Raw genomic sequence first — 72,089 nt, 5'->3', positions numbered from 1 at the left:
CAGGAAAAAGTTACAGTCACCCCAGGGAATGGAAGAAGGACTAAATGTTTTCTGAAGGAACTTGTCATATATGTGTGGGACAGGAAAAGCCTTCAGAACAGACCTTATGCTCAAGAAACAGTGTGGCAAAAGTTCAAAGGTTTGTTTGGACCAATGCATCTTATGAGAAAGAGCTGAGACTGTAAGGATGAATGTAGCAACTGGCAAGACAAATAATGTCAGTACAAATTTTCAGTGGCACAGGGTTAGGTCAAGAATTAATAATTTCTGCAGTGTAGGCTTGAGCGTATGTGATTGTTCATATAGAAGTAAATAACCATCATAAATATGCCAGCCATCTTGACTAAACCAAAAGGTAAGCAAGTAAGTGTTTAAAATACATTTGGTACAATAATTATACTTATGATAGGGTTGTCCAGATTTCTGTCCAGTTTGACTTTGATTTCTGAGTTTTTCTCCTGATTTTCCAGTAATTGAGTGCTCCAAAATATAGAGCATTTTGATTCTTATTGTTTCAGGCTTTTGTGGATTGCTGTTGCAGAAAGAACAAAAAAATTTTGATCACTAGTGATGGGGAGGAAGACAAGTGTTAATACACAGTCCTGGTCAGTCTGACCACAAAGTAAGCAGAAATGTACCTTTTTTCTAGAGGATGCAATTCAGATTCTGTCAGTGGACAGAAATAAGAGAAAGCTTAGGAAAAAAAAGGAGGAGGAGTAAATGGATACAAGAACCAAATCTTCTAACTCCTTTTTCAAGGCTGACGCAGCTCATAGAATCATAGAATCATTAAGGTTGGAAAAGACCTCTAAGATCATTGAGTCCAACCATCAACTCAACACCACCATGGCCACTAAACTATGTCCCTAAGTGCCTCATCGACACGTCTTTTAAATACTTCCAGGGATGGTGACTCCACCACTTCCCTGGGCAGCCTGTTCCAAGGCTTGACCACTCTTTCAGTAAAGAAATTTTTCCTAATGTCCAATCTAAACCTTCCTTGGCGCAACTTCAGGCCATTTCCTCTCGTCCTATTGCTAGTTACTGGGCAACACCCACCTCGCTACAACCTCCTTTCAGGTAGTTGTAGAGCACGATGAGGTCTCCCCTCAGCTTCCTCTTCTCCAGGCTAAACAACCCCAGGTCCCTCAGCCGCTCCTCATAAGACTTGTGCTCCAGGCCCTTCACCAGCTTTGTTGCCCTCCTCTGGACACAGTCCAGCACCTCAATGTCCTTCTTGTAATGAGGGGCCCAAAACTGAACACAGGATTCAAGGTGCAGCCTCACCAGTGCCGAGTACAGGGGCACGATCACCTCCCTGCTCCTGCTGGCCACACTAGTTCTGATACAGGCCAGGATGCCATTGGCCTTCTTGGCCACCTGGGCACACTGTCGGCTCATGTTCAGCCGGCTGTCAACCAGCACCCCCAGGTCCTTTTCCTCTGGGCAGCTTTCCAGCCACTCTTCCCCAAGCCTGTAGCGTTGCCTGGGGTTGTTGTGGCTGAAGTGCAGGACCTGGCACTTGGCCTTGTTGAATCTCATACTGTTGGCCTCGGCCCATCGATCCAGCCTGTCCAGGTCCCTCTGCAGAGCCTTCCTACCCTCGAGCAGATCAACACTCCCGCCCAACTTGGTGTTATCTGCAAACTTACTGAGGGAGCACTCAATCCCCTCATCCAGATCATTGATAAAGATATTGAACAAGACCGGCCCCAAAACTGAGCCCTGGGGAACACCGCTCGTGACCAGCCAGCAACTGGTTTTAACTCCATTCACCACAACTGTCTGGGCTCGGCCATCCAGCCAGTTTTTTACGTCAATACATTTGCCTGACTAAAGACCAAGTTCAAAACTAATGTGTTAGTATTTAGCTCTGAACTTTTTGGAATTGTGTAACTGTGAACATTGTACAAGATAGGACCTACATTCTTCAAGTTAAATAAACATAATGAACAGATGCAAGTTATATCCTAAAAGCCTAAGCTTTCTTCATGCTTTTTAAATGTTAGGAGGATAAAGTGAATTTGGGAGCTTTTAATCACCTTTGTTGCAAGCTTGTCTCTTCAAGGGACTTCCTGCGCAAAGCAAGCCACAGCCTGATTGATCATTTTTAAAGGGATTCCATTGGACACACATGCACTCAAAGCAAAGTCTTTTATATTTCCTGTGACAAAAGTAATCCTGGTTAGGTTCACAAGGTGAATATAGAAAAAAACAAGAGAATAAGAACTAAAAGAAACTTGTAATTCCCATTTTCAGGCTTACCATACACAGTGTTTCCCACCTTCAGCCATATGGGAATTCCTCTCCCACAAAAATAAATAAGTAAAACAAACCCTTTTGCTCTTCTTTTCTCAAGAGACATGAAACAAGGAGAGGAAGAGTCAGAAATACTGGATAATCCTAAATAAGAGAACTCTGAGGAAAACAAAAACAAACCCAAAAATCTTTATGTACAGTCTGCATCATCTTCATGTAAAAATTGTATTTCTCGTTTACTGCTATACACTGTCTTTAAAACAGTTAGGGAAGAAATTTATAGTCCTTTAAACACTGTGGACAGGCTTTGCTAAGCTGCAGTGCCTAGGCTACTGATAAAACAAATTAGCATCAGAGTAAGAATAGGAGAAGATAGTGCTATGACAGAAATAATATAAGGAATAATAAGAACCCAGGTGTACATAATTAAGATTGTAATTCAAGCAAAGGGTTCTGGTGACATCATTTATCAATGTCACTACAAACTCTCAATGGAATTACAGCTTTGTACGTAGAATTCAGATATACGCGATTTGTTAGACTACATGAGGAATGTTTCTATTAAAAGTAGACAGACAGTATGTTAACCTCAAGTAGTAGTGGTGACAGGATGAGATACAAAGAGAAGAGCTTTGGAAGCTCTTGGAAGCTTTGGAAGAAAGATCAAACATTCAAAGTATTTCTAAGGTATTTGGAAATTAATTTTATTTAAAATACTGCTTAGGGATTTTTTTTCCCCCAAAACAGCAGAAAAAGTTTCAGTCCTAGTGTGATTCAACACTGCAATAAAAAAAACAGTATTTATTGCAAAAGTGAACAAAGGAACACCCAAAACTACTGATTTGTCCATCTATTATATAGCACAAAACACATTAAAAGAAGCTCAAGAAAAATATTTCCATTAAAAGGATGGTATCAAATATTTACAATTAAAAACACAGTAAGGTTAGTATTAAATTATTAATTGCAAATTAACTCATTTTTAGGAGGAAAAAAACGTGAGCATTGATACTTTTAAATACATGTGCTGAAAGGAGACGATAATCATTACTCTCTGTGAATGTCTGGTTTTGGTTTTGTTTATTCTTGTAAGCAGAATACTTTTATGAAGATAAATATGAAACCGAGGTCCCACAGTCTGTGTGAATTTTAAGGGCCTTAATTGAACTTAAAAGACTAGTTAATGTAAACCCACATTCTTAAATCAGACTTCTAAATATAATTTCAATGCCAAACTACTCGTTATTCAGTCACTTCGTGGACTTTTCAGCCTCAAGCAGATGCCCACAGTCCTTCTTACCCAATAAATGTGAATAGCATCTCCTTGAGAAAGCAACCTTCAATAAATAGTGATACCAACCAGAAATACAATGCAGAATGATGTGAGGCTTGATTGATCAGGAGTGAGAAATGCAGTGAGAAAAAGGCTTCCTTTGACTTGATAAACTTAGCTGTAAATCTCACCTAAATAAAGTGCCTACAATAGTAGCTTTAAAAATTCACAAAACCATTAAATGAGCTGGGTGGATTTCTCTTTTTTGGTCACTTTCTGAAGTATTCTAATTGAAGCCCATAAATAGCATACCTTATGAAGTGCCCAGAAAAACTTGTGATGCTTTTGAAAACAATCTGTGAAATGTTATATTTATGGATTCTATATGGACACTGATAATATTAGCAATTTTTCAAATTTGGCATTTGTAGACTGCAGTACTATCTTAAAAGATAATGTATTCTCTGAAACTTTCAGGAAATGCTGACTGATATTATAAAGTTGTGGGTTTTTTTAGTTCTCAGTTGTTGAAGTAACTTTTGAATTGAAACTATTATTTCAATGACTTTTGTGAAAATTGAAATGTACAAAGATTTGGGAGCTTGTGGAATTACAGCACTTCTAGTCCAAGTTCACAAGTCTTGCAAGTTTAGCTTTGTATATGATGCTTGGAGAGAATGGCTTGCACAGTAGCAGTTTTGACCTTGAGTAACTTAATTTGGAAAGGAAATTTGGTCAAACTAGCTCAAGTAGGAGTTCTCATCAAGGATTAATGCATAGGATCAATATGAACTTTTTATAGTGGACTATTTTTGAAAGAGGACAACAAAAGGTTAGAATACTTTAAAACTTGAAAAAGCATATTAGTATGACTTAAAGTGGGTAGTATGGGAATGAAAATGTAAAAAGCAGGGATCTTGATTTCATGCCAGCTTTTAGTAATACAACTAAAATATAGATAAAACTGACTTTAAAATGACATTTCTATATCTCATTGCAACCGTAGCTGAGCTTATAAACATTTGACTATCCTGTCTCTTCATCTCTTCACGGTGGTACTGAATGAAAAACACTCGTGCCTGCAATTGACTGATGCTATTGTCACAAATTCTGTAATTTCTACAAGGTCAAAATTGCATATTAACATACTTCTTTATTTGAAAGTTTAAAGCCTTCATCACCTCCTAAACAAGAGAGTTATGGAAAACACGTAAACATAGCTCTTCTTTAAGTTGCTGTACATACAAATCCCACTCTTGAAGCATAATTACTCCTGGAACAGGGAATCAGGCCCTTTAATAGCCCTGTCACTAGCAACAGATATTTATGCATGTCCTTATATTACCTTACCTAAGGAGCTGAAGGACAGATTGATTCCACTTACCTCAGATTCTTTTTAAAGCTTGCTGTGCCCATCACTGTCTCCTTTCCTCTCTCTCCCTTAACTACAAACCAACCTCAGATACGGCTTCTTAGCATAACTCAAACCTGACATTTTTCTCTGTTGCCATATGGCAGACTCCCAAGAGCTTGCTACCTACCCATGCACCATTTGCGTCCAGCAAAGTTTGTGACCTGGAGGAAGCTCCATGAGCACTGATGGTGTTTATGAGGTTGAGCAGGTACCTCCAGCTATCTCTAGCCATTACAGCACTCCCACCTATGACAGATTCCAGTACATTTCAATCCATTTCAGAATACTATTAAAATGCTGGCCAAGACTTTGCAGATGACACTAAATGTGTCATACGAAAAATTATACAAGTTTTATGTAAAAGTAAAAACCTTTCTAATATGGTGATTTAATTCAGGCTCTCAAAATTTTCTACTGCTGATACTTGTTAAGGCAAATCTACAACTAATCTCCTCTTCTTAGGCCTCTCCAGCCTTCACCTGTGGTCTTCGGAAGCAGAGCAGGCTAAGTTAGTTCCTGAAAAACGGCAAGCAGTTCTCTCAGATAAGCTATCTTCTTGAGATCTTCCTTTCAAGAGGAGAGGCTTTTTGGCTTTTTTCCTGAGGATGAGGCAATGGCATCAACTTCTTAATTCTCTTTATTTGGTGCAGGAAAAAAAAAAGGGTATTTGTAAGGCATTGGTCTCTCAGCCCTGAAATTTCAGTTGTTCTTTGTTCTCATTTTCTTCACTCATTTTTGTCTTTTGTAATTCCTGCCTCTTCCATTTACAAGATGCCTGTTCCTGTACCCAAATATTTGGTATTTCTGCTCTCTGGACTATTTCTTTTCTTCCCTCCCCTGGAAGCTGACTGTATCTTCAAAGACAGATGAAGATGCCTCAGGTAACAGAGAAAGACCATGATCCTCTTTCTCCAAACATCTCCATTCTGGTTTGGAAATTGACTGGGGTTTAGTGATATTTTCAATAATGGCTGGTTGATATTCTGTTTCCAAATGTGAGCTCTGCTTTCAATAGGAGAACGATAAAGATGTAGTGCTTAATAATGAAGAACAGCATTTTTTATTTTACAAAACAAGCCTCTCAGCTTCAGTGGTGTTATTCATGAAGAACACCTTGTGCACATGCATTATGAGACAGTGCTTAATTGAATGATTGCATAATATGTTGTTCCACAGAATAGAATATGAAATATTCATTAGGCCAGAGAGAGAGTTAGAATGCCTGGTGGTTAAATCACTCACCAGGGAAATCCAGCTCCTTCTCCTTGCTCCAAGTGAATATGTAAGTAGTTTATACAAAAAGGCATTAAAAGCAACTAGGAATTTTGCGCCAAAATATACTATACCCTCATGGCTAGTGTACTATCCCAACAGGCAGGAGTATGCTCTGAGTGGGGCATGGAGAGACACAGTTAAATGTAGATAACCTTTCATGTAGTTAAAGTAGTCAGATGCTTTAACCTCTAGGCAGCTGGGTTTAATGGAACCAAAACTCCCTACAGATTTTATTTTTCAGGAAATGATTGACTTGGTATAGGTGCCTCATTCAGGAAAGGGTTTCCAGATGTGACTCCAGAATAGAAGGAAGCACTTTATTGCAGTCTATATTCACACTCAGTTAAGTCCCTGTGAGGGAGATGGTGTAGGCAACATGCATATGTGCTTAGCTTAAAGTGGAGGCCTCTCCACTCACTTTTAGCTGCTTTGAGTCAACTGCTAAGAACCCAACTCACCTCATGCCTCGCATTGGGAAACTGGGGATGGTAGTAGGATAACAAAAATGTTGCAATAGTCTGTATTTCAACCTAAATTTCAATCAATTCAACCTGTATTTCAATCTAAATCCTGTTGCAGATTTAGCCTTTGCCAATCTGTGAGATGGAAAGATCTTCAGGAAACATGTTTAGGTAAAGTAATACTTAAAATAATACCCTCAAATAAATTAAATTGATCTCATAATAGTTGCATCTGTTGGAACATGAGAAAACTTATTGAAACAATAGTGGAACAGAAGCTTGAAATAGATAAAGTTAGGAGGAAAAGGATACTTTTAACATAAAATTAATTAAAAACTAATTTCCATCTCAGAGAACAGTTGGCTCTGTCAAAAGATATGTATGTATTTTATCAGTTTCTCGTAAATAATAATAAAGAAATGCCTTTTGATTTTGTTCAGGGTATCAGAGAGGCATTCTCCTGGCATATTTATTTTTGTGTTTGTTCAGGAAAAAAAAGAAAGTGAGATTGGGGAAATAACACACTCAGGGGAGACAGAATCAGTCAGAATAAATAAATATGCCCAAAACAATAACAGAAGCAAATGTGGCACCAAATATCACTGATAGACAAAGAATACATTAATTCAGTATTGCAAATTACTTTTGCTTAAGGCAGATGTACTCGGTATACCCTCTTAATTATTGCTCTTCTCATCAGTTTGCAACTCAAAGCACATTCTCTCAGTAGCAATTAGGGAATGATATGATTGTATGAAGCTCTAGGAACAAGAGAAATCTTCTGAACCAAAACGCTAGAGACTTTTTTTTTTTAAAACTTTGCATTGTAACAACTGCCTTGTGCATTGTCCATCTGGAGAACCCATTCCACATCTTCAGTGGCTAGGGAAACAGTCTGGGCCAACAGAGACTTTGACTTTTATATACCATATCTTTTCAACCCACCTTCTTTTTGGCCACTCAGCCTCTTCTCAAGTGTGGAAAAGACAGGAGGAGGGTGCTGTAGTTGACTGGTGAAGCAGAGGGTTCAGCTTCTTGGCTCCAGTTCATCCAGTGAGTGGTTCCGCTTGAGGAGATTCTACATATATATACATATGTACCTATATTTCTATAGAAGATATCTCTCTCGTCACCTGACTGGTGCTAGAAGAAAAAACTGCTGTAAGAAGGCAGGGAACAGAAACACTTGTCATGTGTTTACCTGCTTTTGTGTGTCCAAAGGATTAGAGGTGTGCTAACATCTGTCAGTCATACCAGTAGCACATTGTTTGAAAGCCTGTGAAGTGATGTCTCCCCTCATTTCCCAGGGGCCAAGAGTCTAACCCACTCCTTTTTTTCAGCACTGTGCTTCATATACTGATGAGCTAGAACCTTATTAAGTAGATTTCTGTCTAATAATTCCACCTTTTAGTGAAAAGTCCAGGTTGTTTTGGCAGATCAACCCAAAAGATACTTAGGTTGTAAAAGTGCAGAATAGTATGAATATGGATCAATATTCATTGACCAGCTAAAGTTTAAGGGCATATGAAAGTAGCCACCATAGTGAACTTCTCTTCAGTGCAAGAGTTCATGAGAAGACAAAAGTTTGCTGCCTTCATATTCTTTTGGCCAATAAGTTTGGGATACTGCCAACAAATGAAAAGTAGTGAATTGTCCTCTCTATTCAGTGCTACAGTTAGTTAGTTCAGCTAGAGACTAGATTAAATGATCACTAAAGCTGTTAGTATTGTGAAAATCATTAAGACGACTGCAATATTAAAAAAGGTTAACTACAGATATGGTACCTTTAATATTCTGGGAAGTCACTTTGAAATTAATACTTTCCCATCAGTTGTGTTTTAAGTAATGACCAGGCTCAATTTCTTCTTAAAGGCAAAACAAGAAATGGGGTACTTAGTTTTGGAGAGGTCCTGATTTTTTTTTTTTTTTAAACTTTGAATGTAAGAGTAGGACTACAGTCAGCCATAACAGCCATTTAAGATGCATTGATATATTATGGGGCAAGTAAAGTCTCCCATTTACATAAATGGTACTAATTTGATTTTTAGGGAATAGTGAAAAATAAGATAAATATTTTTCAAATCAGTCAAAGAGGGGAAAATACAGAGATTGGGAGAATTTGCTGGGGGCCAGCAAGGAGCCTATTCAGGTACTGTTGGCCTCTTGAATCTTGATTTCTGGCAGAAATTTTGCCAACATGCAAAATATCTAGAAATGTGTAAGCGTGAGTAATTTTATTCACCTTCCCTAAGTGGAAAAAGATAATCTGTTCTAAAATATTACAAATTTCCATTTTCCATCTTTATTTGTTAGCGGTACAAGGCAATCTGTTATTGTTTTCTTTTGCATTAGTACTGATCAGCCTTATTTTAGGAGTATATCAGCTTAAGAGAAACTTTATATTTTATTTAAGTAAGTCTGAGGGTGGGATAGTTGCAGCGTTTCTCAAGAATTGGCAAAATACAATTCTGGTAGCGCCTTGGCTTAAGTATCTGCAAATCAGGCATTTGAAAAATGAAGAAAAGCTATCTTTGTGTCTTACAATTCCTCTGCTTCTGAAAATATTGTTTTTAAAAGTAAGGGTGATGAGGTAATTTTTTGTATTACAAAAATGTAATATTTTTCTCAGTCAAACTGTTCAGATGTGACAAGGATAGAGGTCAACTGACACCATGCCATTGTTGCTTCCCATGGAAGACAGTTAATTAATAAAGAATATTTAACTTCATGTTAATGTCAAAGAATATGTACTACAGACGTAATCATCATAAACTGGGTTCTTCTTCATTCCAGATGAAAATGATAGTATCTAAAGCAGACACGGCAATAGTGTTGTGGTTTAGCCCCAGCCAGCAGCTAAACACCACACAGCCGCTCGCTCACCCTCATCCCCAGTGGGATGGGGGAGAGAATCGGAAAAAAAAAGTAAAATTCATGGATTGAAATAAAGACAGTTTAATAGAACAGAAAAGGAAGGGAAAATAATAATAATAATAATAATAATAATAATGATGATGATGGTGATGGTGATGATGATGATGATGATGATGATGATGTTAGAATATACAAAAGAAATGATGCACAATGCAATTGCTCACCACCTGCTGACCGATGCCCAGCCAGTTCCCGAGCAGTGGTCATGGCTCCCTGGCCAACTCCACCCAGCTTATATACTGAGTATGACATCATACGGTATGGAATACCCCGTTGGCCAGTGGGGTCAGCTGTCCTGGCTATGCTCCCTCCCAGCTTCTTGTGCACCTGGCAGAGCACGGGAAGCTGAAAAGTCCTTGACTATGTAAGCACTACTTAGCAACAACTAAAACATCAGTGTGTTATCAACATTATTCTCATACTAAATCCAACACACAGCACTATACCAGCTACTAGGAAGAAAATTAACTCTATCCCAGCCAAAACCAGGACAAATAAAACCCAAAAGACTGTGATTGTGACTGATAACATCTGAGGCGACACATGAGTATGGAGGGGACCGTTTCAGTAGTATCAATGTTCAGCCTATTTTTCAGAATAACGTGTCAGACTGTAAATACTGTCTGGCTACTAGTGTGCATTTAACTTGCATCGGGAAGCTACTTTTTCTGGAAGTTGATCTGTTAGCTTTCAGGTAGGCATTAGCCCAAGTGAAGAGGCATAGCAGGGGGTCAGAAGATAGCTCTGATTCATTCAGGATGAGGGAGAGGCTGTATTTATCTTGAACGGATCAAGATAAATCATGATAAAACCAATGGAGGGAAAAATAATGGCAGAATTGAGATTAGGACAAGAGGTCATAAGTACAGCCAGATCATATTACAGCAAAATGACTATGGTTTCAGGACACCACACCAGAAGGTTTAGGTGATCACAGGAGCAATTTGGTTGATTTATAAATTAGCTGAAAAGAAAAATCAGATAATCATTTGGAGTGTGCATTCAGTTGAATTCTATGTTCTGTTCAAATTTCCGACTTGAAAGGGAGTATGAGGCTGGCTGCTCTAATGGAAGTAATTATTGATAATGTGAGAATCTGACTGGGGTAGAAAAGTTGTTGCCTCACTGTAGCAAATGTCCAGTGAAGGTAATTATTGACTAAGGAGTCCACTTTATGATAAACTGTAATCACAAGTGAGAAGGGAACAGAAGACTGCAAAGAGCGTTGGGGCTACGTTCGAACAGAGATACAGCCTCCTTTTTCTATTTTCAGTCCTCTTCAGGGGGAAGGGGGCCCACGAATCCCAGGAGTGATGCTAAGGCCATGTTAGCAGGGTGGAGGTCTGATGGCAGTTTGCCACCACGTGGTATGGATTACAAAGGAAGTATGACCTGCGCTGGACGAGTCATTGCCAGATGGTTCCCAGATGTGTTATTTATGAAGTCACGGCCTACTTAAACCACATTCCTGGTGTCTTGTCTTCTTTTCCTGCAATGTCCAAGACATTAATGAAGGAATGTATGAGAACTAAATAGCAGACCAGTTGTCAAAAACCAAATGGCAACAGAAATCCTTTCCTGTCTCTGGATATATGTAAATACATATTAGATTAACAAAACCAGCTTTAAACAGTTGATCCCTGAAGAGTCATAGAATTGGCTTCTGTAGTGCGTATTAAGGACAGTACTTATCTTGGCCTCATCTGTCCCTTGTGAATCTCTACCATAAAACTTACCACGTTATCCTTGATGATTCTTGTTCTTACATATTCTTCCTTCAAAAGGACCCTCTCTCCCCTAACTTCCTCAATGTAGAGAAAAAATTCTTATAAATAAAATCTAGGTTATTCCTTAAAATGTATATACCAAGTTAATCTGGATGAATGCTGTAGTGTTTGAGATGATCTGACAATGTCAAATATAGTTTGTGGGTTGATTGGTTGGTTGGTTTGTTTGCTTGAATTAGTCAGGTTTGGCAACAAGCTGACGTGCCTGAGTGTTCATGCAAGTTTCTTACCAGAAGGTGATTTATTCAGTTTGCATAATGTATCTGAGGCAATGCAGTAACGGTGCATCAGAGCAGAATTTTCTATTGCTTTTGTTGGTCTGTTTTTTTCTTCTGTTAGAAATGGATGGAATATGATTTGTTTTTTACTGTTGCTATAGCTATGAAAAACAATTCCTGAGTCAGTGCTAAGAAGGTAGAAAAGAACACCGCAAACAAGCTAGCGCTTTGTAACATCCTACAGACAGAACTGTAGCAATATGACTTGACATGCAGAATAACATCAGTTGGCACAAGTTTTATTGATTACAACTGATCAGGTGATGGGCCCTCAGGTTTTAATAAATAAGCTGGAATTCTACTGGTATAAGAAATAATGGAACTAAGTTTAAAGCAATTCAGAAATATTTATTTTGAATACAGAAAACTCATGACAGATTATTTTGTACATAACATTTTTACGCAGATATTCAAAATAGAGAGCAACCTGTTTGCTTTCTATTGCCAGGAAGTATGGGATATATATACACATTGATTTTCATCACAGTGACTAGGTTTCTTTCTCAATTTATTCCCTTGGTGAGCAACTTCTCTAGGTAGAGGCCAGTGTAAATGAAATCAGAATACGTCCATAATATGAAATAGTGTTGCAAATATATTCAGGGTCAATGGGATTTTTCTATTTATGTAGTATACTACTTCAATGTAGATACCAAGAAAAATGAAACTGCTATAACCTATTTCAGGCAAATACAATAATTCAAACAGCACAAAAGGACGTGTGTGGCACATTTTGTATAGGTGCAAACACTTCACAGATAAAGAGACTGGTCATTTTCATTCAGACAAAACATTTTGAATAATTCATCTGACTGCCAACTACGTTAAAAGGAGAGAAAAAAAGTATGGTTATCATTAAAGAAAAGCCCTGGAATATGTTAGTTTCTTATTAGAAAGATTAAGCTTTGTAAGTTCATGCTACATGAAGTAGGGAAGGGAACAGAGATACACAGATAAGATATCCATGTATAGGATGACCGTATGTGGCATTTTATGCATATATTAGAAGATGTAGAGCTTGCATATTGAGAGCTAATAGTTTGACACAGAAGTCAGGGAGTAATTTATTGAAACAAAACCAAATAAATTCCTTGGCTTTTACCATTGTTCAAAATACAATCTTCTTGCACAGGTAAATAAGCCAGATTAAAATCATTTAAGAACAATAACGACTGGCAGAAAACAGCAGGTCAGCTGTTCCCACAACTGGAAGTTAATTGAACAATACATTAATGTAGCCTAATTATTCCAGATATTTTTAGGCATCCAATTCTTATAAAATTTACATTTCAAAATAATGGACCAAAACAATTTATACCTGCATGATCTTAGGCTTCCTGATGTCCAGTTAAAACTTGATTCCAAACAAACAGTACAAATTTGTCATTGTTGTAACTGTACAGTAATTGCAAGAGATTTGATCAGTCTTGGATTCATCCCAATACATTTTTATGAGGAGAGTACAAAGTTTCATAGTTTTTTTTCATATTGAACCTATGTTCTACTACAAGTCGTTCAGAGAGGAAGTTATTTGTAACACAGCATCCATTTGAGTGGTGTAAGAATGTCAATATATCGAAGCACAGTTCTTCTCACCCCAACTTTTAGTTCTTAAGCCCCCGATATCAACAAGGATAGTGCAGTTTGGAGTATTATGTGTGAATACATGTGAGATGACAGCAGTTAATGAGCTGGCTGCTAACTCAGTCTTTCCATTATATCTTTCTCTAATATTGCAGTATGACCTAGATTGCATTTCTTACTCACTTTAGATTTTCTCCTTACACAGTTTAGAGTTCACTTTGATTTCTGAGTATTCATACCAGCCAGCATGCCTAAATAATTTCCTGTTGTTGGAAGCACAAAAGAGCTAGTAAAAAAGATGGAGAGAATAAGGGAAAGATGCTTGAAGACAATGAAAGAAGAGAAGTCAGAACATTTTCATTAACATCTTCATTAATGATCTGGATGATGCAGCAGAGTGCAACCTCAGCAAGTTTGCTGATGACACAAAACCGGAAGGGGTGGCTGATAGGCCAGAGGGTCATGCTGTCATCCAGAGGGACCTCAACAGCTTGAAGAAATGGGCTGACAGGAACTTCATGAAGTTCAAGCAGGGGAAGTGCAAAGTCCTGCAGCAGGGGAGGAACAACCCCAGGCACCAGTACATGCTGGGAGCCACCCAGTTGGAAAGCAGCTTGGCAGAAAAAGATCTGAGGGTCTTCTGTGAGCCAGTAATGTGCCTTGCGGCAAAGGCGGCTAATGGTATCCTGGGCTGCATTAGGAGGAGTGTTAGCAGGACAAGGGAAGCAGATCCTTCCCCTCTCCTCAGCCCTAGTGAGGCACATCTGGAGTATTGTGTCCAGTTCTGGGCTCCCAGTACCTGAGAGACATGAACATACTGGAGAGAGTCCAGCGAAAGGCCACAAAGATGATTAAGGCACTGGAGTATCCCTCTTCTGAGGAAAGGCTGAGAGAGCTAGGTCTGTTTGGCCTGGAGAAGAGAAAGCTTAGGGGGGTCTTATCAATGCCTATAAATACCTGAGGAGAGCATGCAAAAAGGATGGAACCAGGCTGTTTTCAATGGTGCCCAGTGACAGGACAAGAGGCAATGAGAACCCACTGAAACACAGGAGGTGCCATCTGACCATCAGGAAACCGTTTTTCACTATGAGGGTGACCAAGCACTGGCACAGGTTGCCCAGAGAGATTGTGATCCTCCCTTCTTGGAGATATTTAGAAGGCGTCTGGACATGGTCCTGGGCAACTGGCTGTAGGGGGTCATGCTTGAGCAGGAGGGTTGGACCAGATGACCTCCAGAGGTTCCTTCCAACCTCAACCATTCAGTGTTTCTGTGACTTTGAATGAAAGGAATTCTCTTCAGTGAAAGGGCATTTCTCAGGCTCCAAACTATGCTATTGTACATGGGCTCAAAGAGAATTAGACTACATAAAAAATGTCTTTTTTTTCAAGGTTCTTGAAAACCTGTTTTTATAAATAAAAATTCTAACTTCATTTGGAAAACCAAATACTTCACCTTTATGTATTTTAAGAAAACTTTTTTTTCTCTCCATAAGGTCCAAAAACATAACTATGAAAAACCTAGTATCAACCTCTCACTCTGAGTTAACTTTTTGTTAGTATTTTTTCAAACCTAACAAAAATTCTAAAATTACAAACCAGCAACATTTACCATGTCAAAAAATTTAGAAAATCCCTAAACTTAAACAGAGTTCTAATTTAGACGCTATTCTCAGCCTTGTTTTTTTAAATGTTGGGCTGCATTATTGACAAGATAATTTGCAGAGCATTACTCATGCCATTTAGCTTAAGAGTCCTTATTGTTTCTTATTTCCTTTTGGAAGTTTTTAAAACATAGATGATTACCCAAAGAACAAGTCAAATCCTTTATCACAGTGAAAATTGCCAGTAATAGATTAAATGTATAGATATTAGGAAAACATTACTTTAAAGGTATAGATACAAAAGTGTTTGTTGCTTTACATGATGGTTTTCAAGGGTTTTATGTAAGTTCTGTTAATAATGCATATTGTTACATATTGTGTCATTTGACTGAGGAGTGGAAAGAAAGGTTAAAATCTGAGATAATATTAAAATACTTTAGAAACTTTAAAGCATTATAATAGTTATTTCAATAAAACTACTTCAAATATTTCTTCAAGAAGGAAACAATTTGGAGTTCAAGTTCAGCGGCATAATAACTGAAAACGTATAACAGTACTCTTATTCCCAGCACTAAACTATAGATTAGGGTCTTTTTCAGTTGTTGCCATTATAAATCCCTGTTCCCAGGGGTGCCAAGCTATCATAAAAATTTGCTTTGGGCAATGCTTTGAGATAAGTTCTTCAAATAATGCATAGGGGATTGGTTTGCAACTCCCACTTGTGTTAATAGGAGCTATCAAGGCAAATCTCTCATGGATTCATAGGAGAAAAAGCTCCAGAGTATAAAAAGTTTCGGCCTGAGGATTATTTGTTTTTGATATATACCTTGATAAAAACATGCTCTAAAATAAAACACTTCAAGCTAGTGATCTTAGATATTTGCTGGGACTGCTAACACCCAGTAGATTGTGTTTAACAGAAATTCCACTTATGAAGCCTGCCATGTAAATTATTTCCTAAACATTTATGGAAGAGAGAATGATAGTTTGGATGAAGAAATATATATTTTCAAGTCAATAATATATAATTTTATTAATGATTATGTAGGAAATTAATTAATTAATTAATTATGTAGAAAATTTTAAAAATAAACCTTTATATTTTTCACTATCAAATTCAAAATGCTGGTTGATCTTCACTTGAATGCACCCCTGTTCTTTAGAAGGTGGGGATATAGGTTGGCATGATTGATCTGAATGTAAGCGGCTTTTAACTTCTACATGCACCTTCACATTTTCCACTTTGATGTAGGTTACACTGGTAGACCAGCCCACCTTCCCTCTTTTTCTGGGAGAAATCCCATTCCCCTGATTCCAACAGCTCACATATCATACAATCCATCCATGAATCAGGTCAAGGGTTTACTATAAATGAGTGTGCTGATAAAACAACTTGACACACTTCATCTTCTAAAAAATCTGGCTATGTCTATGTCTCTGGTCCCTGCATTCCCCAAGTAGCTAGGCAGTAAAACGTACTGGAAGCTTCCATTGAGAACCATAATTTTCTGTTCTCCTAAGTTCTCCTAGTCATTTACATTAAACATACAATTGTCTGAATACTGTAAAAGAAAAACCACTACACAGACACATCAACTTCATCAACTTCAGTCAGTTTGGAGTGGTAGCTTAATTTTATGTGTTCTGAATCGTTCCTTGGAGGAACCTTTTTTCACAGACTGTTGCAAGACTGCAGGGAAAAGAAAGATTAACCTTCCAGACCAGAGACCACCTTTGTGAGAAACACTTTTTCTGCCTACACGTTCTACATTCTTTTTCTTAGGTAGTGTATTCTAAAAGAACAAACTTATGTCAGAGGTAGACTATATCAGCTCAAACCAAGTGCTTCTCTAACACAGTTACAAGACTATAAGCTCAGCACACGGGCTAAGGAAAGTGAGCTATTCTGCATATAACAGGTGCAGCTAAACATACTCTTTGTCTTCTGTAGGCAGATATTTCAAGTCCACTTCTTTATGCTTCTTTTTATTTCTATACATCTTTCTGGTAAACAGATGGCAGAAACTTTAAATAGTACTTCAGGTGAGATCTCACCAATGTCTTCTACTAATAGTATTGTACTAATGTCTTCTTCTAATAGTATTACTGCTTTCCTGTCTCTGCTGCAAATACCTTACTTGCCACAACCTCAGATCATATTTGTCATTTTGGTAGCCTCCTCACATTGGTGGTGCAAACATTTTATGTGACTGGTTAATAGTACCAAGCGTTGTCTTCTTTCTCTATTATTTCCACTCTGTAAGCACCAAAGTCTTGCCATTAGTCCTAAACCTCACCCTTACTACTGTTGTATGTCATCCCTTCTTTTTTACTCCAATGCGCAGTTCTCCATTTTGCTCTGTCTGATAGTCTGGACCTCTTCTGTGCTAATCCCAATTTAGTATCATTGTAAACTATTTTACTTTTCATACTAACAGTTTCCCCTAACAGTATCACTTGCACTCTTTTCCTACCCATATTACAATTCTTGTGCCAGTCTATCTTCATTAACTTAATAAATAATTTCCTATGGGAATTACTTTGTAGTGAATCTGATGTCCAGATATATTTTAACTACTACATTTTCTTTGCCTAGAAAACCTATTACTTTAGCAAAGAAAGGTACAGCATTACCCTGGCATGATCTGCCTTTGCTGAACTTACCTAGAACTTTATTTCACTTCCAATTTATATAATTACTTATACTTTGATCCAGATTTGTTCTAAAATTTTCACAGGGTAAGATTACTATTCCTGTAATCATCCAGATCACATTTCTCCCGTCCTTAAATATATGCAACGCTTGCAATTGCAATATGACTCACAGTCTGATGGACTCCTTAAAAATACTTGCTATCAGAGCACTTTTCAGTGAGGAAATACTGAATTCAAATATTAAAACAAAACTTAAGCAACATTTTTTGTAGTCATATGGAAAATATATTTCAATAATCAGTGAGAAGTTATGAAATTGCATTTTGCTGACCTCTTTGATTTGCAATGGGTAGCATTTAACAAAATAAATAAATAAATAATTCATGAATATTTATAACCCATCTGCTTTGAATATAGTCTATCAAATTTAAATGACACAAAGGATTAAAGCTACAATGTAAAAGCTTAAAACCAGAAGGACTTATTTTTAACCTTAGGACAGCCCAGCATTTAAATAAGACCAATTGGAACTGGGAATGAATATGAACTCTTAATTTTATTAATCTCCTTATACTGCTGTGCATTGTTCTGAGTCACCAAAATATGCATAGCTTCTGAATAGCCTGACACTTTACTTTGCATTCCATGTTATATTTTAAGAAATACATATCATGTATCACTTGCTAATGGTTTCTGTGGGAGGAGATGAGTAATTAATGTGAAATTGGGGCAGCATACGTTTTTAAAACTGATAACATAAACTCCAAGGATGGCTGCAGTTCAGCAAAGGGCTTAGCTTGCACTGTTCTATAAATAAGCACAGGAAATGAGATTAAAATTTTAAAATTAGATTGCCAAGAATTTCAAAAGTGACCATAAGATCCATGTGTCTTGCATTGGGTCCCCCACTATGAAGGACTTTTCAGAATCCTGATGTTTGACACCTTTTGAAAAAATTTCAGTCTTAGAAAGTCTTCTATTTGTCCAACCTAAAAATCTATAATACATTTTTGAGAAGGATTTAGCTAGACTTGGAAAAAAACCAAACAGAACGAGCAGGAGTACTCTTTCAATTGCATTGTTGGTTAAACATGTTATATATAACAAATTATGGGATATAAATTTTCTTTAAAAAGGTGGATTATAGTCACTCAGGTTCTTCCGTTTTTTTTTTTTATGTAAAGCATTTATTTGTAATACCAATAGGCACAAACTGAGCCTTACGGTTCCTCCCTATCACTAAGAATAAATTGTGGTCTGAATTGGCAATCCTTGTTAGATTCCTTCCTTTCTTTCTCTCTTCTGCCCCTAATAGGTATGTATACATTTACAAATGGCAGTACCAAAGTTAAATGTCCAGACAGGAATTGGAATGGATCTGTGTACTGCATAACTCCACCCTTCTTGTGATGGTCTATGTAAAACTGTATTGATGGCACTGTACGCTGGGCAAGTCCATGCAGCTACTCCTTCTGCCAGTCCTTCCGTGTCTCACAGACATCAACTTATACATGTTAGTTTTATGCATGAAATTAATGCAGTGTTCGGAGGGTAAAATTAAATGCTGTTTAAGATAACAGTTAAACACTCTCACTAGCTTTGAAGGTAGGAGGGAAATAGCAGATAAAGCTGCATTTACTTTGATTATACTGTCTCACTGTTCAGCTGAAATGAAGGAAATGCAACTCCCATCACTGTTCAGAGAGAATCCGAACACATTTGTGGGTATTTTGATGCAAGTGGAAATAAAGCCTCAGAGCAAATTCACTGTATGGAGGAGGAACCGCACAACAGCAAATCTTTGCCCTCAGCTATTGAACCTTAAAGACAAAGTTCCTGTATGTGTATGTATACACCATAACTCATCTAACAGTATATATACTGTACATTAGGTATATATACAGAAGATTTCAATATGAAAAGTATTCTAAACTCTTCATGTAAAACCTAGTTTTTGTTATGTGATTGTCTGTGCTGCAGTTCCAATCTATGAACCAAATAGGTAAGAAAAAGGATGCCTTTAAGTTGCTAAAACAGGTATTATGCAAAATAGAAGATTTTGTTTTTCAAGAATAGTAGATGACTGTTTTCTTAGTGTATTAAGGTCTACATTCTAAAAGTGTTTTCTGGATTCTAGTCCAGAAAGTGAGTAAAATGTTGTATTATACGCTAAAATGGAAGCATTTTTGCTGTTACTAAAAAAGATAGTATGAAGTATTTTGTCTCGTGTCACTTCTCATTGAACATAAGGGCACAAGAATTTCTAATTTTTATTAGCACACAATAAAATAAAATTTTACTGTCTGTGGTGAACCTCTCAGAGCAAAAAATCATTTGGAAATGATGCAACTGAATATAGTTTAGATCCAGGAGATAAAGATGAAGAAGAAAAAAAGACAAATGCAGAACCTATTACATTCAATGATGCATTGAATGCCATCAGCTCTTGTTGAAAGACTCAGTTGCCGTCAACATCTATGGAAGTTGATCCTTAGTATCTCCCAAGTGTTGAACTCCAAGAAGAGATACAGAATTAGCAATCAACAGAGGTAAAAAGAAGAGATATTACTTGACAAAATATTTCTGGCAACATAGTACTTTATTGAACTTTTCAGTTGAAAATAAGGGATAACTTGCTCCCAGTGGAAAGCACAATGATGAACCTCATAGAGAAAACAAAAAAATAGATCATTAAAAAGACACACCTAGATGCTATAAATGCTTACATATTTGACTGCTGCCTCCCCTGCAGCCTAATCTCACTATTTCTTTCTATGTTTTATGCATGACTCACGGTTGTCAATGCATGTTTGGAGATCCTGGTGCATGACTGCTGAAACAGGCCTTTCAGGAGACATAGGTAGAAGGATAGCTGCTTTATAAATCCCAGGTTGTCTTAGGCACAAGGTGGGCATTGGCACGCTCTGCTCTCCCAAAAGAGCTGTACCTTGGAGCATGCATAGTACCAGAGTAATGTATGTCTAAGAAATTTGCTGTAGCAATGAAGCTACTGGTAGAAAGCAAGGTGCTTAAATATTTTGTGCGGTTTGTGGATCACTCACTTGGACCTACGTGCTGAAATAATTTCTTGAATATGTTCTTAGAGCCTGATCGCTTCTGTTTAAGAACTAATCACATTTATCTTATTTACTATTTAGCCTTTTTTGTGTGTATGAATTTTAAAAAAGTTCTCCCTTAAAAGTTTCTAGGAAACTACTAATTTCTACATATCTGTTTTTTCCCCCCGTATAATAGCTATGAAATTCAGCTGGTAACTGCTTTCCCATAATTCCTAAGAAGAGCAAACTCTGCTACATATTTCAGCAAAAAACTGAAATAGCAAATAATAAGGTGCAGGAAGAAAAAGAGTGCACTAATTTATACAGACCATTACCTTGTTTTTTCATTTACACAATAGAAATGAATTAATTTTGCTAATTATTGGCTGATCACTCATGTTGTATTTCTAGTGAGTTTGGATTCATTAACTAATATAAGGATTCAAGACCTGGTGTTAAATTAAATTAGAATATAAATGAAATAAGCAATCCCAGAATAATATCATCCCATAGAAAGATGACTAAATAATGATGCTATCAAAGTTCAAACAAATATATTTCGTCAGTGTTTCTCATTTCTCCCAAGAAATAATAAACAGTAATTTTTTCTTATTCACTTTTATTTTTGGTAGGTGATAAAGGCACTATTCAAGAGAGGAATCTGTAGTGCCAGTCCTTTCCAATTTGCCAGGAAAGCTTTCTTCAGATCAAAAGTAAAAAGGTTGTTGGAACTGTTAATGGAAGCACCTATAAACTTTGGAAGTACAAACCATTTCCAAATTAGTGCAATCTCAGTCTTTTTCTTACACACAAGGCACACTTGCTGTTCTCAATTACAAGTTACCAAAACATTTTTTTCCTAATTTGATTATTTTACTGGATAGTGGAAAACTATCAGTTGTACAATGTACTACTAACAAGATTTTTCAAATTTGAGCCAACTATTAAAATAACATGAATCTATTTTGCTTTTAAGTGAAACACTATTTCAGGTTATGCTTTCTCTGTGTAAGTAGCTGTCATTTCAGTTAACATCACCAACAATGTATTTTTCCTGCATTGTAATTGCTTTAGGCATGACTGTTTTCTCATTGTATGCAACTACACTTTCTTATTAGAAATAATATGTGCTGTACGTAGAAATAAACCTATGCATATAATACTTCATTAGAAATATTTAAGTTAGAATTAGCTAAATGATGGCTTGGTAAAAAGAAATATCTGGATTTATTATTTATCAAGTAAAACCATCATAGAAATATATTATGCTTTTATGATGATTCCACATTAAAAATGGAATTATCAATTTATTTCAAACTACCATTATTTCAAGAGCATTTTGTGATTCCTCTTCTGTTAGTACAGATGTTTTTTTCCCTAGAAGACTTAGCAAGATTTGTATCTACAATAAGCTTTTGTTGTTACTAGTAGGAGGAGTGATCAGCAGCCAGACACTGGACCATTATCTCATTTCCTGTCTTCTGCAGGTGTCTATTAGCTTATAGGAGGCAATTTGTTCATAGCATTAAAATTATTTTACTTAATTTGGATGGACTATCTTACCTTAGTTTCAACAACATGCCTACATGAGACTCTAACAGCTAAATGATCTCCTTTTTTGTTCTTTGTTTTTAGTCTTGCTGGACTTGCATGCTGGAAACATTTTCTCTTGCTTCTCAGTATCTAGGGGCTTCTAATCAAGTACTTATGAGACTGTCCTTCAGTTTTAACTGCATGTGTTGGTTGGCTTTACCTTGAAGACTTTCAATTCTCATTGGCTTTTCAACATATAAATTAAATGTTTCACCTGAAATTTGATAGAACATAGATGCTTTCAATACCTTTACTCATTATCTGTTAAGAATGTTCATTAATCAACATTTCCTATTTTAAATAAAAATGTATTATTCTGACACTTGTGATTACGGTCTCCTAGCAACTTTCTCAAACCGGCCCTTTTCATTTCAGTGGGTCTAAGACCAGAAAAGAATGAAGATAGCCTTAATTCTGTATGTGGTTTAATCCTTTTCTCCATGTGGTATAACTTTAATTTATTAAAGGAGTTGATATTTGTAATTTCATTGGACTAATGATAAAGTACAGTATTAAGCTTCCATTCTACATGTCAGTGTAGCCTATATCACAGAAAGAAAAATCTCTTCCCACATATTCACTTGGAGCCTGCAGTTAGCAGGCTGATTGTTTTTCAGACAGAAAGCTCCAGCAAGGCATCTTAAAGGAAAAAACTTAATTCAATAGGATTTTTCAATACCTCAGTAAGAATCAACTTTTCTTCATTTTATGCGCTGCTCTCCTCAACTCCACCAGGCTGCATGAGGTAAATTTTCTTGTCCCCAGTTGCCAAGTGCCTTCTCCTTTTTCAAGTCCTCATTAAGCTTTTCTCTGAAATTACTTCCTCTTCTTTTTATTTCTGTCCATATGTCTATAGCTTTTTTCTCCTGGACCATATTTTTATGTTTTGTCGCAGCTCATTCTTACAAAACTGTGTAAACTCTTCTCCTTAGGTGCCTGATCTTACAATCTCTGGCACCCTGGGGGACAGTTGCACTGCTTTCAGAAGAAAGTTTATAATGCTACAACAGTAGATCCTAAAAATAATAGTTAATAAACCACCGTATATATTTATATACATATATTTATGTATATATATACTTATATATGAAGAAATCCATTCTTCATTACTATCAGGGTGCAATTTCTCATTCTTCACCACACAAGGAAAGCAAGACTAATGACAGTGTTCATCAGTGTTCATCCTTTCTATGTATACCGAAGCTATCAGTTTAAGTATTTGAGCCTGTTCTTGAATTTATATTTGTTAGTCATCCATATTGTTTACAACAGAGTTAAATACAGACATACAGGATAAATTCCACAGCTCTCTGAAGGGGTAAGAGACTGGATATGCTCAGGGCTTTAGTGTGGGCTCAAGTTTTTGGTTTTATAACCTGCAAAGGACAAATACAGGTAGCTCAAGTGCACTGTCCTCTAGGACGTATGCCAAATTTAGCTTTTCTTTGTTGACACACAGACAACGTCCTGGTCTTGTATGGTTTGGAGCCAGAAATAAGGTTGGAAAGAAAGAGCTTAGGAGATAGTCATGTTTGAACCCAGTCTAGGTTTTGCCTCAGTGTCCTTGCACAGCAAGAACTTGAATGGGCATGGGGAGATGATATCTGTAGCACTGCTCTTAGCAAATCATATGGATTTTATCTTGGAAACATGGACACCAGCAGTTTGCTTATTCTAGTAGTCACAGGAGGGAAACCACTCAGGGATTCTGCCCTGGAAAGAAGTGAACTGGAGAAGCAATAAAGAAGCAGAGAGCACTCCGGGGGCACTCAGATCCCTCTGCAGAATCAGTGATATCGAAGTTGGAGCTGATGCTCCTTTTATGGCTCCCTAACTTCTACTGACGTCCATTTTCTCTGGAGGTTAGTATAAGAAGGCAGCATGCATCCTCTGTCTGTTTTTATCTATTATTGAGATCAGTTCCACTGCACAATCTGTGAGCATAGTTGCAATGCATGGGAAGTGCTTACCATGTGAAATATATTTGAAATTACTTAGGAATTAAGTCTCTGTGGTTGTTTTTAGATATACATATAAATATACTCAGCTGAGCCCAAGCATTCAAGGTCTTCTAGTTCTGACAGATTGTGGCTTTACTAACACAGATGGGGACGGTGCCATGTAGACAGGCCATAGTAACAAAACAAAACCAGGTCCTGACAGGTTTGGTTTTCTAGCACAGACATAGTGTAGTTGTTAAATCTGGTGAAATCCTGAATCTGATCAGGTCAGCAAAACTCAGTTGGATCTGGATTTGGCTGTTTTCTCAGTCTTTGAACAAAGGTTTCTCCTTTAGGACTTTCACCATTTTTACAGCAACAAATTATGTACTATTTTTGTGGATACAGATACAAAATTGGATCTTGCTCTGTTATTAGTTCAGTGATTCACACACGTTTGGAGGAATGTTCTCTCATCATGCTATGTTAAGAATAGTAGCAATGGAGAAAACAAAACGGGAAATAGGAGACTTACAGCAAGACTTGAAGCAGTATAAGCCAACACATACTTGCTGACTTAATGTGTGCATTTTGCTATTATCACCTTCTTCTCTAAGGGCTAAATTCAACCCCGTCTTGGAATTATCGATGAAATTCATTCTCCCTACTGGAAAATAATTCTTCTTTCTGGTTCCTGCTGCTTGTCAGTTACTGTTCTGGTTTCTCTGCTTCAAACTTTCTCCATCCCTTTTCATTTTCACCTGAATATATTCTTTCCTTTGTCTCCTTTCCCTCCTTCAGCTATCAGAATTAAATTTGGTATCTACATAACTTAATGCAATGGAAATATAGTAGGGTGGATTCTATATGCTATACAGAATAGAATTAAACAAAATTGCATACACTTGCAAAAAAGTAGCTTTTAGGCCCATCCATTTATGGCTCATTGGGATGAAACAGAATTGAATTAATAGGTAATAGTTCTTATAAAAGTAAACCCTAATTTAAAAATTAAAAAAAAAAGGAAAAAGAAAAAAGGCAAGCCTGCTAGACAATGAAAATTAGTGGATGACAACTATAGGAAATTTCTATATTTTGAAGTATTAAGAAAGAAGGGAAGAAGGGAAGGAATGAAGAAGGGATGGAGGAAAGAAGAGAAGAAAGGAAGGAGAAAAGAAAGAATGAAGGAAAGAAAGAGACACAACTATGTAAACCAGTTACATTTTGTTTAACCTCAAAGGAAGATTTTTCTCTCCTGCAAGTTATTCACTTATGCACTTGCTATGGAATCAGCATTGTGGGTAAGTTGATAGCCTGTACAGGAAAGGAAAGAATGGCAAGCTGATTACTTTATGGTTATTTCACAAAACTGATGAGACAGCAAATGATATTCAATCCTATTAAAAAGACTAAGCACAGCCTTTTTTCCCCCCTTTTCAAAAAAAATCCTACATTCCTTGTGCTGGGATTGGATGATACGATTCTACAATTCAGGGAGTCTGGAAATTACAGAACATCTGCAACGAAATTGGTTTTCTGTGGAAAACTGATGAATCACTTACTGCCAATGACTGGAAGGAAAAGTACTTGTTTATGCCCTTATGTAATGAATTTTTATGAGGTGAAGTTTGCTGTTTATAAAAAATATAGTTTCAGTTGCTGTAGATGTAAAATAATAGAATTCAGAATTTAGACCAACGTATTACTGAAAAGACAGTCACTAGCAGAACATCATCTGCTTAGAAAATGCCAAAAAAGGGCTTTTACTTCTATAATAGAATTAAAATTTCCATCCATCCTCTAAGGTCTTACAAGAGAAAAAAATAACAGGAACAATATTAACACTGTTACCTTTGTTAACATATCTTAAAGCAAAATGAATACTTTTATCAAAAAAATTGTATTCTGCTTCAAAAAGTAGATCTGAAACATAGTATAGAAGAAAACCATGCTTGTAAGCAATTCCTCAAAAAGCAAGCAATGTCTCTCTGTAATCATGGACAACCGAGTACCTGCTCGGAAGAGTTGCATGTCCCTTCACTAACAATCTCTTTTAAGCAAGAATTAAACTGAGAGCTTGGGGGTAAGAACTGTCCATTTGAATGCGAAAAATAACTTTTCACAATCAAACGTGTCTGAAGACAATTGTATGTCTGCAAATTAATTAGTGGAGATAGTGTTGAGAATTTAACTGAAATAATGGTTTTATTCTTACATTGGGGGATGGGAACAAGAGTTGAGTTTGATTGCTACGATCTTTTCATTTCCTTCAATATCTTAAGATATTTCAGTAAAATGTCACTGCTTGAATGTGATTTCTTTTTGGATCCTGCCAAATATTTCCAGGAATAGCTGTAGGTGATTGCAGAGATACAGATATATATTTTTAATGACTAATGCATTTTGCATTTCCTTAGCAAAAGCTGTTTTGCTGTGTATGTGAAAAACTTCAAGTGCTACTTCCTTCGTGCTTCTTATCTCCTTGTCCTGACATCTATATTGGTTCTGCAAGTACTGCTAATGTACCAGTCTTTCTTGGATCAATGTATATTTTTACGTAGATGAGTTTTTGTGGCACTAAGCAATGGCACAATGAGCAACCTGCATTCCTTTGTGCCTTGCCACACATCTACCACCTTTGAAATTGTTATATGGTGCCTGCTGTTGCTGCTATCGGTCACAGGGATTGTGAAAAGGATGTAACTAGGAAGGTCCATCTATACCTTCTGCAATGGTCAGGTTTGCTTAAACCTGGAGACAGCTGCCCAAGTGCAACTTAACTGTTAACTCATTTTCCAAAATGCATGAATAGAAGCTGTGCCACCTGACTATGCTTGCATTTGCAGCATACTCTGGCCATTCAAGCATTGCTTTTGGAGAAGAAATACTACTCACCACATGGGAGTCCTCTGTATATGGAATGAACAGCAGTGAGTGCAAAGCTTTTGCATGGAAAAGGCCCTGTTCAAAATCCTCATGCTGCTTACCTTGAAGCCACGGTCCTTTAGAGCTCTGATTCCTGTGTCCAACACCCCTCACTGCCTCTGGTCTGGTCCTATTCTGATCCTTTGAGTTAGTATGTAACAAATCAGGGATGGGTCGTTATTACTGATAGTGTAGCAGTCAACAGAGATGTTAGAGCTTGATAGTGAATGCTATCCTGGAGCAATGATGTGGTTTAACCCGGCAGACAGCCAAACACCACACAGCCGCTTGCTCACTTCCCCCCCCCCCCCAGTGGAATGGGGGAAAGAATCGGAAAAAAAAGAGTAAAATTCATGGATTGAGATAAAGACAGTTTAATAGAACAGAAAAGGAAGGGAAAATAATAATGATAATAATAATGATGATGATGATGATGATAGAATATACAAAATAAGCGATGCACAATGTAATTGTTCACCACCCACCGACTGATGCTCAGCCAGTCCCTGAGCAGTGATCTCCCCTCCCCAGCCAACCCCCCAGCTTATATACTGAGTATGACATCATACGGTATGGAATACCCCGTTGGCCAGTGGGGTCAGCTGTCCTGGCTATGCTACCTCCCAGCTTCTTGTGCACCGGGCAGAGCATGGGCAGCTGAAAAGTCCTTGACTATGTAAGCACTACTTAGCAACAACTAAAACATCAGTGCGTTATCGACATTATTCTTGTACGAAATCCAACACAAAGCACTATACCAGCTACTAAGAAGAAAATTAACTCTATCCCAGCCAAAACCAGGACAGATGGTAATTATTTGCTCTCTGAATTTATCTTTGAACCATGCTTTGAACCATGTGACTTTATTATCTGGGGAAATCCATGGGATCCACAATCTTTGGTAGGAGCCTACATCAAAGGAGGCTGGAGTTAGGATTTATCAATAAATATTGCACTCACATCATACAGGCTTTTGCTAATTACAGAGACTGTTTTGTGGATATTATAACTGGCTATGGCAGTCACTCATATGAGAAACTTACCTACTTAAGTACAAACAGACTGAAACCTTCTTCTCCACAATGCAAAATTATTTTCAAAAAAGCTTAATTAGCCTCTGGGTCTGCATCATGAAAACTGCTTCTTATGCCTTCTCATGGGCCATGCATCTCTACCCAGATAATTGTGTCTCACATAGTATGTTCAGTCAGATGTTCAGTTCCTGTTGTGGTTTAATGCATCTGAAAGTATGACGGAGATCACCAGTGACAAACTGGGTATCAATATCCAGAATACCAAGCCCATTGTTGTAACTTGCACCATGCACAACCATGACTAAAGATCTTGCATCAAGATTGAGGACAAGAGGATTCCTTCAGAGTAAGCACGTAACAGGCAGTAGATCTAAGGCAGAGCGAGATTCAGAACTCTTTGCAAGTCTTTAGTGCTAATACAGATTTCAATGTAAGAGTCAATACTGCCACAAACACTACTTACTGTTTTTGCTTGTTGCAATAGGCACTCTCCTAGTTGCCTAACCCCAGTGATTGTCCTGCCTTTTGGCAGAGAAACCTGATCCTTTTTGCACCCTCACTTTGGGCCCCAAACAACATGAGAACTAACTGCAGAGGGCAGGCTAGCAATCTTGTTAGGGAATCAGGTACACTTACCTGAAGACTTTTACTGAACCTATAAGCTCTTTCTTTCCATTAAGAAAAGGTATCTCTGAGGAAGATCCTTGACACACTTATTGCACCAGAGGTATCTTTCCCAAATGTACAAACAATTCGGAGAAGCTAGGTTGGGCTACTTCGTTGGCAGACTGTGTCCTGAAAGACTAGTTAGGCAAGATCTCTAAAGAAGATGGCACACCAGCTATTGGCAAATGTCTAAAAGCTAGGGGACATGACAGGACACATTGGTCAGTTTAATCAAACTTGGCAGTTCTGAAGTCAGAGGTTAACAGAGGGTTGTAATGAATATGGAAAATGGTAAAAGAGAGGAGAAGAGTCAGTCTCTTCCCCTCTCCTGGGCTACACCAACATGCTACAATTAGTTCTCTGTTACAGTTCTTCCAATATAGCATAATGCAGAGCGGTTACCAGACTGACCACCTTTTGTCCCCTGAAATATCCTTGAAATATCTCCCTGAAAGTAGACTGATTCCTTTGAGATGAATGGTAGCACACTGGCCAACTTCACCATACTTTGCACCAGCCTGTTCTCCAAGTAGACTCAGGATCAGAAAGGTATGCAACTAGGGATTTTGTACTTACTAAAAACTGCCTGCAAGATCTAGAACTACCTGTACTTGCTGTTGCACAACAAGTTTGCCCACACCTCCTATCTGAAATGGGTCTGCATTCGGTGTGCAGTGAACAGACAGTTTAAGCAGAGGTACAAAACCCCAGGTGTGCTCCAGAGAATGGAAAAGATCACTGTTTGGCCTTAAATATGCAGAGATACTTGTAGGGCATCTGCTGTGTAGTCATCTGGTCCCAGTGTCCCAGCCTGAGAGGGATTCGCCCCCCCAGCCCCATCTTTTGCTTGAATGCCATTTATTTGATCACCTTACCAGGCTTGCGTCAGATCCTGCCTTGGAAGCAGGCTCCCCTGGAATGGTGGAAACTATTAAGATTGCAATAACAATTTAGGTGGATGTTTTGATTGTGACAACATGGAAAACTCTCTTGGGAGGGTGAAGGCAGGCAGTTGACCAATTTTACTAGTTTTTCCTGGGAATGCACAAGGTATTGACATTCAAAATATATGAAGCACCATTTTGAAACTGCTCCCTGGTGTTTTGGTTGTATGCACTGTGACTTGCACTAGCCCAGGCTACAATATTTTTGTTATTAGAAGTAAATGACCATCAACTTTAATACCTACCATGGCAGAAACCACATGACCCTATCCTGTATGTCCAGTCATGCCACAATATTCTCTTCTTAGTACAAGCCAAGACAGCTTCCTAGCAAACGCACAGCAAAGTGTAACAGTTGACAATTTGTTGCTATGACTAGTTTGCTCAAAAGGAGAATTATTAGAAAGATAATTTGCTTTGGAACCTAAAATTTAAAAAAAATTTTAAGTGAACTGTAACTATAAACTAGTTTCCCACTTTGCATTTTAGTCTCACGAATACTAAAGTATGAAATCACCTGACAGTCAAACTTCAGAACCTCCTGTTAAGAAGCATTTTTTAATTGTCAACTTGGTTTTCATAAGAATGACACATCCCAGATAACAATTGTAGTAATATTCTCAAATAAGGACATTGATCACTTTGGACTGTATTTAGGAAATATATTTCTTTCATCTTTCTTAACATCTTCTCTTCATCACTTTGTCCAATTCATCCTTGCCCGTAACAGCTCACACTTATGGAAAAATAAAGAAGTATTTCCAGGTAATGCAGAAATCAGATACTATCCCTGTCATTTCTTTTACAGAATATTGAAACTCCTGCCTTTAAGTCTTCCATAGCACTACTTAAACGAGACCTCTCTTAAAGCACATAGAGTAGATGGAGTGGTGGTGGTTTGTGGAAGCAAGGAATCAGCATTCTCTGACTCTTTTCATCTAAATGCCTCCAAAATCACACTTTGTGACAACTGGTAATTCTCATTCAAAGGAAGGTATATTAATAAACATATTAAAAAAAAACTTTTCATAATTAGTCTGTTTCAGTTATGGCTTTATTTTTCGATTTCTGATACAATGAAAACATTCATGTAGCACACAGAGACACACAACACAGCACAAATAAAACTGTTAATACAGGGCTGCAACTCCTATCCAAGACTGAATAAGAGTTCTGGTTCTTTAACTTTCTGAAATTCTAGGCATTTATCCTTTTCACTACTGCACATATGACTGCTCAGAAGTGCATTCTCATGGTAGCTGAACACTAAAAACCTTTTGTTTAGAGAAAATGACTGAAGAGATTAACATTCCAAAATAAATTTTATTCCCTCTACTGCAGGAAGCATCACCAGATGTATCTTAGTCCTTTGTTACAGCAGAATTTTAACCTGAAAATATAATGCTTATGAGGACAAATTATCAATGCAATTAGTATGTAAAATTAGATTACCCTTTGATTAGTCTACAAATTATCTAATTTTTCTCTCTAATATCTTAAAGTAAGACTTTTCTGCAGTTTATATATCACAAGCCACAACAAAACAGAATTAGGTATATTTTTAATTTTACAGTGCCATAAGCAAGCTGCTGAGTATTGACTTTGGAGTCCTAAAAAGCTAACCTGGTAGCAAGCAGTTTTTCAATACAGAAGTTGAAATCTTGGTCTCATCAGTCTGAGTTTTGACTATAACCGAGTGAAGCTTTCACCACAGGGTAGATTAAAAAAAAAAAAAAAATTCAGTACCTGACAAAAGGAACCACTCTCTTCCCAAACCTTTTCATTCTGTGAGATGCATGGTACCTGCTTACTTGCACAGAAAATAAAAGAATTAAAGCCACACCTTAGGATCTAGGATCTTAGGGTAATGCAAACTGTTTAGTTATGTCATAAAACACAGAGTTTATAAACTTGGTCAGTGCTACAGGCTACAACCCTAACACAATGATGATGAGGTACTACAGTAGTAGGCCAATGCTTTGGTATAATATGCCATCACAAGTTAGGCATCAAAAGTTCAACTCCAGAAGAAACACAGGGAAGCGAACTGCAATACAGCACAGCCAGCAGCAAACAGCTGTATAATAGAGATACAAAACTTGTGGAAACAGGATTTGTCCTGCTACTGTAACAGGGATGAAAAACAGAGTATACATTTTACTAAGATTTCACCTGCATGAAACTGCAAGAGACAAAACAAACCTCAGGAAATTCATACAGCTTAGGTAAACCAAACAGTAGGACAGAGAGAGGTGGAATGAAAAAGGAAGATAACATTCTTTAAATATTCAGGAAAAAAAAACATTTCTAAATAGGAAAGAAGTTAACTCCTACATAAGAAGAACATAACACCTAACAGAGTCCAATATAGAAAATCCATGCCCTTTTAACACAATACTACACTGTGATTTCAGAAGGAATGAAGAGTCTACAAGAAACAAAAGTCTGCTATGATTATAAACGACGAACACTGGATTTTGGATGTGTACAACTCTTAATTAATAAGGATAGTTAAATAGAGAGGTAGCAGGAATGCTAAAGATCCTCACCTCAAAGTCAGGGTTGCTAATACGTTTCTTTGGGAAGAGCTATTAAGTGATGTTCAGGGACAATTCATACAGAATCACTTCAGGACCAGCAAGTGACTCCAGGATATTCTCCAACAGACTTGCCAGTTTTGATACTTGTAATGAAGACAGATTTGTACCTGCTGGTTCAAATGGCAACTGCAAATAACAGAAATTTGGCAGGCTGCTGATATGCACATTTGATGGCAAATAATATATTGCGGCATAGTATCTGGAAGCAGTTGCTCTGTAGTCTCTGTTGACTCACAGAACAGTAGCAGAATTAACGAAGTTTTGGGCTGCCCAAAGGTACTTACGAGCCCGCTAACTATATTTAATTGCATCAGATGAAAGCGTTGTGTGTCACTCTGAAGATCAAAACCTAGAATTTAAGATCTTCAAACAAATAGGCTGGTGGGTTGTTTTAATCAGACACTGAAAAATGTAATAAACCATTTCATAAAACTAGATCAAAGATATTGGATCAGTTGTTACCATACTATTTTTGGGACTGACTATTGATGATAGCCAATCAAGTACACAGCCATCATAAAGTGATTTACTCAATTTAACTGTGTAAGTTTTTGAGAGTTTGATTTAAGAGCCAAAAAAGGATGCAATGTATTTCTGTGTTAATCAGACACTTCTGGATAAGACTTCCTGTTAAAAAAGGACTGCAATTTTGAAAAAAATAATAAATCTTATAAAATCAGGTCAGAGAATAAACGGATGAAGTGTTAAAACAGGGAATAATCAAAACATTGCAAAGCCAACAGCGAAAGCAAATAGTAATAGTAAAAAACAGGAAGAGTTACCTATTTTTTAATATGTCTACATGCACATAGCTGTGTTTGATCTTTTTTCTGTGTGGTAGTGAGCTGTGGTTAGTGAGATTTGGCATCCACCTTCACCACACCAAACAAAGAAGAGTGGCAAGTCCCAAAGACAGCATCTTGTGAGTAAAGAGTTTTCTCCAATGTCTCTGACTCAGAAGACAGAGGGTTACCTTGGGCAGCTGCCACATTCCAATGGATGATGGACTGCATCCCTCAACTTTATAGGGAAGAAGTGGGAGGTGGTCATACATTCGCCACTGAAGATCACAAACATAGCTGAGCAAGAAAATGAGTTCAGTCATCTCATGAAAGTCTAGAAGGTGCACTGTATTTGCACAGGAAGTGGTTATATCTCCTGTAAGCACGTGTTAACTATGGAGTATCTATCTGTCTACCAGATGGATCACTTAAAGCTTATGCTCTATTGGTAAGACAGCAGTTCTGAGTTAGAGAGAGAGTATGTCCTGTTATGGTTGTTGAATATGATGAAAACTATTAATAATCTCCTGAGATGACAATTCATCTTACACCCCTCCTTTTTGCAGTGGAACATCACACTGGGAATTCAAATTTAAAATATTGAAATTTAAAATTATTCTTTAGGTATGACAAGGATGACTTTCCTACTAAATCCATCTATTAGCTAAGCTGGTAATGGCAGAAGCTTTTACAACAAGCTTGAGAAAATCCACAAAATGGGTAAAAGCTCACTGGGCATCTTCTCTATCTTTGAGGGAAGTATATAGCATGCAGTTAGGAAGTGGCAGGCTGACAGACTCTAGATCTAAGAAGGAATGACTTGACAACATAGGGGTACCAAACTGGGATCAAGTAGTCTGAGAGAGTAGAAGAGCTGGTGAACTCCTTTCTTTTCTTTCCTTCAGAGAGACAAGTTGGCACTGTTACTCAGTAAAAAACTAAAAGCAGTGAAGACATATGTTACAACAAATTATAGAGTCTCCAAAACCATCTTTAAGCTGTCTGTTTACAATAATTTCTGAATTTTTATCTCTGCAACATAATATTTCATGTACAGTATAAAACCAAAACAACCCCATTATCAGGCATGCAATTCTGTCATTTCAATTTTATATTTCAGTGGCTGAAGACTGTGTACCTCTGAGCCACATTTAGGACATGTAAAATACATATCGAATAAATAGTTACTTTTAATACAGTAGTAACAAAAAACATGTGAACAGCCTATGGTATGAGGCATGGTAGGCCATTCCCCACATAGTGAACATTCCTTGCAGTGAGCTGCTAATGTGTTTTCACTATTAGCAAGACCTGCAATAGGCAAACACCAAGAAGAAATTTTAAGTTTTAGTTTCTGTACATTAATAAGTGGTAGCAGATAGATCAGAAATTCAGCAAAGCCATGCCATAAGAGCTCTCTGTTCATGTATTCAAATCCTACCTGACGAACACTTTGCGGCTTGCAAAAAACTGACCTAATTCCTAGAATGCGTTCTGTAAGCGTTGCAAATGTTCCTTTCTGAAGGAAGATCAGAAAATTTAGAAGTTCACAAAGTTTAAGAAGTCCAGCTCCAAAGTTAATATAACGCTTAATTTTGCAGAAAGATTGCAGCTGACGATTGCTAAATAAATCATAACATCTTTCTTCCAACCATCTTCCACCAACAGTGAAAATAAGATACCATAACTTCTGGTGTTTGCTCAGAGGCTGGTATTTCTCTGACTGAGATAAGTTATTCTTGTACTGAATATTCAAAATAGCCTGTCCCACAGTTGCATTCTTGGAATAGACAGTGAATCTCCATAATATAAGCCATAAAAATGCTTTTACTTCTGGTTCAAAATGAGCCAACACCCCTGGTTTAAATCCATGAAAACAACTGGTAAACTGGGACCACACTAGTTGTTCCAGGGCTTTGTTTAGTTCAAGAGCATCAAGTTGACTTATCCTGAGCACAGGATTCACACTCTTTTCATTTCCAATGCTGGAGGCCATTTCTTCACGAAAAAACTTTCTAGGAATAAACACAAATAGACTTTAGTATAATGGAGCATTTCCTATTTTTATTCTTATTAAAGACAACAAAGTTGTAATATACCAGCAGTAAACAAGAAATAACAAAAAAAGCTTCTTCAGAATGCTATATTAATAAGCTGTTAATATGCTACAAGTCCTTTCAGGAAGCTTTACATTAACAGTATAAAATTTCATCTCAAAAGAAGTTATATTGGACCATTTCTCACAAACAGTAACATTTGTATTTGGTTATAGAGAAGTGTTTAACACCTTCCAGATACTTAGAAAACTCCACAGATTCAACATTTCATTGTATAAATTAAAAAAAAAAAATGCTGGGCATAACTGTAATATTCAATTGCACCTTAAAATAGAAGATCAGAAACAAGAACTGTAAAACTATCTGGTGTTTTATGGAGAAATAAGGAAAATGAACATACTAACTAAAATCTAGAAGAGAACAATGGGGTGGATCGAAAATATTGCCATATGAATACTTCAGTAGCTGTAGCTGAAAGTAAAATTTTAGAAATACTAACAAATTTAAGGATTACATACAGAAAGATATGGATGAAAATTAAGGTGAGAATGATAAAACTTGCTAAATAAAGGCAGTGATGTGTTTAGTTTAGAGAAGAATCATTATATGACATTAAAGAAATATTCAGCATTCAGACATAAATTGTCATACACATCACTGAAGCCTGCATATATTTTCTAGAGTCTTTTGACAGGTGCGGGATTATGCTACTTGTTGTACAACAAATTTCCTGGCAAGATGATTAATGTATACTAGCAACTTCAACAAGTGTATACTCTCCTTGTTCAAGCATTAGAGAGAAAAATAAAAATATTTGTTAAAATTGCTTGGTTTAAATGTTATTGTATCTGGAATTCTGTGACTAAGAAAATAAATGCAATAAACTGCAAAAGCAAAATATGGATAATGCCTCAGTAATGCAAAATTGTGGGGTAACTGATTTTTGGTTCCTTTTGCCACATAAAAACCCAAAGTGACTTAGGAGAAGTGGTATATTTCAGGTAGTATGCAACATATTTTGCTTTCTAAACCAGATTCTTTGCATAACAGACAAGCAAGGGTCAACAACCTTCTAGAGAAAGTACAGAAGAAGGTACTTCAAATCCTTATTTATAAGAGGAAAGCCTGCTATAACGCAAGCCTGCTTTGAATAAAAGATGCCGTATAGGATTCTATATAGGAATGGTTGCTAATGATGCTAAGAATACTAAAAAAAATCCTCCAATCCAATAACCGTTTGCTGAAACAGAGTGCACCGAAAGTTTTAAAACCCAGTGTGTGTATATATATATATTATTTGTAGCATTCATACTGTTTTCTATACCCACAATTGGTTATGTCTGTAAGGAAAGTATCATGCCAAGTTAACAGGAAATATGATTTTGTTCTTAATGCATGCCGTACAACAGTAGTTTCCAATTAACTAAGGCTGGCTACATGGATAGGGCATACAATAGCTCCACTTGGTTTCTTTAAACTCCTCCTTCCTCATTAGCAAGCAAAATATGGCTGAAGGTAGTATAAGGCCACCTCCTCTGGGCAAACAGCTATGGCGTTCATTGCATCAACCCACACTGGCGTGCCAAGCCAGTATACAAGGGTATACAAAGGCAGTATACCCAAGCCCGTCTCTCTCACACTTCTTTTTCGTAGTAAGCACCAAGGCACAGGAAGCATGGTTGGAAAGCATTATCCAGTATCATCCCAATAACTTACCTCCTCCACTTTGTGATCAAAGGATCAATTCAACCCCTACTGGATCTTGCTGATCTCTCACTTCAAGAACTCCAGCTCCGATGACTATTCACCCTCCTACCACTTCTCATCCCACTACCATTTTAGGAACCACAGCCTCTGATAACTGTCTGCTCTGGAACCTGGCACTCTGGTTTAGTGCTATTCACTCATAACCCCTAAAAGTGTAGTGTCTTCTTCACTTCTGGTAACACCTCAGTCCCTTCTATTCATTTCAGTTACCCTCCTCCTACTAGTGTTCTATACAATTCCCAATACACAAAATCCCCTTTCAAAATCCTGAAGTTATTCAAAAGGGACATCTTATCAAACAGCTTCACTGACCCATCTACTAAGACTATTTTCCAACATCAGTTCAACCATCGTTTCCAGCTGTCTTCCATTATCCCAGGTGCTATGAGAAATTGCTGTTGTAGATTTCTCATAAATAAGGTAGGCTAAATCTGTGCCTACCTTTTTTGCCCAGTATAGCCAGATTATCTAAAGAAACCTCAGCAAGTGAGGAATAGGTCATCAGGAACCTTCTGAAGTTCAAGGAAAATGTGTCAAATACACAGGATTATGATGGATCATGAAATACAGAAGAAAACACATGGATCGCTATAGCATCGGCTGGGAGCCGACTGCCTGCATAGCTGCTTTGCAAAAATAAGACTTGGGATTCTGGTAAGCAGCAAGCTCAACACAAGTCACCAGTGCATCCTTGTGGCAATAATGCCTACTGGAGTGCATTAGCATGCGCATAGCTAGCAGACTGAAGGATGTGCTTATTCCCATCTACTTGGTGAGTCTACACCTGGGATACTACGTCCAGGTTTGCCTCTTTTTATCAATAGTACAAAAGAAATGTCAACAAACTGAAAAGAGTCCAGCCACTAATATCATCAGGGAGCCCCAACACCTTATATATGAAGAGAGTCTGAAAGAACTCAGATTGTTTAACTTGAAGATAAGGCAGCTAAGAAGTGATCTAATAGTAATCTTCCACTACCTAAAGGTTACAGAAAAGACTCAGTCAAACCTCTCTGTGAGATGCAGTGAAAGAGAGGCAACTGGTTGTAAGCTGCTACATGAGAAATTCCAATGGGACATATGGAAACTGGAACAGTTTGTGTAGAGGAGATTCTTAAAACTTGACCAAACGATGCCCTAAGCTACTCGTTCTAGCATTGAATTTGTCCCCAGTTTTCATAGGAGGATGGACTAGATGTCGCAAAGATCTTCCCCGGACCTTCCCAAAAATTTGTGCGTGCCTTGTTGTAGAATCGAATTGATTCGTGATAATACATATTTTTTTCATGTCCATGATCCTTTATAGAACTTTATTTGAAGGAAATAACTTCAGTGAACGTGTCAGTGTGGGTTGGAACTTTGTATACAGAAAATGGGAACCATTTTTGAATCAACAAATCCAACCACTGTTTGTTAACTTTCGAAATTTTGCAAAATCCAACAAGTCTCCTTTTTTAAAAAATTAGAAACAACACCATATATGCTGTTTAACTGTGACATATTTAACGTCTCTTCCTGAATTACCAACTAGCAGATTGATTCAACCTTGAAGTCGCTTTTAGACAACTATACGGAAAAGGAAGAATATCAGACAAAAATGTAAGCAACTAATAATAAAGATGTACTCCTTTAAAATGCTTTAAATCATACTTATAATATTCCTATGTAAGCAAAGCTTTCTTTTTGATGAACAATTAGGTAAGTATTCTCAATTTAAGCAATAAAACTGGGCATTGGTCTGAAGTCCTTTGTTGCTAAGATCACTGAAAGTCTGCCATAGGCCATGGTTGTTAACTAGACCCTGCGAGTTACTTGAATATTATATCCATATAGCTTTGATTTTAATGTGTAAGCGCATTTCGGTGTGCATACTGTTACGTACAGGCTGAAGTGTTCTGCTATACACTATGCTTACTTCCAAACTGATTTAAGGTTTTACTGCACTTATAGGGTAGATATTTACTTCCCATAGACGGGGCAAGTTTGAAATCTGTATTTTCCTACGAAAAATGTCTGCAAATGTCCTAATGATCTGGATAACAGCAACTGTTTCTTTGAGAGAAGAGGCCTAAATTCTAATCTCTATTTTGCTATGGTAAGGAATTGTCATTATATGCTTTACCTCTGGTGTCCATTTTTTCAAGTGATAATAAATAAAGGATAAATAAATGATAATAAATAATGTTTTCCCTTTTAAAATTACTTCCTTTATATAAAATCCTGTCAGAAATTTGTTAGATTTTTCATTTTGTACTGTTTTCACAAATAGTCATCCTAGAGTAAGAATAAATGAGAAATATTCTGGTTTAAAACTAGATTATAAACACAGTCTGTAAGTGTCAAGACATTTAACTTGTACTTTTTTAATGTTATTTTTGAATTTCATATTCTGCTGAGCTACACTGACTACGAAGAGAATGTTGTTTTTCCCCCATGTTTCTGCATTAAATTCTATTTGTCATGTTCTTACTGTTTTAACTCTCTTATTTGGTCTATTTTAAATTATTTAAAACTTAAGAACTCAGAATTGTAGACCCAGTAATGAAAGAGACAAGTATCAATGCTCAGTTAAGGATGCCATCAGGCTTAGCTTATATGATCAGAATTGAACAGTCAAAAATTACGTGAAGATACATAATAAGCTCTATGTGTGATTAACTTGTTACATAAATACACTTCAAGACAAAACAGTAAAGACTACTACTTGAAAGGTTCTCCCTTGATTTTACACCATCACAGATATTGCATAGAAAAAAATAAAAAATTGCCTGCCAGAAAAAAAACCCACAGAACGTTTCTTTCTTAAATAATCTATAGTTTGTCTGTTTTTTTTTTTTAAACTAAATAAATGAACAATCCCATTTGTACAGTACATTGTGCAACAAAAAAAGGTAATTATTGTATATCACCAGGGAAAGAGGAATTTCTTCTGGTATACGTTAGTGCTGTTATCGAGCATTGTACAAATTATGAATGGATATATTTTATTTGGAAACATGTTATTGACAGAAATCTATCAATAGTAGTGTGAGTATTGTCAACAGACTGTCAATATTAATGTAATTATGATTAAGGGGATAACATGGATTTTAGCTATAATACCAAGTAACATCTCCTGCATTGCTGCTATCAATATAAGCATTATTATTGACCTGTTCTGGGACTATCAGTATGAGATGTATTACCATCAGGTGTATCTGTCAATGCATTCAGCCCACAAAAATTCTACATTTAAATTTACAGGTCTGTAAACTTTGCCTGCAGAAATATACAAATCTAAGAAACCTCTAGGGTGCTATTTTTTCCACAGGGCTATTCCACTGGGGATGAGTAATCAAGGGGTTTCTACTGTCTCAGTGTTACTGCAATTGCATTCCCTGCTTTTCTAGCATAATCATTAGAAGATAGACAGACATAGATTATATGCAGAAGCTTCAAAATATTTTAAAGTATGATTTGTCAAAACACTTTTTAGGAAGCCAAATAAAAATATATTTTATTAAGTAAAAAATGAACTTTGTTCCTTACTGCGCTAACTTAAAATTGCATTTAGGATGCAAGAAGTAGCACCTCCATTCACTTCACTGAGTTAATAATTTAATTATTTTATATAATCTCTTCTGTGCAGCCAAAACATGTAGTCTGAGCACTGTACTCATGCAGAGACGGAATGGACTACAAGATACCACCTAACCCTAACTCAACATGAACGCGGGCTCAAGAATACCTCGACAGATGTTTAACTACCAAGAAAGCTAATTCCACACTTTCTCTAAGTAGTCTGTTCCAGTGTTTTTTCTCATATTCAATCTAAAGCATCCTTATCACAAATAAAGATGGTTTTCATTCCACAGGAGAAAACAATAACAACGATGGAGAAGAACTTCCAGTTTGTCTGCATCTTCTCAAGAGGAAAAAGCAGTGAGGGGATCAACTATATATAGATTTGCCAGACTAGACAATGTCCTCTTTCCTACAACATGCCCAGTATGATCCTCCAGAAAAAAAAACCCTTTACTTTGTTCCAGCAGCATAGTTAGTATTTACCTTGAGATCTTGTCCTGGTTTCAGCTGGGATAGAGTTAAATTTCTTCCTAGTGCTGTATTTTGGATTTAGGATGAGAAGAATGTTGATAACACATTGATGTTTTCAGTTGTTAACTTGTTTTAGTTGTTGCTAAATACCCTGTCAAGGACAGCTTCCATGCTACCCAGCAGAGGCTGGGAGGGAGCATAGCCAGGACAGCTAGCCCAGCTGGCCAACAGGGTATTCCATACCGTGTGACGTCATGCTCAGTATATGAATGGTAGGCGTGATCCAGGAAGTAGCGATCGCTACTTGGTTATCGGTCAGCGTGGGTGGTGAGCAATTGCATTGCGCATCACTCATTTCGTATATTCTATCATTATTATTATTATTTTCCCTTTTCTGTTCTATTAAACTGTCTTTATATCAACCCACGAGTTTTTCTCACTCTTACCCTTCCAATTCTCTCCCTATCCCACTGGAGGGCGAGGGGGAGTGAGTGAGCAGCTGCGTGGTAGTTGGCTGCCTGCCAGGTTAACCCACGACAGTCTGCTATATCTTCAGATCTTTTTCTGTCATTTTTCTGTCTGAATAATTATTTCCTGTTTTGTATTCATGTATGTGAGTTTTTCCTCTTAAATGCAGTGCTTCATACTTGCCTGCTTTGCTTTTCATCTTGTTGATTTCAGAGGTTCTCTCCAAATTCATCAAGAATGTTTTGGATTCAGATCTTACGTTCAAAACAAAAACCCCCAAAAAACCCAAAACTTTCAACGCCTCTTCAGCTTAGTATCATCAGTAACTTTTATAAGTGTGTGTTCTCTTCGATCATCCAACTCATTAATGCCTTTTCATCTTGACAGGGTACTATAGATAATTACTCTGTAAAGGCAATTTTTCAACTTGATGCTGATAATATCAGCATCTAATGGAGATAGTATCGATATCACATTTCCCTAGTTTGCTTATGTAGGGAAAAAGACTTTATTAAAATCAAACTGTATTGTACCTAAAGTTTTCCTCTAACTTACTAAACTTGTCATCCTTTCTAAGAGGAGAAACAGACTGAGGTTTCTTATGAACAAGTCATGTCAAACCATACTGGCTGTTTTGCAATCTCTTTTCTGCGTATTTTTAGACACAAATTAATTGCTAAACTCTTTACTCCTGAATCTTTATTTGGAATCGAAACTGAGAGCTTCAATAATTCTCTTAACAAAAGACTAAAGAGACACAAAACCACACAGACACAAACCCATTTTGCTGGCTATTTTCACCCTCTGTGACATTAAATAAATAAATAAATATATGTAAAAATCAGTGGTACCTAATTCCTCAGTTATTCCAGCATGAGTTTTATTAGAATTTGCCACTTGAGCACATCTATATTAAGATTCCTTAGGCTATTCTTTCTGTGTTTTGGTTCCACTCTTATTTCCCATCTAAGATTAATTTTATGAAGTAGCAGGTCACAATACATATCTTTTATAAAGTATGAAGTAAAGAATCAGTCTTTGAGAACCTGTTACTTGTTCTCCTTTCTTATTTAATAACAGATCTAGGTAATGGACCTATCCATTTGTGCCTCCTCTTACTTAGATTTTTGGACCCTTTCATTGATTCTTTTCTTGTGCTTTGTAAATTGAAACTTATTTTATTCTTTAGAGTCACTGATTTTATTCTTACATTCCAATGCTATTCCTTTACATTCATCCCTAATCATGTTGCATTATTTTTGCCTGGACAGCTCTTCTGATTTCTAGGCCAGTGAAGAATTCCTGATACATAAAGTCTCTTTAACATTCATTATAATTATTTTAGTTTATTATTATAAACTATCTCAACGCAAAAAAACAATAGGATATGCACAAAAGAGAACAGATTTTTTAGCCTTTTCAACAGACTAGATTCTGCCAACCCCCAGCATTCATATCTATGGCCCAGGCAGGGGGAAGTAGTTTGTGGACGTGCTAAGAAACATACCCTCTCTGGAGAAAATATCACTAACACACAGTTCCTCTTTATTCCAGGAGCTAAAATGCATTCTGTACTGTGCATTCACTGTTGCTATACTGCATGTATGTGAGGGAGAGAAAGCAAGCCATACCTTTGGTCTACTATCCCTCCTTTCATGTTCACAAAGTTAGGATATCAATAGAAAGCAATGAAAACTCTCTTTCCACCCACCACAAGAATGCTGGGGGGGGGGTTAGTTGTTTTTTGTTTGTGTTTTTGCAAAAATGTATTCCACTTAACTGTTCTTTTCCGTTACTCTCAATAGCAGAGGATATTTTAGATGTCAATTTGAAATCATTAAACTTGAAAGATGAGAAATCAAATAATATGTATCCAGTTAATTTTAAAATCTTCCTTTACAGCAACTCTTATAATAAAACACAGAACCTGGACCCCAGCTGCTCAAAACCTCATGTTTTATCATTAATTCTCATCTCTTTCTTGCTCATCAAGTGTAGAGAGAAATATCCTCAGATCAAAGTCTAATTGAGAGCCCCAACTGTGTTGTCTCTTAATCACTGTAAAATTAACTTATCACTATACCATTACCTCAAATAACTTTACAAAAGATTGATTTTGTATTACTGTCTGGATTTCTATATACGTTGTAAAGTATTTTGTAAAGAACATAAAACTGATTCCTAAACCATTTGGAATAACTACTAACACTAATTGAAAAAAAAAAAAAAACAGTAATACACTGCAATCACAGAAAATATTATTTATTTCTAATATTCCCGGCAGGCAGGATTATTTTTCAAAATAGACAAAGTAAAGGAAAACACTGAATGACTGACTGTGTAAGAAGTCAATCCCATAGATCAAATTCAGATTTTCACTAAGGAGGTTGAGTGAGCAACTAGTAATAAATCCCAGAATCCTGAATGCTACAGTTACATTTAATGTCAGAAGACCAAGTAGAAGACAAAGCTACATTCAAATCACAGGTTGCTTTTCCCACTTTAACTCAGTAAACTTTGATTTCATAAAATGGGATACAAGAGATTAGCCAGTGCTGAATGCCTGGAGACAGCAAGAAAATATAACGATAGCTCATTGATTTATCTTCCATAAACTACCTGCCAGAGTCAAAATATTAGGGCTTCAAGTTACAAAATCAACACCAGCTCAGAAGAGCCAGGATTGATACAACAGTAATGAAGAGCAGTAGGAAAGTGCTACACTGTTAGAAGCTGTACCTCAGTCATTTTTGTCAGTATTTGATGGAAACTGAAAATCCTGTGTCAATGTAATACATTCTCTCAACGAATGCTAGCAACCAAGACTATTGTTGGCCGTCATTAAAGATACTTGGAATGCTAAGAGCTCCCTGACTTTAGAAAAAATTGTGATCAATCAGCACTCTTAAAAGACAGATTATTAGATGCAAACAACTAGATCTGATAGACTAATTACTGCATAACTAATATTTAAGATACTACCTTTTAAAATTTGTGATGTTAAATTTAAGGCTACAAAAGCTCAAAGTACATTTGTATTCCCCATAGCATAAAGGCCATAGATAGAATCATCCTACCAACTTTTTGGATATGGCCCTAATTTTCATTTATTAGAATAAATAGCAAGATAAGCATGTAACAAGTCATACGTTCAATCACTATTCTTCTTTATCCCATATCCCATTCCTTTTCTTCCATCTTATTTCCTCTTCTTCGTCATCCCTCTCCTTAGTATGTCAAATTGCAAAGTCATCTCTAAAGGGATATGTCAATTCCACTTGTAAATTCCCACTCTCTGCTGTACTAAATGAAATCTAGCTGTTGTTCCTTTTAATTAAACCAGTGATGAAAGAACCCAAAAGCTCAACAAAACTAAAGCCGCATCGTAACTTGAGGCTTTCCAAAAACGCGGTTCAAAAAAATCCCTTGAACACTTAAGATGAAGAGCCAAAATATATGCCCAATGCAATATTGACTCTCTTTCTTTGGAACTATGTAATGGGAATTATCTGGAGACATGCCTTCCATTTACTGTTGCTAAATCAAAATGGTGGAGGGTTTGGTTGGAGTAGTTTGACAGAGTTGAGATTGTGATGGTTAACTAGGAAGGAACAGCCCCTTGCAAGGAAGTGGCAACATCTCTGACTAAACCAGTATCAGAAGTATAAGCGCACAGGAAAGATGAAGATCCCTTGTGATACAAATGTAGGTCTCAACTGTTACGGTTTATATCAGCAGATGTCAGGGAGACACTTGCGTTTGAAGAGATTTTAGTTATGTTGAGGACATGAGGTTCTGGTATAAGGATGGATAACTGAAAGTTATATTGCATTGCATGTGTAAAAGTGAAAAGGATGTAAAGCTTAGTAGATGTGCCATCCGTTGTGTTAAGCAGGTGAAAGATCGCACTGTGGCAGAGGTATGCTGTTCCTTTTCAGAATGGTTCAAAGACAGAACATGAATGCATGGTTGTGAGCACACTGTGGGCAGTTATAGCCATAACTCTTCATTTGCTGGTTACTCTTACTTACCTAAAAAGTTGGCCTTATGCCTCATGACATATGTAATATCTGCTTTTCACCATTGTAAGGGCACGGTATCTCGCATAGCCTTATTTGTCAAGGACAATGTCAATCCTAATTTTATGCATCTTTTCTGTGCCCCTTCTTACCTTTCTTCCATTCGAAACTACCTAAAAAGAAGAGAAGTCACCTAGCTTAGATTCCCATTTCACAGCTCTGTGCTTCTGTTCTGCTCCTACCTGTCTGATCCATACGAATGGATCACCAGGTAAGTACAGAGATGCCAGGATGAAGATTGAGAAGATACATAGAAGGGATTCAGAAGCAATGCCTGTTCTATATACTCAGATATAGTTTACCACAGATGACAGAACCTTGGAATTTTGCATTAAACACCTTAGCCTCATCATTTGTGAAACAGAGTCATTGCCCAGATTTTATTCCAACTTTCTTCGCTTTACATACATATGCATACCAACTGCACAGTCATGAATATTCAGCGATATGCAAGTGTAACAATGCTGATTCAAGTACTGCACTGCAGGAACATAACGTCCTTTAACCTTATATTAGAAATACTTATTAGATGAGAAAGGTAAAATCTGTCCTAAATGCATAGCTAACTCATAATTAACCTCTGTCCACATCTGTACCAAAAGGAGGATTGTATGTAAAAACAACGTTGTTACAGGCTGTATACATTTATGGTATGTTAAAGCCAAGAAGGTCCTGCATCAACAAAAAGACAAGCCTGTTCACTGTCAGTTTTAAGTTTTGGCCTTGTATTATATGGTAAAAGTTATGAATAATTGCAACTAATTATAATCAAGAACTCTCAGCTGGTGGAAGGATAAAACCCAGTACTTTACGTGACTTATATGTCTCATTTTTTAGGCTTGTGATCTATAGAAACATAAGCTGATGTAATTTCTGACAGTTACAGTCACTCCCTCCTATCTTCCTTCAACTATGTATTGCCACCTTTTCTTACAGACTAGAGCCAATACTCATTTGACCCTCTACTGAACTGCTTTTGTATGTTAAACTAGCAGAAAACAAACCTGTTTAAAATTTTTTTTCTGCAGATTTAGTACACAAACAGGTCAGCACAGCATCATGTAAGACATATGCATTACCAGTAAGAAGAGCATCAGGGCCAGGAAAAACAGGTAGTCATGAAACTGTCTGCCTTTGCATCTCAGCATCATACTCTTACATCCGCCACCAGTCAACAGCAAGATAGAAAACCAAGCCTTTCACTTGACTAGAAGAACTGTTCTTATGGTCTTCAAATCCGACATGCTGAACCTGCAAGGATAACTTAACACTGCAAATATGAATAATGAAACTTCTTCCTGTCTTTCAAAAATGAAAAGAATAAAAGAAGATTGATTTTTACAAGTCTGCTGTAGGACTCATGCAGATTTGCAGGTGAGAGGCTACTCTGTTTAAATGAGTAACACTATGCGATTCCTCCCCACTCTTCCCTTTTTGATATGATTGTACTTTTAAATGTTTGGCATACACAGTGACTAATAGGGATGCTGGGAAAATTAGATGTGCTCAGTGTCCCCAAATCTTGACAGTTTTTTTACTTGGTAATTACAGTAACTTTAAGCACACGAAGGAAGACTGATATGCTTTCACCTCACTCTCTTCAATCCTATAACTTCATTAGCATTTTAGAATCCACTAGCACAGTTGCACACACACATTACAAGTAACAGTTTAGAAGAGGGGTAATAATTTCCTTACTAGGCAGTGACAGCTTCTACAATCCCTCTGCAATTCCAACATGAATTCCCCTTCATGATTTAGTTATACCCCACAATGTCATGGCCCTATATTAATTTCCTTTCCAGGAAAAGTTCCTTTCTCCTTGCCAGCCCCATCTTGTGATATCTCGTCAGCACCTCTGTTTATAGAATTAACAATATTATTTTTGAATAATATTATTTTTTAATATATTTTTCAAGTTTCTTAGAATTTAAATTTGGATTATTTCTTTTTTTTTCAAACCCCACTGCCAATATTAGCAAAAATGGAGACAGTGGAGATAAGCAGTGGCAGAGACAGCATTTTTAGAGAGGTTGTTCCCAGGCAGCTACTGATACAAATACAATGAATATTAGGAGTGACTCAACTCACTTCTAAAGGCCAAAAACCTCCACTGGCCCTCTCTTGCAGAGAAAGGAGAAAGTGCCTAGACCCAGTTAGAGTCAACCTTGAATCAAGAGTTGCACTGCTGCCATAATTACTCTCTTCCCATATAATGTATTTGTTCTCTTTTTCCTCCATCTCAAAGTTTTTTATTTCTCTTTTTACCCTTTCTTCCTCTGAAAAATCTGCATTTAGTTTCCTTTTCAAAACAGTCGGAAATAATCTGGCTTCCAAATTTCTTCCATTCCACCTCCAAACAACAAAAAAAACCCCCTACCACCATCTCCGAGAGAGGCACGTTACAAAGAGATAGCATCTTTTCTGTTCTCCTTCTCCTGAAGATTTCTGTAAAGTTTAGATGTGAATTAACAATGCTTGTAGATGTAGGTCAGATGCATGGCTGCAGAAACCATTTAGGTCATCTGAGATGCTGCAGGACAGAGAGCCTGCTACCTTCTCTGTCCATGTACAGCACAATCTGACTCATGAGCCAGCAGCTTTTTAGCAGAACACATTATTTTTTTTTTTTAATTTGCTGCTTTTAACTTTAGTACTCAAAGAGTACAGGGAGCGTTGTGGAGTAGCTGGTGTTGAGAGCATACTAGTTAGCTAAAATTAGAGTTGTAGCATCACACCCTTTCTCTTCCCCCTTCACTGATGAAAAAGTATATATTCTATGAGGTCTCAAAAGGAAAAAAAGACAACCCAAACCACCCCCCCAAAAAAAACCCGCAACAAAATCCCCCAAAACAGCATAAGCAGCCTGCTTGAAAACACCATACTGAAGTAACCTTCTGCTGCAGTCCAAGAGATGTAACAAGTTGTAGGGGCTGTCATCGTTAACTGCAGCAGCAATACAGTGAGTTTGAGTTTATTCCCACTTTTAGTCATACACAACTTACCATCATTTAGGTTGGAAATTTAAATTCGCTCTCTACACGCTCTAAAAAATTGTGAGTTCAGATGTTGTTCCTGGAAAGTCAGCATTTGGAAACCAGACCTTGCTAGGGAGAAATTTACATTAGGGTATTCTAGTGAAAGACTGATTTTAATTGACAAAACTATCATCTTCTAACTGCACACATTCCATACAAGTGCAAATACATCCTTTTCATATTTTGTATCTTATGAGTTGTTCAGCTTAGTATATACTAAACATATGTATAAAGTTAATATATTTGTAGAGTTAAGTGTACTTATGATGTGAAGGACCAACAGACGCTTTACAATATTTATAGCATGGAGTTGTGATTTAAAGAAAAACATGCCTCTCTTGAAGCTTGCTGGCAAAGGGGTCTTTTTCTGAAGTCATTCTAAAGTAGTATGGAGCAGTTTCCCCTCTCTGAATTTCCTAAAGTATGTGTGCGAAAGTCCATTGGTGGGTTGCCAAATACTGCTTGTGTATTTATTGCAAGCTAAGGGGAATGGAAGAAGAAAAAAGAAAAAAAAAAAAAAAGAGAAAACTTCAGATTTGACTCCCTTTTTATTTTTTGTAAATGTGATAACAGAGGCAAGTAGAAAGGGATCAGTTACAATAAACTGATTGTTGTTTATTGTAAGTTTATGAAGTCCAATCACTGCCTGCTCAAGCAGGGCCATCTGGAGCCAGTTGCCCAGGACCATGTCCAGACAGCTTTTGAGTATCTCCAAGGAGGGAGACTCCAGAGCCTCTCTGGGCAACCTGTGCCAGTACCTGGTCGCCCTCACAGTGAAAAACCGTTTCCTCATGTTTAGGCAGAGCTTCCTGTGTTTTAGTGTGTGCCCACTGCCTCTGGTCCTGTCACTGGGCACCACTGAAAAGAGCCTGGCTCCATCCTCTTTGCACGCTCTTTACAGGTATTTATATACATTAATAAAATCCCTCCCTGAGCCTTCGCTTCTCCAGGCTGAACAGACTCAGCTCTCTCAGCCTTTCCTCACAAGAGTCATGCTCCACTGCCTTAACCATCTTTCTGGCCCTTTGTTGGACTTCCCGCTATGTCCAGGCCTCCCCTATACTGGGGAGCCCAGAACTGGACACAGTACTCCAGACGCGGCCTCACCACTGCTGACGAGAGTGAGAGAATCCTCAACCACCTCCCTTAACCTGCTGGCAACACTCCCCCTAAAGCAGCCCAGGACACCACTAGCCTTCTTTGCCACAAGGGCACATTGCTGGCTCATTTTGAACTTGATGTCTACCAGGACCCCCAGTGCCTTTTCTGCAAAGTTGCTTTCCAGGTGATTGCCACCCAGCAGATATCAGGGTATGGGACTGATCCTCCCCAGGTGCAGAACTTTGCACTTTCTCTTCTTGAACTTCATGAGGTTTCTGTCAGCCCATTTCTCCAGCCTGTCAAGGTCCCTCTGGATGGTAGCATGACCCTCTGGTGTATCAAACACTCATCCCAGTTTTGTGTCATCAGCAAACTTGCTGAAGGTACACTCTGCCCCATCATCCAGATCATTAACGAAGATGTTAAATGGGATCAGACTCAGTATTGACCCCTGGGGTACACAGCTAGTTACTGGCCTCCAACTAGACTTTGCACCACTGATCACCAGTCCCTGGTCCCAACTGTTCAGCAAGTTTTATACTGACCTCACTGTCTGCTCACCCAGCCCGTACTTCATCAGCTTCTCTATGAGGATGTCACAGGAGACAGTGTTGAAAGCTTTACTGAAACAACATCTACTGCCCTCCCCTTGTCTACCAAGCCAGTCATTTCATCGTAGAAAGTTATCAGGTTACTTTCCCTTGGTAAATCCACGCTGACTATCCCGATCACTTTCTTGTCTTTAACGTGCCTGGAAATGGTTTCCAGGATTAGCTGCTCCATCACCTTCCATCCTTCTCAGGGATCAAGGTGAGGCTGATCAGCCTGTAGTTCCCTGGGTACTCCTTCTTGCCCTTTTGAAGATAAGAGTGACATTGGCTTTCCTCCAGTCTTCAGGCCCTCCCAGTCTCCATGATCAATCAAATATTATCGAGATCATCCTCACAGTGATATCAGTCAGCTCCCTCAGCACTCATGACTGCATCCCATTAGTGCCCAAAGTCTTATATATGTCCAGTTTACTTAAGTATTCTCTGACTTAAAACTCTTCCACCAAGCGTTAATCTTCCCTGTTCCAGACTTCCCCCTGGGTACTACGATTCCTGAAGTTTTTTGCTGGTGGAGACGGAGGCAAATAAGGTCTTCAGTACCTCAGCCTTTTCCACGTCCTGTGTCACCAGAGCCCCTGTCCCATTCAGTGAGCCCACATTTTCCCTAGTCATCCCTCTGCCACTGACGTATTTACAGAAACGCTTCTTGTTGCCTTTGACACCCCTCATGAGATTCAACTCCAGGCAGGCTTTGACTTTCCTAATCATATCTCTGCATGCTCAGACACTGCCTCTATATTCCTCCCAGGTCACCTGTCCCTGCTTCTGCATACTTTCTTTTTATGTCTGAGTTTTGTGATGAGCTCCTTTTTCATCCATGCAGGGCTGCTGGCATTTTTGCCTGACTTCCTACTCGTTGGGATGGACTGCTCTTGAGCTCTGAGGAGGCGATCCTTGAATATCAACCAGCTTTCCTGCACCCCTCCAGGGCCTTATCCCATGGGACTCTTCCAAGCAGATCCCTGAAGAGGCCAGAGTCTGCTCTCCTGAAGTCCAGGGCTGTGATCTTGCTTTCTAATACTTAAACCATGCTCTCAGAGAAAGCAGGCACTAGTATCAGTAACCAACTGAATAAGAAATAGATTACATTAGTTTCTGCCAGGGATCATACAGCTTAAAGGAGACTAAGCTAAACTGGAACAAACATGCTGAACTTCTTTATTAGAAAAGTATTATCTAGAGAGTCTTCAAAAAAACTCTCTGCCCAAAAATCATTAAATATCTAAATAGAAATCAGATATTAAAAATAATGTAATATAATATATCTTATTCTTCAGTTAGACTGACGTTAATCCAGAACAAGCTTATTGGTAATATACGAAGAACATTTCTTATTAAATACAGCTCTATCTTTCAATTCAAAAACTTATTCATGTTTGTTTCTTCTTCTTCTTATCTTATTTTTCTTATTATTATTAGAGCACACCATGCTTACAAGCTAATGAAATGAAGTTGTATTTACGCCTAAAACTTATCAGTTAGTGTTAGCTGGACATAATTTTTTTTTTTTTTTTAGATCTTCTTGATTCTTGTTCTCACTGAATAAACATAGAAATTGCAAGTGCAACAGTGCTGTAGGATTTTTTAATTTTCTTTTTTTTTCTTTTTTTTTTTTTTTTTAAAAAGAGTAGGCCATTATAACCAATATAGAAATAAAGCACATAGGTATTATAACCTCAAATTGTTGACTGATTTGTCTACTGTTTAATTTACTACTAGTTCTTCTTCAGACATCTGTTCATCTCCTCCATCCTTTTTTTCCCTCTAATCTCTCTGAACCTCATAGCTTTGAAATGACTTTGATATGTTTAAAAAAATAGCAAAAGGAAAGACCTTCCCACTCTCTCCCATTTTGAATACGTAATTAAATGGTTTTTTTCTGAAACACCATGCGTTTCATTACTATAACCAGATATATGTCAATACTGGATTCAGACATCACTCCCTACCCCTTGATTATTTACATCTTGAAGAGTCATTCATTTTATGATATATTTTTTTGGTATTGATATTATATAGCCATAAACTGATTTCCTTCCTTCCTTCCCAAATACTCTCTGGGTAGCAGTCTTTAGCAATTTTCAGAACTGTCACTTTAAAAGACTATAAAAGATTAAACACAGGAGACAATCAAATGCCCTTCTTGACTTGCACCACAGCATTTTATGTTAAAGCACAAATGGAGGTCCTCGTATTAGTAACAGTGTCAAAAACTACCAGAGTATAGAAATTACCTTTCCCATTCTATCCTTGAAGTGTCTGACGAATATACTATCAATACCTGTTTGCAAGTTTTAATTGAGTTTTATTTAGTCCATCACAAGAACATTTGCTTCCTACATGTCCTGAATCACAGTAAGTATCAAAACGTTTCTGTGAGTCACTTCCTTCTCTAATAAAAGAAGTGATACCTACAGTATTGGGGTGGGGGAATAATAAAAGAATCTGACAGGAGACAAACATACAGAGCTCTCAAACAAACAAACAAAATTTCCTCCCAAATCTAAACACCCTCCTTGCACAAAACAGACCTCCTTGCAGAAAACAGACATTCCATATACCTAGCTTAATCCTTAATAATCCACCAATATGAACTGGGGGTACCATTCCAGCTACCTGACAGCCTTTTAATCAGTAGATAGATTTATAATGCATCGGAAGGCCCATTACCTGAGAAATTAAACTTTTTAAAAATAAATGTAGAGGATGATATTTTATATGCTTGTACTGCTGTACAGAGTTCTAGCTATGAGAGACTTAAGCATGAGTTGATTCAAATACATGTAAGTTCACCACTATTACTTTACAGTTTTCAACATTTCTAACATTAGTAAAAGATACTTTGCCACTCATTCAAAGAGATGTCTAATTTCAATTATTTACTCAATTATATCAACATTAAAAGTTTCACTAAAGCTTTAATGGGAAGTGATTTTCTTCATTTGGTAAAAAGGATGACCTCAACAAATAAAAAAACACAAGTTTGAACCAAGGCAGGCCTAGAAGTTAAAAGGACTTACAAATTGAGGCAAAACTCTAAGCAAGGAGTTATTTCAGCTGCCTTGTCCCCAGATTAATGCAATTTCAGTATGCTCTGTACTCAATATATGTACTCAATTCTTACTTCAAAAATGTAAATATATATACACATAACATTGCTTTTTTAAAAAAATATAAAATATATATAAAAATTTATATAAAATTACTTATAAAAATACCCACAACTCCACCTCTTTTACCCTCTCACAGTACAACCCAGATTGGTAGGCAAGAAAGAGGATGTAAATATAAGCTCCTTGCAAAACCTCCATAGACAATAGCTTTAAACGTATTCCACTTTCCAATTCACTGACTCTATCAATTAGTTAACAATATAGAGAACATGGTAATTAAAGTGTAAATGCATAAGTTATTAAAATATTAAGATTTTTAAAAATAAAAAATAATAATGCTGCTTTCTGAAGAATATGTTTGCACAGGCAGACACAAACTTCTGCCAATTTTTAGCAATAAAAGTAGTATCTAATTTACCCCAAAGAAGACAGATTATTTCAAAACATTACTGCAGTGTATAGTATAGCAAAATGTTGGTAGGATTTTCTTTACAGAAACCTGGAATTAGTTTGAACTACTTTGATGAAATCTCTCATGCACAGCATTGTCTTTTCTCCACATACATCACCACAGATACAAGTGGTGAGCTATTCTCTCCAAATAAAGGGTTCATGGAAAATAGAACTTTTTAATTTCAGAGAAGTATTCTTACTAGCATCTAGTGCTAGAGCACTAGCAACCACAGTAGGTGTTCCAATACTGACATGATCATCTATTTCCATAATAAATTCAAGAAAAAGAATTAAAATATAAGTGTTCCTCCAATACTCTTGACATTCTGTGCCCTATTCCGTTTCTACCAAAAAAAAAAAGCAAAAAAAAAAAAAGCCTTTTTAAAGAGTTCGTTTATACATCTTATAGATGTGAAGTTTTCCCTCTAACTCCAGATCAGGTAACAGAAATGGATGACTTCATGCAGTGTGAACAAACTTAAACAAAAGAATTCAGAGGTGTGAATTGTTACTTCACTTAATAGTTTATTTGCCACTCTAATTCATGTTCCAGCAATTACAATTTTAGCTGTTTTCCTACTAATCACTTCATTAGATAAACTAGTGATGATAGACATCCAGGAAGTGAAAAACAAACTGCTACTGAGTAGAAACTGAAGCATAAAGAAGAAAAAAGTTTGTAGAAGAAACCACTGATAAAATAGATCATAATAAAGAATAAAAATAGTATTAGTCTTAAAGTGAACACTTTATCAGCAACTTGTTGCTGAACTGTGTATTAATAATGGCTCCAAAGAAGTTAGACAAAAATTCACTAACTTCCAGTAAAATCAAATGGCTAAATATTTTGGAATCCGATTTTACTACAAACTGGCCATACTTCCTCTTTGACCTTGATGAAAACTTCCTTCCCATGACAGGTGAAAGATGGTAAAAGAAATATACTTAGGGATTGAAAGTAATATACACTGCTGTGTTTTTCGGTATGGACTATATCATAAGCGGAATTCATCCCTCTGCCAAAACACATTGGCCATTCAGACTAAATCTACATTAATTTTGTGGCAAACTAATGGTTTGTTACTTACACTCACAGGCTGCACAAAATGGATTATCAGAAAGTGGAAAGGAGCCACTGTCACCTTTAGCAGACAGTATCTGTAGGAAACCTTGTCACCTAGAGCAGACAGGAAGGACCTTTGGAGGTCTATACATGGTTCACTCTCTCAACGGACATCAGAATAACAATTCAGATTAAAATATCTCCCTACCAGAATATTATGCCCTTTCCTTCCTACAGAGCACGTTACCAGGCTCCGTCCTTTCTTACCTTCCACCCCGGGCCTAGTTTTTTGCGTACTGAGGCACGCAACAGGAGGCAGAACATCAGTGGGACCCACGGAAGGGAGCTGCCCGCAGAGAGCGTGAGGAGGAACACAGGTCTCTATAAACAGGGCCTGGAGGAGCGTCCGGGGCTGACCCAGCGGCTGCCCCGCCGCGCCCCAGCCAGCCGCCCCGCGCCTGCCGGCCCGCGGGAGCTGCTGGCCGGGCTCCGCCGAGGACCGCAGCTGCGGCAGCGGCCCCCGCACGGCAGGCAGCGCCGCCCGCCGCAGCCCCGCTCGCCAGGGAGGCCGGCGGCACCCCCACCTCGTCCCGCCCCGCGCCCCGACTGACCTGCGCCTCCACCGGGGCTCTGCAGGGGTACGGGCGCGACGGGCCCTGCCTCGAGCTTCCTAGTGAAGGCCGGAGCCTCCTCGGGCCGCCCCGGGGACTCTCCCCCCCACCAGCCGGCTGCTGCCCCCGGCCCACGGGCACCGGCTCTCCAGCAGGCCCCGACGGGTCATAGAGCCAGCTCCCGTTGCCTAGAGCGGCTGCGGCACGGACAATAGATACCGCAGGTAACCGCCCAGAGTGGCTTTGCAGGAAGTACTCCGGGAGATCGAGATGACGCACTGGAATGGTATCCGCGCTAGGGTGAACGGTGGGCCGGTTTGACTGACAGGCCACAGAGCAAATCAGTGTCTGGGGATGAGGAGCCAATGGGAGAGGCAGGAGGAGGGGCGGCTGCGGGGCCAAGTGCGGGGGAGCGGGCTGAGGCGGGGTGGGGGCTGCTGGTCAGCGGGTCGCTCGTGGGCTCTGGGGGCGGTCAAGCGTCCCGGCGGACGCCGAGATGTGGTTTCGCCGTCTTCAGCTCGGCAAGCGCCGGCAGCGGCCTCTGCTCACCCTGGCCGCCGTGTGGCGGTGGATGGGCTCCCGGCTCGGGGTGGGGTGGTCACCGAGGGTGGTGCGGGGGCGGCGAGGCTGAGCAAATTGGAGTCGAGGGCAACCTGGGGTGCAGCGGCGGCCCGTGGGGGGGCGAGGGGCTTGTGTAGCATTTACTGACGGGATTCACAGGGCTGTAAGAGGAGAAGCTGAGCAGACTAGGGAGGAAATGTGGCAACAGCCTGTAAGTGCTGCAGGCAGGTGTTTCTCCAGCAGCTTTACACCAGCGCTGCTTGTTGTGTGGTTGATCGGTTGGTTACTGGCCTTAGTGACAGCCGAGTCCTCCCTCACGGGTCCTAGAGTGTTTTAGGTGACTCAGAAAGTGTTATCTGAACGTATTACACGCTTAGTTGAGGAAAACTGCATTAGAAAGTTGGCTATTATGGTTCCAGAAAGCAAATTAAAGGGAACTCTCTAAAATGTGGCTGTGTGAACAGGTTGAGAGGAATCTACATTGTTTATTACACAAAAATTAAAAGATACTCAAATGCTGATTTATTTATTTCCAAACAGTAACTATATTTAGTTTTGGCGTATTCATGAATACAGATTGACAAGTGACGTTAAGGGTCCCATACCTTGCTGAGGTTATCTGTGCTAAGGAGGCTGTGGGGGGATTCCGTGGGAACATGTTGATGGATTCTATACCATTTTTTTCTAACTCGCAGCCAAGAAATTAGGTAGAACTCTGGACTACTTGTGGTGTCACAAAACAAGACACAGCCCTTTATGAATATTATGATCTTGAAAGAACAGGTTTTTTGAATATTTACATGTCATTTTTCACAATGGTAAAGCATCTTCAAAACAGATGCCTAGCTTTGTTAACAATGAGTAATTCCTCTTTTGGAAGAATTGTTCGAAGTGAATAAGGCTAATTCACATGGCTCATTTCACAAAATGGGGATTAGATCTTTTTATATGAAAACTGTATTTTAAGCAAAATGAAGTAAGTTTATCTTTTGAGCTAGGACAGCTCTTTTGTTTCACAGGACATTGTAGTGGAAAGCTTATGACCATTAATAAAGGAAGAACAGTCACCCCCAAATGTTTAGATAGTCTACCATATACACCAAGGTATTTGGGCCGATTTTTGCTTTGTTTTTGAAACAAAACCATGCAATGACTTATTTCTGCTGATGAGTAATTAATTTAATTGAAACATGGAATTAATAATCTATTTATTACCATTTATTTATCATTGCATATTTGAATTAGAAACAAAGGAAAACACTTCCTTGTGCAGGGCGCTGTGAAAAGCTACATCAGCGTTTAAAAATCTTGTGAAGTGAGACCCTGTGTGACATGGGCATACCAGAGAAAGGCAACTGGAGACCTGCAACTCAAGACTGAAACAATGTGCTACTTCTTGGAGGGGCTGATATTGTTGTGGCTATCCCTGGGAGCCATGCTTTCTAGATGAGAGGTTTTTCTCCAGCCTCTTGCCTGTGTTTTGACCTGACACTCCAGATGCAGCTGACTGTCTATGTCTGACATATGAGGTCTCTGAAAAAAGCTTGCAATGCTAAGTTGTCAGTGCTTGGAATACTTACAGACCCTGTAACAGGAAGTGTAATTAGGGAGTGCTGAACAAGCCTCGCATGCAGAATAAGAGTTTTGACATGAGTTCTGGAAGATGAGTTTCAGAATAATTCATGAATAACTCTTGATGAAGCCACTTTTCCTCATTCACTCCAGTTCCTGAAAGAAACAGTAAACAAACGGGTAGTTCATATCTGAAGTTTGTCCTCATTTCTGTGCTCATCTGACACTCGCATTTCCTCCTGTTGTTCCTTCTGCTCTGTTCGTATGGAGATCATCTGGCCCCCATGCTGCTGAGAAATCTCTCTGTCCTCCAGAACTCGATGTGGACGAAGGTAGCAAATTCACTGCTGATCAGATTGGTTTTATGCTGATCAGATTGGTTTTACAGGCTGGATAGCCTTAGCTTTTTCTAAGCTGGAAAAGAACATGCTTGCTTAAACTATACTACAGTGGTGAAAAAGGGAGTTTTCAGATACGCAGAATGAAATGGGTAGCAAACTAAGGTTACCTTTCTCTTTGAAAAACTTTCAACACCCCTTCCTCCCTGCAAGCAGTGCTTGAATTGTTGTGGTTTGCTGGTGATTCAATAATCAAAATCTTATTTGTAGTGTCTTTGTAGCAGACTGCAGAGATTAGGAATTTAGTCACTGCAGTTAATGTTCTTCCTGAAGTGGAAAACCACAACTAAGGGACTGAAATATGAAGAAAGAGTGGGGGATGGAAGAAAAATGAAAAGGTAGAGCATACCTTTGTCCAAGGTTTTCATTTGTGTCTAACCTTCCCTGTCATTTCTATCCTTCTAATTCTTTCAGGAGATGATAGAAAAATGTCCTCTCTGACTACAGAAAAGCACTCTCAAATTTCCGTGCCACTACTTGAAACGTGGTGATGCTTTTAAAGCAGACATTTTCCATGGCCTTAACTGCTCACAGGTCTGTCCTAAAACCAAAGTAGCCACTGCGCATACCTAGTAAGTACTGTTCATAAACATTTTTATAATGTTTGACCTTAAGAGTGACCTGAAGATTAATGGATATGTTGTATCAGTTTTAATGGGTCTCTTCTCCCTTGGATGCGCACATGTGACTCCCATTAGCCTTAATGGGAGTTATATGTGTGCCTAGAGGTTAGACAAGATCTCTAAAGGTGCTGTTATGCTCTGTTGTATTAACGATCCCATAATTGCTGAGGTGCTGCACCTTTGCATTGAAAGCAAACTAATTAAATCAGTAGTATAAGTTGGTATGCTAGCATACCTGGCACATTTGTGTGTTTTCCTGTCAGTCCCTCAGTACACAGAGGAAGAGGCCAAATCAAATGTGGAATTTAAATTTTAACTGTGACTTGGCTTCCTTTTTAATATTTTTTTTTTTAATCCAAAATGATTTTATGAATTTGATTCCTAAGAAAGATGATGGTTCGTGCTAATACGGAGGGAGAAGCTGAATGTGGTGGTTTATTTTATCATTAAAGTGTGTATTGAGAAAAGGACTGAATTGATTCTTATTTTTGATGTTCCAACTCATGCACTTTGAAAAAGGCAGTTAGGTCTAGAGGATTAACATGAAGCTTGATGTTCGATTTTAATTATGGCTTTGTTACTCATTTCTTCCAAGTGCCTTTAGACAAAGCACTTCACCTTTCTTTGATTTCCCGGTATGTAAAATATCTGCTTGCTTCTTAGTGTTGTAGACATAAATTAATATCTATTCTAAGCTTTGAAATTTTAAGATTGGTACATCGAACTGTATTCTGCTGGCATAATCATGACAGCACAGGAGGAGGAAAAAAATCATAGTACCTACATGATACAGCCAGCAGAAGCCCTGGTGGAGATGCAGATCTGTTGAGAGAACTGATTCTGTTCCATAGTTTATGATGCGTAAGACAGTGAGTGCACTGGTACTGAAAAATCTTTGGTATGGGTTTTGGTGGAAGAGATTGTACAGTAGGCAAATTTACATTGTATAGACTTTAGACATTTTTATCAAACAAAATAATAATTAGAATTTGACTGTCACTGTGAAAATTTGTGTGCTGTATTCCATGACTATTTCCAAACGTTTGAAAATCAGCCATGATGTAGTCTTCTTTGAAGATATAAATTTGGGGAAAGAATGACTCTTAATATTTACATTCTGGAGGACAAGAAGGGTTTATGTGGTAACCTCCACATTTAAAGTTGGTTGGTGGTTGGGTTTTTTTGTCTTTTGTCAGATTAAGGTATTATATAAACTCAATTTCGTGATTCAGTTTTGCTATTTGTGAAGTAACAGAAAGATCTTGCATCTTTTCTGGTTTATTTTTTTATGATTATTTTATTTTGCCCTTATGTGATTCTTAGTCCCTAACAGAAAGCAACAAATTTCCACTGAGACTGTGGTGGTAATGTCTTTAGCTCTGTAATTTAAAATACCTGGAAAAATCTTGTGAATGGTTTTGTAAATATAATTCCCTACATTTGACTCCAATGTATAAAATATATGGTATAGTTTGATCAAAATTTTCTTCCTCAAGTAAATTTCAAACATTAATTTCCTTGGGTTTTTTTAGTAATTTGTCATTATTTCTCCTTTAATCTTTCCTTCTAAAGAAGAAATATTCTTATCAGTGTTATATTAAGGCTATGTAGAATATTGTTAAAGAAAGTTGAAAATTAATACAAAATTTAGCTCATTTCAATTTTTATCTGTATATTATCCATAAAAAAGAAGGAACAGGTCTATTTTGTAGCCCTGGCAAACTGCATACCTTTAATTTCCAAGTTTTTAGGTATGTTTCTATGTACTTGAGGTTCTTTGTCCTAAATTGTGCTTTGATGGCATACTGTAAACTCCCAGAGATAGGGATTTTGTCCTATGTATTTTTACAGTGTCAAGCACCTGCCCTCTCATGGAGGAAGCTTCTGCTGGGAAAAAAAAAAAAATTCTATTTTTGCTATTCTTTATAGACCAGTTTTCTAAGCAGAATAAACAACATCTTCAGAAGGATTTAGATTTTTTTTTTCTTTTTCCAGCATAACTATGCTTGTATTATTTTTGACAGTATGATGGTTGACTGAGAGTGAGTGATTTATTATATCCCCCATATTGTAAGGATGATTGAATACTGGAGCGGGTTGCCCAGACGGGTTGTGGAGTCTCCATCCCTGGAGATAGTTAAAACTCGAATGGACACAACTCTTAACCTGCTTTGAGTGGGGGGTTGGACAAGACGACCTCTGGAGTTCCATTCCAACCTCAACCATTCCATGATTCTGTAATTTGTGTAGTTAACCTCGTTGAGAATTTTTCATTGTAGACCAGCTTTCAAATACCAGTTCAAATATTTAAAATGGTAATTGATATTAGGTAGTTTTTATCCCTATCTTAAATTAAAAAACACATAAACAGAAGCAGTTAGCATAACATAATTGGCCACATGGAATGTTATAAGGCTGAACAATTGAATATATATAATGCACTGTGCTGAGTAAATTACAGTTTTCTCAGAACGGAAAGACTGTACACAGTACCAATAAGCAAGCTGCCTATGTTTTAGCCTCATTTGGCATACTACCTGAGTAAATATTGCAATAAATATTAATTGCTTTAATTACCTATGTTTAATTTTTATGTGTAAACTCTTGATTGCCTTACAAATTCCTTTTATATTAAGTATTCATAGTTTTAACATGAATGAACTAGTTAGACCTTTTGAGAGATTTTTTGACATGTAATAGTTAAATTTTAACTGAGTAATAGAAATATTAGGTGGTTTACTGGGAAGTCAAGATGTTGAAGCTGAGAACAAAAGCAAGTTATTGGGATTTTTTTGAGTTGTAGCCTGACTACTGTTGAGTAGTTCTGTACACAACTTAGTTCTAATTCTGATTCACTGGGGTTTACTGTAGCCAGCTATTTACCTCAGTTCTGCAAAAAGGTAGCTGCGTTGGTAAATTAAAGCATGAGCTTGCATTTTAGCCTCCCTGTTTCATAATCCTGTACCTTTGCTAACAGTTGTAAACTTTAGTGGTCTGAAAACTGGGATGATTTAGGCAGGAAGTGTTACTGAAACACTGCAAGTGAAAAACAGATTGGTGATACCATCTCAGTAGCAATTTGTTTGAACTTGCCCCCAGAGCTCTTGAGGATTTTGGAATCTTGTAATTCATTAGGTAGTATTCCATAAAGTTGTTGTGTATGCCAAGTATATTAAAAGTCACTGATTGTATCCATGAAAAAGGTCTGCTACATTGCATATGCCCAAATAATTGTAAGAATGCTAATAAATCACTCTAGATTAATGATTCCTATATGAAATTAATAAAGAAAAAGTAAAAAAAATGACATGAAAACCTAACGTTGCTTTTGGTAATCTGTACTTTTTATTACCTCCACTCGCACATTTCAAAGATGGAAGAAAATGGGTGGTTAAATTTGTTAGTTGTCTATGGAGAGATTGATTTGATATGCTTTCTCTAGCTTGTGTTAGAATCATAGAATCATTAAGGTTGGAAAAGACCTCTAAGATCATCGTGTCCAACCGTCAACCCAACACACCATGCCCGCTACACCACGTCCCTAAGTGCCTCATCTACACGTCTTTTAAATACTTCCAGGGATGGTGACTCCACCACTTCCCTGGGCAGCCTGTTCCAAGGCCTGATCACTCTTTCAGTAAAGAAATCTTTCCTACTATCCAATCTAAACCTTCCTTGGCGCAACTTGAGGCCACTTCCTCTTGTCCTATTGCTAGTTACTTGGGAGAAGAGACCAACACCCACCTCGCTACAACCTCCTTTCAGGTAGTTGTAGAGCGCGATGAGGTCTCCCCTCAGCCTCCTCTTCTCCAGACTAAACAGTCCCAGTTCCCTCAGCTGCTCCTCATAAGACTTGTGCTCCAGGCCCTTCACCAGCTTTGTTGCCCTTCTCTGGACACGCCCCAGCACCTCCATGTCCTTCTTGTAGTGAGGGGCCCAAAACTGAACACAGGATTCGAGGTGCAGCCTCACCAATGCCCAGTACAGGGGCACGATCACCTCCCTACTCCTGCTGGCCACACTATTTCTGATACAGGCCAGGATGCCATTGGCCTTCTTGGCCACCTGGGCACACTGCTGGCTCATGTTCAGCCAGCTGTCAATCAGCACCTCCAGGTCCTTTTCTGCCAGGCAGCTTTCCAGCCACTCTTCCCCAAGCCTGTAGCGTTGCCTGGGGTTGTTGTGGCCGAAGTGCAGGACCTGGCACTTGGCCTTGTTGAACCTCATACAGTTGGCCTCGGCCCATCGATCCAGCCTGTCCAGGTCCCTCTGCAGAGCCTTCCTACCCTCGAGCAGATCAACACTCCCGCCCAACTTGGTGTCGTCTGCAAACTTACTGAGGGAGCACTCAATCCCCTCATCCAGATCATTGATAAAGATATTGAACAAGACTGGCCCCAGAACTGAGCCCTGGGGAACACCGCTCGTGACCGGCCGCCAACTGGATTTAACTCCGTTCACCACAACTCTCTGGGCTCGGCCGTCCAGCCAGTTTTTTACCCAGCGAAGAGTGCACCTGTCTAGGCCGTGAGCCGCCAGCTTCTCTAGGAGAATGCTGTGGGAGACAGTGTCAAAGGCTTTACTGAAGTCCAGGTAGACCACATCCACAGCCTTTCCCTCATCCACTAGGCGGGTCACCTGGTCATAGAAGGAGATCAGGTTGGTTGGTGTTGAACCCAGCTACAAAAATTAGTAAGTTATTACAAAAATTGCAGACATCAAGTTGTGCATGGGAATAGGCTAAAAAGGGCCAGAGCTTGTCTTGACTTTTTCTTTTCTTTTTTTTTTTTTTTATAATAAAACTTAAATTTTGTCTGTCCTTTTTATGTGTGTTCAGTTTTGCAGTGGGACAAGAAACAGAGTCCAACTCTGCATTCTTTTATGAGTGAATAATTTGTCCCGTTCAGTTCATTCTGCAGCTAATGTCACAGAAAAATGCTGTAGGAATTCAGTGCTCTTTAACTCAATTTTCATAAGCCACAGTTGCTCATAGCTGGGATAAAGGGGCTAATCTGATTCTGAATGAAGGTATGTGATGGATAAACAGGAGTATTTGTTGGGTTTTGTAGGGTACATATTAATGATGATTTCGTCACCCTGATAGGCTTTTCAAATGATGGTTTATTTCAAATTGGAGGAGATTATCACCAAACATGTTCTTTGTCATGTAATGAAAGAAAAAAAATTCATTTGACTGTTCATGTATTTGTATATGCAAAATCATCTACGTTATGCAGATGCCTAAAAGCAGGAGGAGAACTGGATTTGAGAGGAAACCCATGTTGTATTCTGATATCAACAGCAACTTAGATCACATTGGTATCACATCAGAATAATGTTTTACAGCCTCTGCCAATTTAAAAATCAAATTGATGTTAGATTTGTATAGAACGACACATTTGACTGACAGAAAAGGCTGTTATAGGTGGATGTGATGTTCTATCCTTGTGTAACAAGGATTTTGACTGACAGTTTGACAATAGTACACTTTCTATCCTATATATTCCAAATGATTATTATTACAATACAAAACATTTTTGCGCTTGCTGTATATAGATAACATGTACACTTTTTGTGTAATAACATTCAAGAAGAGAAGGTTTCTTTTATGTCTTAAAGATGATGACAATTAATGAAGGCTCTGTCTGACACTTATAACCAATGTCAAGGATTGCTATTGTGGTACATGGTAATGTAAAAACTATTGGGTACTTAGCTCCCAGTGAAGGATCAGCATAACTCTTGACACGTGCTATATGGTGGATGAAATAAATCTCCTTGGAGAGCAATAGAAATATGTCTTAAACTGAAGAGTACCCTTTCGGTTTTATAATCCCTCTTTACAGCTTTGGAGTTCTTTGCATCACTGTAAAATGCGGTTTTAATCTGAAAAGTAACCGTTTAAAATCGTACCTATTAATGCAACAAACTTGCTTTCTGTGCTTTGCAGTCAACAGTTCTCGACACAAGATCTAAGATTCTTCTTCAGAACAATGTCTAGAGATAACGAAGGTAGAGTTTTTCTTACTGGGGTCTCTTCCTCATTTTCTTTTGGGGGGACCATCTTTTAGTGGTATCCTTCTCATTTTAAGATTTACACTTTGTCCCTTTAGATCTTTGCAGCACTGTGTACACTAACTTGATTCTCAAAGCACAGGTGTCTCCTACTTTGTGTAGGTTTTCATGAGAGCAGGAACACTACAGTATGTCTACATTATATTTGATGATGATACAAAGATCAACATTAAAATCTAAACATCTCTGTAAACTTCAGTTTAGTGTTGCATGCAACTAAGGAAGAAGGCATGCTCTTTTATGACCCTCCCAATGAAAAATAATATAAAAAAATTTGAATTAAAAAAATGGGGCGACATTCATCAAAACAGATCTCCCTCTTATCTTTCTGATTATCTAGACTAGGAAACATGATAAATACAAAGGTTGCTTTTACAATATTGTGGTTTTTTTTTTAATTGGCTTACTGTGAAGGATATTTTTCTTAAACGACTGTATTTGGTAAAGGAATTAAATAGATTAATTTTTTCATCTCATTATGTACTATCAGAGGGATCTTGGTATCTCAGGTTTATTCAATAAGATTTTATTTTTCTGTGGAAGGACAAATTCAGTAAGTGTTTTATCCAACAACAGGGTTATTTATTAGCTTGGGGCAGTGATGGTGATATTTCCTGCAAAGCACTAAGAAGATCTTTAAAAAATATTTACCCTGTTACTAGTGGTGCCAGCTCAACTCTTTGTCAGTTTTAGATATAATACCAGTGCTTCTCTAGCAGTGATTTATGACATGAAGGAAGGGATAAAAGTAATTTGGGAAATAATATTATCCAGTTAGAAAACGATCAGTCAGAAAAATTGTAGTTTTATCAATATAAACTGCGAAGTTTTTAAGTGAAGCGAACTAAAAAAAAAATTCCATTATCTGGAATTATATTGATCTGCACATAGTTCATTGTGATAATGCAAACATCTGCTACTTAATTTGAGAGAGTACTAACAATAATCATCTGTATATGGGCCAACTTCTAGAGGTTGTTAAAGCACATGCTTTGCTGACCACTAAAGACTGTTGAGATTGTAAACGCAGACTGAGTTCTAGTTTCTGAGCAGGATGTATTATATAGGTACAGAATTGTACTCTACCTCCTCTCAGCTGACCACATCTGTCTGTGTCCCTCTTGTTTAACACAGCTTTTCTTTCCCTGGCATCTTTCCTCATCTTGCTTAACCCATATCCTCACCTTACTTTCTGTCCTGGCTTTGCTCATTGTTCTTCATGAGCAAATACAGGTCTAAACCTCTCTCTTAGTTTCTTCCCCTTCTGCTGTTTTTTTTTTCTCTGACCTTTTTTATCATTGTTCCAGTAGCAGTTGTCTGTCTCATCTACCTAATTGTCTTTAATCTTTCTCCCCTCTTTTATGCTTCTCGCATCTGTGAACTCACAGTGCTCAATTAGTGAAGAAGGAAATGTTCCCTTGCTGTCTATTCTTGTCTTTGGCATTGTAACAGCCTGGAACAGAGGCAACTACAAAGGGCTGGATTAGCTCCTTCATCTTCAGCTTGGAGAATACTCAGTAGGGATTTTTTTTTTTCAGACACTTTTGCTTTTGGAATGAACTTTCTGCTGAGCATATGCAAAGTATAATTTACAGAGATTCACAACTTGGCCAAAGGTGAGAGAATTTCTGCAGGGTTCATGAAAGCACAGTATTGAGATAGTTCATCCCATATGCCTTATTTCAAGCCTTTGTGTTAAATTGTGATGAGGTTTATGCTTTTAAGCAAAAGATTTCCTCACTTTTAATAAGGACAAAGCATTTCATATGTACTTCATTTTTGAAGTGGATGCAGCATTTTTCTTGACATCCATATGTGTAATTCTTTCCCTGGTTTAACAAAAATGAAGAGTGCGGTCTGGGACGTGCATAACAACATGCCAGCCAAAAAGTAAGGATTTGTCACTTGGGGAGCTGAAATACTAGGTTTTAGAATTCGGCAAAGTCTGATGTCTGTAAACATTTGCTGTACAACGAACACCACTTATAAATATATGCGAGGGAAACGTATATACATTTGTCAAGTTACCTTATTTTTCTAATTTAAAAAAAAAATTAATCTCCTTAGCAGAGACATTTCCTTTCAGAGTAAAGACCTGATTCTAGAGTCTCATAGACAATATTTAATTTGCAAGATAGCATAATGAAAATATGTTAATAGCTTTTTCAATAAGTTAATAGCTTTCAAGTTCATACTAATTAGTTTGTTAAAATATTCTATTGGTAAAAGACTTCTTTTTTTTCCCCAGTAAAAGTTAAAAATGTAGACTTATAGGGACCATCTTGCCAATAGGAAGGGCAGAATGAGAAGTAGTATCAACATTGCTAGAAAAAAATAATTAGCAAGTGAGTGGTGAAGGAAGCTGCCATAATTGGCATCAAAGATAACTTTCTGTCATTTTACAGTGAAATCTGAAAGAGTGTAGGAGTGGATCTTGCAGAGAAGGTGAGCATTCTTGGGAACAAGTACGTGAAGGCAAACTTCTCATGGTGGCGTATTTGGTCCCAGGTGTCTTGCATTCCTGACTACCTACAGCAGCAGTGGCAGGAAGGGTGAGTAGTACCCCGTTCTCTGCCCATCCTTGGTGGCTAGAGCACCATGGAATTAAAGTGTATGTCTTCACGTTGAGAAGATAACCTGTATCTCTCATTTTCCATGTTAATGCTCTATTGTTAGAGTAGTGCAATACTTTGTTCAGTGAGAAGTAACAAAGTATGTTTTCCTTGATTTTTTTTTTTTTTTTTTTTTTTGGTATCATATGTCCCCTACATCCTGCCACTGTAAAATCCAGCTATTTGCTACCTCCCTCTTTCTTTGGCATCTTTTAGTACTACCTCTAGATCTCCCTAGGGCTTTTTAAAGCAGTACCCCTTATAACCTTATACATTCAGTCCTCTAATAGCCTTTGAATCCCACTGCAGTTTTTCACATTTCTTTCTCATGTCCTTTTGAAAACATATGCTTGTAGTACCTTCAGCTTGCTTTCGCTTCTGTTAGTTGGGCAAAAAGGCATCATGTGCTCTGGCTTATTCCAAACAAAGCTTGTGCTTATTCCAAAGAATGCATGTGCTGCATGGCTGGCTGGCCGTTGTCAAAGTGAGTAACATCTAAAGTCTCCCTGTTCTACCATCAGTCAAGGAACTAATAGAGATTATTCCCACCTTTCTATCCCCTGGCCCTCCCCATTTACTACAACAGCTGTAATATCTTTGGGAACTCAGTCACTCTCAAATTTGGTAGAACTAGGTCCCTGGATTAAAATTTAAGGTAATATGGTCAATGAGACAATCTCGAGTTGGGAATTTTACTTGAGATAATTTATTGCAAACCAACGTGAATCTCTGATCGCTGTTTTGAGTGTTGAGAAGAAGAAAATGACAAGAAATTAGACACACACTTAACATAAACGTGTGTCCCCCCCCGCCTCAGTGCAACTGCACTTATTTTGCCATGAGTTGTACTCGGTCCGGGCAAACACCTCTGGTATGGCGATGGGCAGCCAGGAGGTTGGGATGGTCTGTGTGGTGGTTTCTGTCTGCTAATGCGTGTCAATGGTTCCTGTGTGGATCACCTGTAAGCCACAGTCCCTTAGGGGTGTCCCTGCACTGCTATGAGTCACTAGCGGCTACAATCCTTTAGAGGTGTCCCTGCCCTGCTGTGGTTTGCCCACAGTCGCAATCCCTCGGGGTGTCCCTACTGCCTTCTGGCTTGGAGTGCCCCATCCTCACCAAGTGTGTCTCCAGCCCCTCACACCTGCCTCTGTCTGTCTTAAATATGTTTGAGCAGGGATGCCGTAGGCTCCTCTGGTAGACTGAAGTTTTTTCCACCATTTTTATCTCATTTGGGACAGGCTGGAGCCAATTTTGACAGGCACATAGCAGTTCATGACCTCCTCCCATATAGGTCACCACTGCAGCTCGTGCTACTTAAAGCCTATAAAATATGCTCATTTACAGCTGAGTAAAACAAGATGAATGAATAGACAGATGACATAAAGTGTACCTCTTGTTTCCATACAAAACTATGGAGAAAAAAAGAGGGCACTAACTTTTCCTCTGCTGTTTTTTTTGTAGAAGGCAAGGTATTTGCATTATCATTCATGGGATGAATGAGATGCTTACTACAAAGGAAGAATTTTTTCAGTGAATTTTAGTCTTAGATAGGCATCTAATAGGAGTGTTCCTTTTGGAGTGGTATTAGATAGGAAAGATCAGCAGAGAAATTGCATTTGAGGCCCTGTCTCTCTTATATTTTTAATTAGTGGTTCTTCTTCCTTACAGTACAGCTGTTATAATTCCTAATTAAGCAATTAACTGTACTTGTTGGGTAAAAAAAAAGAAAAAATTAATTTTGAGACTTACATTTGGTTCATAGTCCCTAGGAAAATGGGGATCTGGTCAACATGTGAATTTTCTTGTTAAAATTCCAGCTTTCTGTTCATTCAGACTTCTCTCAAATGGCATACTTCATTCTGACTAATGTAACACTTCAGAAAATGTCCTCGCTCTCTGTGAACAGAGTGTCTCATTTTTACTTTGGTTACAATTGGTTAGGTGACTTTGCTTTTATATTTTTATCCTAATAGCATTTTTCTTCTTGTTCTCAAAAATAATTTCCTGGTTCCATACTTTGTTGAAAGTATTTCGTTCTGTTGATTATTATAAGGTTTCAGCATTTTTTCTGTGATTTAATCTTCAAGCATAACTCTGTATAATTATCAGTTTTATGTGAAATCTGGTTTGGTCAAACATGATACTGTTTTAGCTCTCTTGTAGAAGATTTATAGAATCCAATGTTGTATAGAACCTCGATTTTTAAAATATTCATATAATAATTATTCATTATTTACTTTAAACTGTGTTGGTGTTTTGCAAAGGAGACAAAATCCTGCTCACATCGGGCAAAGGATGGAGCTGTAGAAAATTATAAATATTATATTTTCACTGTGAGTTAGAAAAATAATTTCACTTCTTCCAGTCTTTGTGGCAGTCATGAGTTTATGGAAGGAGTTGAATGAGGCAAAGAAGTTTGTATAGCAAACAGGGTTAGAATTGTACAAGGAGTTAAAATTTGTCTTGGTAAGCTTCCAAAAGCTATATCCTAAAGGAAACCGTGTTGTTAGTATGTTACAGAACCTTTAACCTATAGTTCAGTCTAAACTTCTAATAAAAGTAAGAAAGCTTGCCCTTTTCCGTAGCAGTTCCTTGGGGCTACATTTTAAACATTTTGGTTCTGTTTAGTTGTTTTTATTTCAATACATATTAACTTACTCTTATGGTTTAACCCCAGCCAGCAATGTCATGCTGAACAAAAACCTGGGGGGGTTGTCTGGGGGGGTGCAGCTGCTGCTTGGGAACTGGCTGGGCATCGGTCAGCGGGTAGTGAGCAATTGCATTATGCATCACTTGTTTTGTATAATTTTTAACATTATTATTATTTCTGTCCCATTAAATTTCTTTATCTCGGGGGAAAAAACAAAACAAACAAACAAATAAACAAAAGGACCATCGTGGTTTAACCCCAGCTGGCAACTAAGCATCACCCAGCTGCTCCCTCACTCCCCCCTGGTGGGATGGGGGAGAGAATTGGAAGGGTAAAAAGTGACAAAACTCGTGGGTTGAGATAAAGGCAGTTTAATAGGTAAAGCAAAAGCTGCACATGCAAGCAAAGCAAAACAAGGAATTCATTCACTACTTCCCATCGGCAGGCAGGTGTTCAGCCATCTCCAGGAAAGCAGGGCTCCATCACGTGTAATGGTTACTTGGGAAGACAAACGCCATCACTCTGAACATCCCCCTTTCCTTCTTCTTCCCCCAGGTCTATATGCATGACGTCATATGGTATGGAATACCCCTTTGGTCAGCTGGGGTCAGCTGTCCCAGCTGTGTCCCCTCCCGACTTCTTGTGCACCCCCAGCCTCCTCGCTGGTGGGGTGGGGTGAGAAGCAGAAAAGGCCTTGGCTCTGTGTAAGCACTGCTCAGCAGTAACGAAAACATCCCTGTATTATCAACACTTTTCAGCAGAAATCCAAGACACAGCCCCATACTAGCTACTGTGAAGAAAATTAACTCTACCCCAGCCAAAACCAGCACACTTACATGGGCATGCTTATTATGACAATTAGGAAAAAAACCTGATGAAATAATGTTGAAAGATGAGGAACAAATGAGTATTTTAACTCATGGTAAATGCCAAAATCTTGAACAAGGTGATCTCTTTTTAATGTTACGAGCTTAATTTTTCTTTTATTTTCAATTCATGTGCAAATAAGACTATTTTAGTTCTGTATAAATGATATAAATGATCAAAATGGAGTTTTGCTTCAAACAGCTGAATATTTTGAAAGAATACAATGATAAAGTTGCTTAGTCCGATGATACGTTTTTGAAAGCAGACTAGATAACTAATGTAAGATCATTACTACTGACTCGCTATAAACATAAATTTCTTCGTAGCAATTTTTTTTTCAGCTTTATGGTTGCTTGGTATTCTATCTTTCTACTCCTGTGTTCGATGTCTATTTTTGCCCATATATTTCTGCATAGGCTTTGGGTTTACTGATTCTGCAAAATACTTGGTAAATTGGATTAATATTGTCTTCCTCAGCCCATCATGACTGAGAGAAACTAGAAAGCTGATTTAATGAAAGAAGTTTAGGAAAAGAGTTAATTAAAACTTACAGAAACCTAGAGGAGATTTCTGATAGTAGGCTCCTGTGTCTGGTAGAAGACTAAGCAGATCAACGCATGGTAGGTGAAGTTAGGCAGGTTTAGATAAGATTTAATTTTATAGTGAGGGTACTTAACCAGTGGAACAAATGGTATAGGAATATGATGGGCTCTTTAGAGCCTGAAGTCTTTTAAATTGGAATTGGGGGTCATTTAATACAATAAACTGTTGCTTTAGCAGGAGTTTATAGATTTAATTTGGAATCATATAATTCTGTTGTCTGCGTTATTCAGGAGGTCAACGTAGATGATCGTAATGTTTTTCATAGCCTTAGGTTCTATAAATCTACAATTTGAGCTCTTACCCATGTGAGAAAGAGGAAAATACTGGATTAGCAAGGAAGGTAAAGGAAGAACACAGTAGACCTGAACATGAATGATACTTTGACAGAAGACCTATCGTTCATTTATTAGATATCTACTCAGAATGATGTTCCATAGACATGGCGCTCAGTTAGCTAATGGGAGGAAGATGTTCCCATTGAAAACAGGAGGTGAGAAGGGATTTTAAAAGCATATCTGCACCTTGCAATACAAAAGTAATTAGCCTATGCGCAGCGTGCTACTAATAAAGTTATTCTGTTATTAAGACTGACGCTAGTATTTCTGTATACTATTTTAATATGCCATGTAAATACACTAGCTGATTTAGTGCTAGTTCAGTTGTCTCTA

General features: G+C 37.9%; 1 protein-coding gene across 2 annotated transcripts; it reads right to left on the bottom strand.

Annotated features, from left to right (window-relative positions):
- Window positions 1–30,718: 30,718 nt before the first annotated feature.
- Window positions 30,719–55,751, bottom strand: PEX2 (peroxisomal biogenesis factor 2). 2 transcript variants are annotated; one of them, XM_075141613.1, is made up of 2 exons: window positions 55,461–55,751; window positions 30,719–35,079 (listed from the first exon to the last, which is right to left on the bottom strand). In XM_075141613.1, exon 2 carries the CDS (start codon window positions 35,058–35,060, stop codon window positions 34,146–34,148), a length of 915 nt encoding a protein of 304 aa, XP_074997714.1. In that variant the 5' UTR covers window positions 35,061–35,079; window positions 55,461–55,751; the 3' UTR covers window positions 30,719–34,145. The 2 variants fall into 2 exon arrangements, with proteins under 2 accessions (XP_074997714.1, XP_074997715.1); XM_075141614.1 differs by lacking the exon at window positions 55,461–55,751 and adding an exon at window positions 46,550–55,015.
- Between the last annotated feature and the right edge of the window lie 16,338 nt (window positions 55,752–72,089).

The sequence above is a fragment of the Calonectris borealis genome, chromosome 2 (assembly GCF_964195595.1).
Source record: "Calonectris borealis chromosome 2, bCalBor7.hap1.2, whole genome shotgun sequence".
Classification (NCBI taxonomy): domain Eukaryota; kingdom Metazoa; phylum Chordata; class Aves; order Procellariiformes; family Procellariidae; genus Calonectris; species Calonectris borealis.
This window is presented reverse-complemented; position numbering and strand designations above follow the sequence as displayed.

What these genes read in the sequence shown, in the direction of transcription:
- PEX2 (XM_075141613.1), bottom strand. Translation starts at nt 35,060, where the DNA reads ATGGCCTCCAGCATTGGAAATGAAAAGAGTGTGAATCCTGTGCTCAGG.